The 72,089-nt window shown below is 38.2% G+C and overlaps 1 protein-coding gene across 4 annotated transcripts; it reads right to left on the bottom strand.

Moving 5' to 3' along the window:
• Positions 1-13,635: 13,635 nt before the first annotated feature.
• LOC105225055 (5'-nucleotidase domain-containing protein 3) lies at positions 13,636-49,847 on the bottom strand. 4 transcript variants are annotated; one of them, XM_049459862.1, is made up of 9 exons: positions 49,406-49,847; positions 24,385-24,474; positions 19,517-19,692; positions 19,221-19,448; positions 18,858-19,153; positions 18,617-18,803; positions 18,427-18,567; positions 18,210-18,361; positions 13,636-18,153 (listed from the first exon to the last, which is right to left on the bottom strand). In XM_049459862.1, the coding sequence occupies exons 1-9, from the start codon at positions 49,785-49,787 to the stop codon at positions 18,021-18,023; spliced, it is 1,785 nt and encodes a 594-aa protein (XP_049315819.1). In that variant the 5' UTR covers positions 49,788-49,847; the 3' UTR covers positions 13,636-18,020. The 4 variants fall into 4 exon arrangements, with proteins under 4 accessions (XP_049315819.1, XP_049315818.1, XP_049315821.1 ...); XM_049459861.1 differs by having other exon boundaries at positions 13,636-18,139; positions 49,406-49,844; XM_049459864.1 differs by lacking the exon at positions 24,385-24,474 and adding an exon at positions 21,700-23,083 and having other exon boundaries at positions 13,636-18,139; positions 49,406-49,516.
• Positions 49,848-72,089: the final 22,242 nt, after the last annotated feature.

Raw genomic sequence — 72,089 nt, 5'->3', positions numbered from 1 at the left:
ACCCACCGATCTATTGAATTGCAACCTCTGGTGGCATGGACCCCAATGGCTACAGCATGAAAAGGAGCATTTTCCAGCATCGAAGAAAACATACAACACTACCGTGGAATTCACACCCGTTAAGACGTTTGCGATAACCACCCAAGGGGATATACTCGAAAGGTTTTCCTCATTCCCCAGAGCTATTCGCGTTATCGCTTACCTATTCAGGTTTTGCGCAAATGCCTCACCAAGGAGACGAGAAACTGATTACTTAAGCCACGATATAACCCCGAAGAGTTCAAAACAGCCCGAATGAAGATAATTATTCACACCCAAAAACCATATTTCCGAGAAGAATATGATGCCTTGACCCGTAAAACCCAAATACACAAGAAAAGTTCAATATTGACTTTAAATCCGTTCATTGACCCTAAAGGAGTTATGCGAAGTGACGGAAGATTAACCAATTCCGCAGCACTATCATATAATGAACGTCACCCTATCTTATTACCCTATAATAGTCGTATGTCAAAACTACTAACTCAATTCACCCATTCAGCAACGTTACACGGCGAAAATCAGCTAGTCTTACGACTTACGCGTTCAGAATTTTGGATACCGAAGCTGAAAACCCTCATAAAGTCTACCATTCATCAGTGCAAAACTTGCGTTTTGCATAAAAAGCGCAACACTACTCAAATTATGGCAGCACAACCCGCCGAACGTACCACCTTAACCCGTCCATTCGTAGCAACAGGAGTCAATTTCGCCGGTCTCTACGACATAAAAAATTACACCGGCAGAGCATGTCTGATCACAAAAGGTTACGTATGCGTATTTGTATGTTTTGCAACCAAGGCAATACATCTAGAGCCAGTAAATGATCTCACCACCAACGCATTCATGGCCGCATTCGCATGTTTCTTTTCCAGGCTCGGATGTCACGCCGATCTCTATTCGGACAATGGTAGTAATTTCGTTGGAGCGTCTAAACTTTTAATTAAAGATTGGCGAGAATTCATGAAGTCATTGAAAACTCAATTAACAACTAGTGAAGCACACCAAAACATCAACTGGCACTTTAATCCTCCAGGAGCTCCACACATGGGTGGACTCTGGGAAGCAGGAGTGAAAAGCTTAAAGAGCCACTTGAAAAAGATGTCTCAGAACCAGAAATTCACTTTCGAAGTTTACCCTTTTAACCCGAATCGAAAGTTGCTTGAATTCTCGGCCTTTAAGCCCATTAAAAGAAGACCCAAAAAATTTAGAACCTTTAACTCCAGGCCATTTCTTAATAGGTACCCCTTTATTAATCCCAGCAGAACCCAACTTAGAAGAGGCACATCTAAGCGTCGCACAAAGATGGCAGAAACTGAAGATACTCCATCAACACTTCTGCAAGCGATGGAAAGACGAATATCTGAAAGAACTGCACAAAAGATACAAGTGGAAATACCCTCAGCGCAATATAGACGTCAACGATATGTTAGTTATACGTCAAGAAACACTACCCCCAAATGAGTGGAGACTTGGTCGCATCGAAAAAACGTATCTTGTTGCAGACAATAAAGCAAGAGTAGTTGACATACGTACCTCTCAGGGAACAATTACCCGCCCAATAACCAAAATAGTCACTTTACCAAATAATTAATCTTATTTTCTTATAGTGACATGGCCCCTCAAACTGTCCGGCGCACTATCAGCCGTTCAGCAAAACGAACACACAAGCACGTCGCCTGTGGATTGTGCCAAAAAGATCATAGATTGGTAACATGTTCAAAATACAATGGAATGAACATCAACGAAAAGTTTAACGCAGTCATTAAATATAAGTACTGCGTCAATTGCTTGGCCAAATCGCATTCCACCCAAAAGTGCACAAGTACAAAGCGATGTGCCACGTGTAATGGGGAGCACCATTCAACCCTACATGGACACCCCAGGTTGTTCTGCAAGGAACCAGAAAAAACATCAAAGAGCAAAGAAAGATTGCATAAACAAAATGATCTATCCACGTTACTGGCCAAGCCGACCCTCATACCAACAGTCATGGTCAAAATTAAACATGATGGCAAGTGGAATAAAATACGAGCCATAATCAACCCGACCCGAAAGGCGATTGTAATTGCGTCAGAACTGGTTCAGAGATTGAGGTTACCGAAAACGTACCTCGACTCGCATCGTAAATGCAAAGTCGTCATAGGATCATTAACTGATTCCGACTGGCATGTCGAAGTTAACTGCCTATTGACGCATGATTTATCAATCCGACCCTATAATCGTGACTTAAGTGGCGAAATCATTAAGAAGTTCGACCACTTAGTCCTAGCCGACCCTACATTTTGGAAAGACGGCAAGATCATGTTGGAACTGGGAGCTGACATCTACCCAAGATTGATGAAACCCGGATTATTCAACCCCGATAACAGCGCCATGATCGCACAAAACACCGCACTCGGTTGGACTTTAACCGGGGCTTGTGCGATTTAAACCCCAAGTATACCTCCAACACGTTCATAACAATACTCATTTACCCAAATCAAAATAGATCTAAAAATCTTTTTATTCGCAGACACTGCAAGGCGGCCGGGATGTTCATACCAAATGAACACATCCTTGCATTGTCCTCCTAACTCGTCTAAATACGAATTAGAGGGCAATGCAAAAAACACCCAACAGCGCCAACATAACAGCGAAGTACCCAACAAAACAAAAAGACACAATAAATCGAATCACCATCGTGGACGGATATACAGGCGCCTAACCAGCAGCAGCAGTAATATCAACAGCAACAAAAATACAGCAGCAGCAGAGTCAGCAGCAACAACAGTAGCAGAATCACAAGTCTCAACGCGGGAAATCAAAAGTCTCAACGCGGGAATAAATAACCACATCAGATCGTCGACAACCCCGACACTCGGCATCCCCCAACCGGCGTGGATGGTGCTGCCCATGCAGGATGTCGGGTGCCGCATGTGTGCGCTAACCCAGAGTTACCACCTCCTAATCTAGGTTATGCGACTTCCGTGTCCATTGGATCGCTTGCAGCCAGGAGGTTAATTCTGCTGAATTCGAACGGAGCCTCCCCGACACCGGACGGAATTGGGCAGTAACTGTGGCCTTACCGCGCCAAGGGGCTCTGGCGTGGCGGACCTCCAAGTTCCCCATCAAAGTAATAGACCCGACAGCTCACCCTGTTGAGCCAAGGGTCGTAAGAAAAAGATGAGCACTATGAATCAAAATCAAAAATCGGACAATACGGAAATAAGGCAACAACAAAGGAAAACGGACACGGACAACGAAAACGACATCGGTGCAGCGGTAGGCACGGGGGTCAAGGATCTAGACGGAAGTTTAACTTCCTTGACGCTCTTTCGCCAGAGGAGCGAGCGCTGTTTAAGGAGCATGCCAGGGAGAATGATGACGACATGCCCTCTTGCAGCGGCGCTCACCTGTCGAAAACGGCTGGTACCGCTGTAGCAGTTACGAGCGCCGCCAAGACCCCAACCGGAATGCGCAGCGGGTCAAACTCGAGTGAGTCACATCAGGCAGAGCCCGACGGTGCTCGTAGAAGAAGGAGGACGCGCAGAAGAGGTGGGAAACGCTCCCTCTCAGAAGCTGGCACATCCGGCGGGTGCGACGTCCCATACAGGAAGGGAATGAGCGGTGCCTGCGGTACCTCCGAGATGGGAAGACTCCTGAGGTAGCGGAGGCTTTAGAATGGAACAAAGGCAGAGGGAGCAATGCATCCCCGGCAAAGGAGCATGACAAAAACATGTCAGTTCGCGCGCAATGCAGCGGAACCAGCAACCGTGGCCCGGTAAGTACCACTTTGACCGCAAGGCGTGGCGAGGGGCAGCAATACAAAGGCAGCCGGAGGCCAACCGTCTGGACCGGCTCCCACCGGGTGGAGGAGGGGCGGCGCAGATATGCGGACACTTTTGAAGGCATCCGCCTGGCTGTACTGCCTCACAATTTCCCGACAGAGTCGTTGAAACCGGAGGAGTTTACCGTGCTCCAGCCCCTTCTCATGAAGAGGTGTTCAGAGGGGAGATTTACGCGGCGTCTTTCCTGGGGTGGAGTTCAGAGGAGGTATGCTGAATGTGGACTGCATGAACGAGGCATGCGCCAACTGGCTGAGGGAGTACGCTTCAAAGCTGGGAGGCTTGAAGGGCCCTGTCCTTTGCGCGAAGAGGGCGGAGGACTTGCCAATCATGCATAGCATGACAATGTTCCTCCCTCAGTGCGGGGACAAACCATATGAATTCGCCTTAGGTCCGGTGGAAAACCAGAACCGAGGCCTCAGCATTTGGTCCTGGCGCGTCGTCGATAGCTAAATGGAGGAAATTAGAGATATGAAAGGTTGGAGATTGTACTTGTACATTGACGACGAGTCTTACAAGTACGTCCGCGCAGCGAGCTTCCGCCTGTTCTACAGGTTCAGCACGGTGGTCATGCGGCCCCACAAACCTGCAGCCACCGGGAGCAAGGGAGCTGCAATGCCTGCGACTCACCAAAACAAGCGCTTCGAAAAACAGGCAGTGTGGTGTGGCAGCCTCGGAGGTAGTAGAAATTCAGGTGGGCGAGGTGGCGGAGCAGCCCTGCGGAAGCAGGACTGGGCAGGCAGTGCCAGCGGCGGCCACCGACGTCCCCGATGTCGGCCACTGCGGCCAGACAGCAGAGCTGCCCTCCACGAAAGAACTCCTAGACGGGTTAGGAGACCCAATGGATGGCAGTAATAGCGTTTCAGGCCCTGGACTGGAGATTAGGCTATCTGAGTTGAATGGGTCTGTAATTAATGCTTTTCACGGCAGTTGCCCCCTAAAGGTGCGCACAGACAGACGAAACTGTCCTTGGTGGTCAAAGAAACTAGCAGATCTCCGGAAAAAAGTACGCAGCCTGTTCAACAAAGCGAAACGTACGAGGAGCTATCTCATCTTATACAATAAGGAGATTAGGTCTGCAAATCAGGCAAGCTTCGGGAGATTCTGCGAGAAGGTCGTCCCTGTGCCAGAAGCGGCTCGGCTGCACAAAGCTCTGGCCAGGGGCACAAAGGACGTTGAAATAGCAATCAAACGAGGGGATGGGACATTTATGACCAGTGCAGAGGACAGAGCCACGTAGCTTCTGCGAGCGAACTTCCCGGAGACAGTTCAGGAGGACCAATGTCTACCCGTGATCGAACACAGGCCATCCCGCGAGAATTGGAGTATCAGCAAACAGCTGTTTACGGCGGACTCGATCCGGTGGTCGATGGCCTCGTTTGAGAGATTCAAGTCTCCGGCGCTGTTACAACAGGGGGAGCAGTTTTTACTGCCTCACCTGATTTGGCTGCTGAGAGAGAGCCTCGCAATGGCGTAGATCCTCGAAGTATGGAGGACAGCGTGATCTTCATACCCAAAGTAGGAAGGAAAGACTACTCGTTGGCGAAATCTTTCAGGCCAATCAGCCTAACGTCTTTCCTACAAAAACCATGGAGAAGATCGTGGATCAGGAAATAAGGATGAATGCATGCATGCCTCAGCATGCCTACAGAGCAGGCAGATCTACCAATACTGCTCTGTACCAGCTGTCCTCCGAGATAGAGAGTTCACTGGAGCACGGGGAGGTGATGCTTTGCGCGTTTCTGGACATCGAAGGTGCCTTTGATATAACGTCTCACAAGAGTGTAGCCAGGGCACTGGAGAAAAGGAATGTGGTAGCACCGGTGCGTATATAAATAGAAGCCGTACTACGCACCAGGGTTGCTGAGACCACAGTAGGTGATAGAAGGATTCGTCTCGGCACAACAAGAGGCTGCCCACAGGGGGCTGTGTTATCACCTCTGCTATGGAGTCTAGCAATGGAATCCGCTGCCAAGGATATGCGGACGATATTGTGATTATGACAAAAAGCAAATATGAAGACACTCTCTTTTACTTAATTCAAAGAGGTCTCAACCTAGTTAAGGGGTGGTGCAGGGAGGATGCACTGAAGATCATCCCTTCTAAGACGACTGTAATCGCGTTTACGAGACGCAGGTCTCTACACGGTCTTAGGAATCTTACACTTGGGGGCGGTGAGATAGGGATGACCAACAGTATCAAATACCTAGGTTTGATGCTAGATTCCACTCTGAGGTGGAAGCAGCATCTTAACCTGTCCTTGGTCAAGGCGACAAAAGCCTGGCTGGCTGGCAGGATGGTCCTGGGGCTGACCGATAATCACATATGGGGCGGTGGCCTGGGCTTCAGTAGCGTCGAAAACTTCGGTTAAGACTAAGCTACTGAAGCTACAGCGGCTGGCCTGTGTCTGCATGACTGGTGCAATGCGCACCTGTCCAACGGCAGCTCTGGAGGTTCTACTTGAACTTACTCCGCTTCATTTGGTTATTGATCAGGTAGCCAAACACACCCTTCTGCAAATAACGACTGAGGGGTGTGGAATAGGTAAAGTAGTCTCGTCCCAGAGGATGGAAAAGATAAGTGGCAATATACTATTGGCCCTCCTCACGAGGGACAGCGCTACCAAAATGGTTAACTTCGGGAAAAAGTTTAAGGTTACCTCTCGGCAGTAAAGACGAATGGAACGACTCCAATCTCGAGATGTTGTTAAGGGACAGCACTTTGAGGTGGTACACCGATGGCTCGAAAATGTCGGAGGGAATCGGCACAGGGATTGTAGGCCCACACACTAAACTCTCCATTCCCATGGGAGAAGTCCCGAGCATTTTCCAGGCAGAAGTGTTTGCCATAGGCCGGTGTTTAGAAATAAACCTCCGACGCAACTATCGCAATGAGCGAATAGCCATTCTCAGCGATAGTCAAGCGGCGCTAAAAGCGATCTCCTCTTACGAGATCAAATCGCTACTAGTGCAGGAGTGCACGGATGCGCTGAACAGCCTTGCGGAACGGTGCCAGGTACACCTAATCTGGGTGCCTGGTCACAGAGGTATAGCCGGTAACGAGCTGGCGGACGAGCTCGCACGCTCCGCAGCCTCCACCAAGATGGTAGGACCCGAACCCTTTACGGGAGTGGGTCCCCATACCATGAAGGAGCTGCTGCGCAATGAAGAAGGAGTGGGCAGAGAGGAGCATTGGCAACAAACTCAATGGAAGGATACAACTTGAGAAGGTTCAAACCTGTAATAAACCTCCCAAGGAACAAGCTCAGGCTACTGGTCGCATGGTACACTGGCCACTGAAGTTGAACAGGCATCTGCACAGCACGGGCCTATCCTCTTGCGCTAACTGCCGGTTCTGCGTCAGGAAGCCTAAAACCCCAGAGCACCTGCTGATCGATTGCGCAGCAGTCTGCAGACGCAGGGCTAAGGCCTTTGGAATTCTGTGTCCGGATAGGGATCGCAATTGCCTCGCTATCACCCGCCAGTCTATTGGACTTCATTAATGCGCTGGGGCTAAGCGAGTCAATATGAGTTAGGAGAGGGTACAATAGACCAAAGGTCGCGGTGCATTCCTCAACAACTTCACTCATTCATGTGAATATGTGAACATTACGCGTATGGGTTTTTAAAATGATTTTACATGTACACATTGAAACATATAATATGTGAATCGATGCTTGGTCTTTTAAGATGTTATCAAAACTTATAATGCCCAAAGCAAATAAATACATATGTACGTACGTATATAAATACATAACTTAACAAACCTACATCAATTGAACCACCAATTGGAAGAAGGGAATAATTACAAAAATTTCGAGCCGAGATAATTAGAAAAAACTGATTTACTCTCAACGTATAGATCAAATACCCATGATATCTTAAAATCAAATGTAGTAAACATTGTTGCCGATATGCTGTAAAAAAAAAATATTTTATGTAGAGAAAAACAAAAGTTAGGGTAGTTTGAAATTTTTGGAATTATTCCCTTTTTCCAATTTATGAAAATAAAGACACAAATATTAAAGAATATTAGCATTTATTATATTAATAACATAGAAAAGATATTGTATTAATCCTCATCTATATCAGCACCATCCAATGTGGTTGTGGGCCAAATCAAAATCAAATCATAAAACGTCTTATACTCTTCATGAATATATGGTATGATTTTTCGCACATCATTCATCTTTTTACTGTTTATGGGTAGTTTTGACCGGTCTGCTTTTTCGTCAGGTACTTTGGGAAGTAGTTCTTGATTTTCGGAGCAAAAAAGATATCTTTACAAATACGTCAATGAATTTGGAACAGGTTAAGTAACCTTTATTACCACTATTGTACTCAAAATGTTTATATTTTGATATTTTAAAAGATGTACTCGTACTTTTATCTATTGACTTGCAGGTTTTCTTGTAGAACGGCTGCCATGTTGTTTTAAAATTCAATATGTTCTCTTTATTAATGGCTTCAACCAAAAATCCCTTACTTTTAGCTTCTAAAATCAAGTTGTTGTACTGAGCTGGGACGTATATTTTATCATTTCTTCTAATAAGTCTCTTGGCTGTTCCAAAATTACGATCACATTGCAAAAAGGAATGTCTTCGCACCGGAAAGTATTGATATATTTCATTAAAATGATTGATTGATACGAGGGTAAAAACAAATCGTTAAAAAAGTGATCTAAGCAGGCGCCTAACCAGCCAATCAATTTCAGTTATTACTAACGGTTTAAGTGAATAAAAATGTCAAATTAAAATGACCTTTAATTGTATGACAAAAGGTTGTTAGTTGGAAGAAAGAAATAAATCCATGATTTATTCCCTTCTTCCAACTTAAATTTTTTTGGCCACTAGTATTACAATGGCGTTTGCCCTTTCTATTTCTTTTTTCAACCTGACGCGTAGTTTTACGATTGAAAAGAGCTAATATGAGTAAAAATCTATTTCGTCAAAAATGGCTTTTAAGGATTCCCTTCTTCCAATTGGTGGTTCAATTATAATATTTATCCATAACCGTTTGCGCATTGTAAATATGCGAATCTGTAAGCGTACATTGAAATTAGCATCACTTTTCTTGCTGAAACACTGAAAATGCTCAATTCTGCTATTTTCGACCCCCTCATGTTAAATATTGGTGAAATTCGGTAAAAATATTTTTGGGGTGAAATCCACTAATAGAAAAGAGAACCCCTTTGAAAAATGAAACATCGTAAAATTGGCAACACGGTGAAACTTCTCTATATTATACGTTCTCTGTTTTCGTATTGGAAGGGATAAAAGGATGCCCAACTTATTCCAGTGTGAGAGCGCGTCAAAATAAGCATTTTTTATAAAATTTTCCATTGCTGCCAGATCGACTAAAATAAGAATTTTTTGGCAATTTATAACCCCCAACATTTATTATGATTAAAATTTGTTGTATGTTGTCCTTTTAATATATGATAAAACTATTTAAATGTTTTTTAATGACTTGATGGTATAATAAAACAACTGACTTTTGAACTTTCAATACTTCACAGAGTGAATGAAGCCTGTTAGCCCTCAATTAATAATTGTTTTTACTAATTTTTGGTGGCAACGCCGGTTGAAGGACGTGTTTAAAGTCGCAATTTCTTTGTAAAATTAAAGAAAATTGTACAAAGAATAAAATATATATCAAAAGTGATTAATTTAAAGCATTATCAAAGCTTTGAAAGCTATATATATTTTGTTTTGTATTGTGCCTAATAAGAGAAGAAGAAAACTATCCACAATATACTAAGTAAATGGAGCAGGCAGCTGCATAACCAAAAATATATAACCACAAGAAAACCAATAACAAAATATACGGCAACGGTGCATTGCTGATGTGCGGTCCGTTTGCAGTGTGTCGCAAATAAAGGAGGGCTACAGTAATTGCTAAGTTACATATAAATTGTGCTATCCATCGATAAATAATGCCACCCAAGAAAATAAACACAACATCACAATTTTGTGGTCATTGCTCTGAGCTGATACGAGATGGTGTACAGTCCAGCATCCAATGTGTTGCTTGCCAACTCTGGTTTCACTCTAGGTGTACAGGCCTTTCATCTGTGGAATTTAAGGCCACAGCGATCAGTATCAAGAAAAAGGAGTCGGTTTGGAACTGTTCATCCTGCAGCAATGATATCAGTGTTAGGACATGTGACAGCCACTTATCTGATGATGAAGTTTTAACACACATCTCGCCACAAGCTAATGAAATGGAAAGTCTCTTCCAGAAGTACTTTGGTCGCTTCACCTCTGACTATGACCGCAAATTTGAAGATCTCAAAAAGTCACTCGTAAGTAGCGTAAATAACCTTAAGGATGAGGTGAGCAATCTGTCTAAACAATATACAACACTCACTAATAAATGTACTGCCCTTAACGATAGGCTTTCATCAGTAGAGAATAAAATTAATAATAAACTCAATGCCAAGCCTGACTTACCAGTGAGTAAGGAAGATATCTTCACGGAAATGTTGGAACGTGAGCGCCGTAAAGTCAATGTAATTGCTCTAAACATCCCGGAATCAGTCAAACCAGTGGGTAAAGATCGTTTGGATGACGACAGGACAAATCTAGTAGCCGCTTTGCCTTCTTGTCTCTCGAACATTGCCACTGAATTTAAGCTACGCAGACTAGGCCGACATACACCGGGTCGTACACGTGCGCTACATATTACAACTCGCTCAGCTGATGATGCGCTCTCAATTATCAAATACAGACCACCTAATAGTAACACTGCAGTCATTTTCAAAGCTGATCTTACCCCTTCTCAACAACAGCACCTAAAAGATTTACGACTGGAACTTGACTCTCTAGTAAAAAGCGGCAACGACAGTATGACTATAAAGTATATCCATGGTATGCCTAAGATTGTAAAGAATTTTCGCTCGCACAACGAACAAGAAGAAAGTATCTCTCATCCAGTTATATTACCAGAACGTTCGAGGTCTGCGCACAAAACTCTGCGCATTTCTGACCAACACGTCGTCTAACCAGTCTGATATCATATGCATCACTGAGTCCTGGCTCCATCCATCTATACGTGATGGAGAAGTCATTGACTCTTCTTATAATATCTACCGTAAAGATCGTACATCTCATGCTAATCATAAAGTACGTGGTGGTGGAGTCTTTATCGCATGCAAACGTTATCTACACACTGAGCCAATCTCTACTGAAAATAATAACCTAGAGCAAATATTCATCAGGGTGAAGGGTGCATCCCGTGACCTAATCATCGGCTGTGTATACATACCTCCTCAGTCACCTTATGAGATCTTTGTTGACCACCTGGCCACTATTTCTTTCGTTAGAGAAAAACACCAAGCATCTGACTTACTGATAGTTGGTGATTTCAACCTCCCTAGCAGCTCTCCTCGTGCGGACTGTGAAAAACTACTTTACGACTGTTATTCGCTCCTGAATTGCACACAACGCAACCACATTCTCAATGCTCACAACTCAGCCCTTGACTTATGTTTCAGCGACATCGACATTTCTCCTGAACACTCGCTTGCCTTGGTTCCTGAAGACACATATCATCCCGCTCTAGATATCACGCTCAACTTTCAGCCTGGACTAGTTCCTATCTACTCCTCTACGTACTCTTTCAAAAAGGCCAACTATGCTGAGCTCAACACTTTCTACCTGAGAACAAATTGGATCGATTTATATAAACTCAGCACAATTGATAGTAAGCTTGATTATCTCTACGCTAAAATCTTTGAAGGGATTAACCAGTTCGTTCCAGCATATACTTATAAACACAGCAGTTATCCATCCTGGTTTTCAAAAGATCTCATTCGCAAAATTAAATTGAAGAAGTCGGCGCATGCGTTGTACAAGACAAGACAACTACAATTACTCTTGCTTCAGTAAACTGAGACTTGAGTGCAAATCACTGAGCTCTGAGTGCTATAAAAATTACGTGAGCAATGTTGAAGCCAAACTCAAATCGGACATCAAAGCCTTCTGGAACTATGTCAAAGACAAAAACCGTTCTAGCAGTGACATACCTTCCTCCATGGTATGGGATGATCTATCAGCTAATTCCGGGCCTGACATTTGTGATCTCTTTGCCTCCTTTTTTCATAGTGTTTACGCACCTAACAATCACCATGGCGCTGCTGCAGCTACCTACAACCCGGGACCTCAGAACATACTCCTGAACGATCTGACAGTATCATATGACGAAGTACATAAATTACTCCTTTCACTTGACCCTAGAAAAGGTGCTGGACCTGATGGTCTACCTAACTTATTCCTAAAGAACTGCGCGATCAGTCTATGCGAACCGTTGACGCACATATTTGGTGAATCACTTAGTGGTGGTATCTTCCCCTCGTCATGGAAATTATCATATATCACTCCAATACATAAGGATGGATCTAAAGCTATGGTCACCAATTATCGTCCTATTTGTATTCAGTCTGCCCTTGCTAAGTTGTTTGAGAAATTGGTGCTACCACAACTACTGCAGTCTTTCGAACACGTTATAATCACTCGACAACATGGATTTACTGGGGGCAGATCTACAACTACTAATTTGTTCATATACATTAACAAGGTGTTAAATGCTATGGATTCCGGAAACTGTGTTCACAGCATCTACACAGACTTTAGCAAGGCGTTTGATCGTGTTGACCATGATATACTCATGCACAAGTTGAGCAACTATGGTGTTGGAGGTAGTGCTTTGTCTTGGATCCATTCATATCTTACGGGTAGACGCCTACAAGTTAGAGTCGATGGCCATCTTTCATTCGAATATATCGTAACATCTGGGGTACCACAAGGATCTCATTTGGGCCCGGTACTCTTCAATATATTCATAAACGACATTGGAAACAATATCTTATCAGATCACCTATTGTATGCAGAAGATCTCAAAATTTTCAGGTCCATAGCTAGTATGTCAGATATCCTAATTCTACAGCATGATATTGACTCTCGTGGTAACTGGTGCCTTGTGAACAATCTTGATCTTAATATCAACAAATGCGCCGCTATAACTTTCACTCGCTCACACTCACCAATTCCTGCAAAATACAAACTCAAGGATCAGGAAATCATAGAGGTTGATGAGATAAAAGACCTGGGGATCGTTGTTGACAACAAGCTCTCCTTCTCTAATCACATTGATAGAATCACATCTAAGGGATTCAAAACCCTCGGATTTATCCTAAGAAACAGCAAAGACTTCAACAACCCCTACTCTGTAACCAGACTTTTTCAATCGCTAGTCCTACCTATCCTTGAATATGGTTCAGTCATCTGGTCTCCATATACTAATGCATCTATAGACAAAGTGGAAAAGGTTCAACGTAAACTCTGCAAGTCGTTAGCCTATAAATTATCATCGTCTACACATACTTACTCCACTGATGAAATTTACCAGAGCTTTCGTATCAATAAACTATCAGCACGTCGACAGGTTGCCGATCTTAGTTTCTATTACAAGGTTGTCAATAATATTATTGATGCTCCAGACATTCTTGGCTGCTTTGAATTTGCCCCAGTAGGCACTTTACTTAGACGTAATCGTCTACTAAAAACTTCTAACTCCAAGAAAAATTATGTGATCAACGGTCCACTGAATAGACTGGCCAAATCTGTCAATTCTTTTCAAGGTGTGATTGACTTCTACGGAGGTACATACTCTGCCTTCATAGACAATACTAAGAAACATCTGCTTGTTTAACCAAGGACTTCATTTGCTGCCCGCTACAACCAGAAACCATCACCATAGTACTCTGCATATACACATTTACCTTCAACCTACATTTTTCATTTTTTATTTGTTTCTCTTAATGTATATTGCCGATTGGCGTTATTGTAATAATAATAAATAAATTTTTAATTGAAAATTAATACTGCTATGCATCACATTACGAAGCGTTTCATGAAATAGATTTAAATTTCGGATTTTAATTTTCAGTGTTTTACATTTTTTAGTAGCGATCTTGAACGGCGGCAACAAATCCCTGCGTTCACATACATACATATATTGTTGGTAGAATTTCAATCTGTCTATTCCAGTCATTCCAATTGCAAACGCCAAAACCTACCAGATCCAGTCAACTTTCAAAGTTTGGTAGGTGAGTGGTTCTCACATATCCAGTGACAGGAGAGTTGGGTATCTTTTTATCTCTGGTATTGGTGTTTGTCACATTGCCCTCCACCTAAGACTTGATTGCTGTTTCGACATTCCTTCCTTGGTCACAACGTAATTCCACAGATAAAGAGATGTCCAACTCATATTTCATAGGAAGTCAGAGAGCAATTGCTAATCGTCAAAACCTCCTGAACTTAGGCAGTTAATCAAGTTCAGGAGATTTTGACGTTTAACAATTGGAAACGAGCTATGACCAGAATGAAATCTTTCCAAAAAAAAATATGTAAACAGATGGATTTGTTACATCGTTCAAGATCAATATTAAAAAATGTATGGCAATGAAAATTAAATAAATTTGAGAAATTTGAATGTATTTGATGCAACGTTTTGTAATGTGAAGCATCATAGTATTAATTTTCAATGGATAATGATTAAAAACATTTATTGAATAAGAACTAACAGACTAAATCATTTTATTTTATTTGACCAATATGCTTTTGCGACTCGGCTTCCTGCAGCTACTTCTCCACTCGAAGTACATTTGTTCACCTCCACTTCATACATCACACCTTACAAAACTGGATCTTCTTTCAAAAATTCATCCACTTCAGCTTTAACCTTATTTTGCTCTACCAGCTGTGAGAACCATTGCACTGCTACACACGCTTCCAGTTCATTCGACTGTAGACACGTTTGCCTGTAAAGACTCTTCCTATAAACACTTCCAGCTCTGCCGACCGCTTTTTCTGCGGCTGCAACTGTTCTGACATACACGTTTTAAACAGTGCTAACATACGGTTCCCATGCACTTCCAACTCTGCTGACACATGCACACCAAATGCTTTAAACGCAGCAAAAATAACCTCTGCTGAACACTGAGTCTTTTCCTTTACTTGTGTTCTCGTCATTTTTTCCTCTAGTGCCAATTGAAACATATATGTATTCATTAATATCAACGTTTTCTGCTTCCATGGCTTCTCGTAACCGTAACTAACTTTACTCTACTTGTTGCCTACGCTTTTATTTCTTATGCTATAATTAAATTATAAATATTAAATTCTTTCTTTGTAAGTTAAAAGGTATGAAACATTTTTCAAATATTTTATGGTGTTCGAGACATTGTAGTGATACTTAAAATAATTCATTTAGTATTACAATATTATATATCATAACTAAACATAATATTAGTGGTAGTCATTAAAATAATATTTAATATAACAATTGCCAGTTATTGGGCAGCTGTGAAAATCCAGTGTCGTTTTTTAATAAGTAGATTCGAACAAATTTGTCAAAAATTACGATTAATAGTAACCACTGGTTAATAATTGGTTTACTATGTGATAGTGACAACATGTGACATAACGGTTAGTGCATTAACATTTGTCTATAAAAAACAAGGGTTCTGGGATTTAACAAATAATTTCTAAAGTGTAAATAAGTTTATCTCTTCTTTAATGGCGTAGAAACCGCTTAAATGGTTACAGCCGTTTTTTTTTTAGCAATTCGAGGCACCAAGTGCAGCCAGATCCTTCTCCACCTGTTCTCTCAAACGGAGTGGAGGTCTTCGTCTTCGTCGGCTTTCCCCGGCGTTTATCGCGTCGAATACTTTCAAAGCTGGCATATTTTCATCCATACGGACGACATGACCTAGCTGGCGCAGCCGACGTCCATTATTTCGCTGCACTATGTCAATGTCGTCATATAACTCCATCGCTCCATCGAATGCGATACTCTCCGTTGCCAATACGCAAAGGCCCATAAATCTTTCGCAGCACGAATCTATCGAAAACTCGTAGCGTCGACTCATCAGATGTTGTCATCGTCTATGCCTTTAAACCATATAGCAGGACAGGAATAATGAGTGACTTATATAGTTTGGTCTTTGTTCTTCGAGAGAGGACTTCACGTCTCAATTGCCTACTCAGTCCGAAGTAGCACCTGTTGGCAAGAGGGATCCTGCGTTGGATTTCCAGGCTGACATTGTTGGCGGTGTTAATGCTGGTTCCTAAATAGACGAAATTATCTACAACTTCAAAGTTATGACTGTCAACAGAGACGTGAGAGCCAAGTCGCGAGTGCGACGACTGTTTGTTTGATGACAGGAGATATGTAATATTGCCCTCGTTTACTACCAGACCCATTTGCTTTGCTTCCTTATTTAACCTGGAGAAAGCAGAATTCACGGCCCGGATGTTGAGGCCTATGGTGTCGATATCATCAGAATACGTCAGCAACACTCATAGAAGGTTGTGCCTGCTCGATAAAGTTTTGCAGCTGGAATTATTTTCTCCAGCAGCAGATTGAAGAAGCCGCACGGTAGGGAGTCGCATTGTCTGAAACCTTGTTTGGTATCGAACGGCTCAGTTTACACAGCTGTATTATGCGATTTTGAGAAGGCTTATCACACGATAGTTGGCACAACTTGTGGGGTCTCCCTTTTTGTGGATTGGGCATAGCACACTTAAATTCCAATCGTTGGGCATGTTTTCGTCCGACCACATTTTACAAAGAAGTTGATGCATGCTCCTTATCAGTTCTTCGCCGGCGTGTATGAATAGCTCGGCCGGCAAGGCGTCGGCCCCCAACGCTTTGTTGTTCCTCAGACGTGTAATTGCTATTCGAACTTTTTCATGGTTGGGCAATGGAACGTCTGCTCCAACGTCATCGATTGGGGAGTCGGGTTCGCCTTCTCCTGGTGTTATGCTGTGACTGCCGTTCAGCAGCCTACAGAAGTGTTTTCTACATAATTTTAGTGTGCTCTGGGCTTCGGTCACTAGATCACCTTTAGGGGTTCTATAAGAGTATGCTCCGGTTTTGAAACCTTCTGTTAGTTGGCGCATTTTTTCGTTGAATTTTCGAGCATTATCCCTGTCGGCCGGCTTGTCAAGTTCATACTCATACTCACGCATTTCGGCCTGTCTTTTTTGTGTCTGGAAATGTGTCTTGCTTCCCTCTTCAACTCTCGGTATCCATCCCATCCAGCACGTGTTGTCGTCGATCCTAACATTGCGAGGTAGGCAGTCTGTTTTCTCTCCGCTGCAACACGACACTCCTTGTCGTACCAGCTGTTCTTTTGCATTTTTAGAAAAGCAATGGTTTCGGTTGCAGCTGTACGTAAGGAGTTCGAAATGCCGTGCCACAGTTCCCTTATGCCGAGTTGTTGACGAGTGCTCTCAGAGAGCAGGAGTGCAAGCCGAGTAGAAAATCGTTCGGCTGTCTGTTGTGATTGTAGCTTTTCGACGTCGAATATTTCTTGTATTTGACGTGCGTTTTTTGCTGCATAGAGGCGTGTGCGTATCTTGGCTCCAACAAGATGGTGGTTCGAGTCGATGTTAAGACCTCGGAGCGCACGCACGTCCAAGACACTGGAGACGTGTCTTCTGTCTATCACAACATGATCGATCTGGTTGGTATAGATATGTTGAAGAACTACGCTTGGATGCGGATTGTGGCTAGATGTTCATTCATCGGGGTGAATCCCCACTACGAATCCCATACCGAATTTGCCTTCCTTTATATGGCCACGGTAGTAAATACCACAAGGACCTACTCGCCTCAGTCCTTGTCCCTTCCATCGCATTTCTTGAACATCGGTACTGTCAGCCTTCACTCTAACGAGGACATCATCCAGCTGGGCAGCCGCACCTTCCCAATTAAGGGACCGGACATTCCAGGCGCATGCCCTTATATTATATTTCTTTACATATGGCTCAAGCAGCTCACGACTTCCGGTCTTGAACCAAGTATCCTCTGGGCAGCCAGAAACCATCCGTTTGATGGCGAGCTAAAGTGAGAAGGCGAAACATCCCCTCCACAGGGTTCTGAGCTGGGTTTAGGATTTGGGACCCGCCACGTAAAAAACACTACCAATGGAAAAAATATATATACATGTAAATATTTTAATTAGCAATATTTAAACTCCGTTTATAAACGAACGACAACAGTTACATAAAATACGAAATGTATTCATGTGGCATGACACCTCGCCGAGGATAAAAAGTATGAGAAACAGAATAATTTGCTAAGTTTGTTATATCACTAGTGTAAATATCAGCAAAACGAAAAAGACGTCGTGAAAAATACGTTGGATTGTGATATGTTCGAAAAACACTGCCAAACTGCTTGTTGAAAACCATTTTGGTTTGGTTCCTATAATAATAATTCTATATTTGCCAAGTACCTTGGTAAAATACTGTCATAATTATTCAAAAGTTCGTACCTAAGCATATCCCGTTCCGATTGCCATTTTTCTAAACAAATTTGAGCAGGTTCGCATTCATAATCCTGAATTTCTTCTATAAGTTGTGTTAGCATCTGTAGCCAATTTGCATTTCTTTTGAAATTAACATTGTTAAGAGTTTCGATCTCGTGCTATATAAAAGAAGTATTGAAAAATTTTAGCAATAACCATGATACAGGAAAATATTTTTTTATACCGTGAGTTCATTTATAATGGCACCAGTTCTCCAACCATGCTCTAATGTTACATCAGCTAAATCACTATAGGGATGATCACCAAAATATAGTACATTATGACCACGCCACCCTGTTAAATCTTGCAGTTGTTTTACGGTTCCCTGAAAAGGAAACTGTTATGAATTTAATTCTTAATAATTGCTATATTACCTCATAATATATTTTTCCCTTTTCCAATTTTGAAACCCGATCCCAAACATGTGAATTGGTTGTTTCATCATATAATCGGATGGGACGTGAATCATCTGTGAAAAATTTAGGTTTTCGTGCTTGAACTATTATAACGTCAAAACGTTCACGCCACTTGTCACCGGCCAATAAAGCCATCCCACAATTTCTGTTCACAAAAACAAATTTAATAATGCATTTGGTTATACTATGCAGTTCTTACACAAAAGAAAATGGACTATTTGTTACAAGAAATAGTTTTTTGCCCGCATTTGCCAACTTTTTAAAATATTCAGGTAACCGAGAATTTGTCTCAATATAATCTCCTACATTTTTCATAACGATTTCGTGCATAATCGGATGACAAGATTGCACTGATGATTTTATGTCATGAAATAGAATTTCGGGATTATAGTCGATATGATTTCTTTCAAAATACTCGGCTACATTGCATAAAAGGCACATTTCGGGAACAGAGAACAAGTCAGCTAGCTGAACCATTTTCGCCTTCGCATTTGGCTTAAAATCATATAAAACAAAATGGTGATTTTTATGTTTAGATATACTGAATTCTAGGCTTAACTACCTGGTGGTTTTTTGATTGGCCCTCAACATATGCGATGGGTAAAATTCGATTTTTATAAAGCTTTAGTACTTCTGAATCAGGGATTTTTGTGAGTCCTCGATAAACAGACTCCAACTGTATTTGAAGAAACGAGTCTAGCTTTAAAAGCAAACCTTTTTCTATATCATAATGAAGGCCACGTACTGCAAACCGTGGAATGTACTCCAATTTAGAAATATTTTCGGGATACTGAAATAGTACTATTACATTTACATACCGATACAAATACGAAGAAGTAGGTTAGCAATAATACGTACCTTAAATTTTTTAATTAATCTGTCGCGGCCCAAATTGTATAGCAAATCGTGTAAGCAAGGTTTATAGCACGCGAGCGTGTAGTCATAGTCGAAACCATACACATCAACTTCCTCCAAATCCAGTTCATTGTTGGCAAATACACCACAGGGATTAACATCCTTCGGAAGTTTCTTAGCTGTAAAAAAATTTTAAAAATTCTAAATACATATGTATGGGTATATTATGACATTATAGACATACAGGGGTGGCACACTAATTAGCACATCCTCCCATGTGCACTAAAATTAACAGAAAATTAAAGAAAAATAAAAATATCGGGAAGAATTGAAGTATAGGTATACAGCAACATTTATTAAACAATATTCACGGAAAACAAATCAGTAATGATAAAAAAATATATAGAAGCATAAGGCAGGCCAATTCAGCAATGGAATTGCTTAATTTTGAAGCCACTGAATCACAGACCTTGAGTTATGGCAGCGCGCATTGTCTTTTTGGAAAACTGCGGAGGTGAACACAAATAACAGTAAGTTACAAACACGGTACGAGATGATTTTCAAGCAAATTCGGGTATACTACAGAATCTACTCTGTGAAAAAATAGCAAAAATCGGCCATTTTTGAGCAGTGTTGCCTATTCAAATTTGGTAAATTCAGCTAAATGCACGAAATTCTTATGCAATACAAATTTGCATTAACATGGGCCAAATGCGCAAGTAAATGTAAATTAAGCCCGCTAATGGAAATTAGACCTGTCGTCTGTCAGGGCTATTAACTTCTTCATTGTATACTTTTGGTTCGTTATTTGGGGGGTTCTTCCAACTGGTCCGAGCAAGTTGAATTTAGATTTGTCGCTCCAAACTACAGAATTTAACCTGCCAAATTCCAATCGGCCGTTTTTATTATTGTGTGTAAATTTTGGTTTTTTCAAACTATGGTATCCCCGAAGCTTGTTTTCCAAAAGTCGCTGTCTAACAGTCCTACCGGCAATGTTTTTGCCATATTCCTCGTGCATTGTAGCTCGTATTTGTGAAAAAGTTGCAAAGTGATTTTTTCGGGCTTGACGAGCAATGAAGGAATTTTTCCCGTCCTGGAACATGTTTCATATTTGGCACCTTTCCTCTTTACAGAAGCTCTGGCAACGTCCCATTTTAAATATTATTAGCTTGAATTAAGGGGGTGCTAATTAGTGTGCCATCGGTGTAGTATATTCCCAAACTTTATTAAATAAACCACAATTTCTAAATTCAAATAGTGTTATCAATCCTCCTGTATAATAGCCTTGACGGTCGACAGCGCTAAATTGCATTTACATGGTTCAAATGCGCAAGTTAATTTCACAAAAATTTCGTGCATTTGGCTGACTGTACCAAATTTGAGTAGGCAACACTGCAAAAAAAAAAAGGCCGACTTTTGCTATTGTTTGACAGATGTCGCATGAAGTCTGCCGGCTCCTTTGTGTTTACAGCATCAGAGGTAAGCAGTTTTTATATTGCTAATATTTACAAATTACATAGGATATTTTTTATGATTAAAGTTATTACAAATCATAAATACAAAAATTATATTTCTTCAAAAAACAAATAAATAAGTTAAAAAAAATAACAACACAGAGCTAATGCGGGAGAACTCTAATTTTCGTAGGCATGCATATTTAGTTTATGGGTTATACTGATTGTTGCTCCTGAAAAAGGCACATCAAACACAAAAAATCTAGCCGAAAAACTGCAGTGTTGATAAAAACGTCTATTATAATTTGATAGAACAGTGCAATATTTAAACGGAAACGATGAAGTAAATGCGTGCAATTTCAAACCGATCCTTCCTCAAATATAATACAATTGTTAAATTTTGGGAATAATAGAATAGAACTGCAACCAAATACGCAGTGCAATGGATCATAACTGGCTCAGTAATCAGTAAATTAATATTATATCACGTGCATGCCAAAAGACTGATGGCAAAACCTTGCCAGCCGACTTTTTCGTCTTTCCACGCTTGAGGCCTGGTTCATAATATGTAGTCCACTAGGCTGACTTTCGATTGGACTCCAACGTGAAATGATGGAGCCATGTTTCTATTGTCACACACCGACGCAAAAATTTGGTTTTACTTAGATTTAAGAGCACTCAAACACTCTTTAGAATCAGCTATTCGCTGTTTCTATTGGATTATGAACTTACGCGGCATCCACTTTGCATAGAACTTTCGCCTCTTTAGTACGTCCACTGCCTTCAATGCCCTCGGTGCTCATTTCGCCTCTTTCCAACATAGCCAAACTCTTTTCAACGAATGATTTCCCTGGTGTAGAGCACTCGTTCAACATTAAGGGGATTCTCTTGCTCTTGCAAAACTCTTGTACGGTGCACGGATTTTCCTCTTGGGGCAACGGCACAACAACAAACACACACAGAAAATTATTTCCAATGGCTGTGATATATGCAAAAGGTACGCTAATTCACAAAAGTCATTCTCATTAAATACGTAATACGGCACCAACAGCCATTGCGAAATAAGCAATAAACTGGATATCTATACGTTGCCCACAAACACAGCATTGTGCGTGAGTAATTTGTTAACTTCAAGTTCACCAGTAACTCTAGTTTTTATTTAGCTTTGGAAATTGACTAATAAACTATAACTTATTTTTATATTTGCTAAAGCTACGTGCAAAGTGGACGCTGAAAGCCGAGCCCAGTTAAAAGCTGATGAATGCGAATAGGCTTCATAAGTGTTGTTCGGTGCCGACTCACGTTGAAACGGTGTATTTTATATTTAAAAAATTTTGAGTACAATTATTTTTCCTGCCCTGTTCTATGGGATAAAAATTAATACTAGTTATCACAATAGCGCATTGGTCGAAGATATATGGAAATCTGTAGCAAGTGAAATGCATTTTCAGAGTAAATATTAATACAATTTATTCTACTTTATTTTGGCAAACAAATTTAGATATTATTAGCATTACATATATCAATTTTGTGATGAACACCACGACTTTTAACATATATTTCCGCCAGTCCCGTTTCTGTGTCAAACGGTTTCCATAGTGTCTGAAATTTGCCATTTATAATTCCAAATGCACGTTCAATGCATTTCCTTGCTCTTAAAAGTTGCTCTTTTGAATAAGCATTTTGACACCGGGTATGCTTCATCACCAAGAAAAATTAACGGCAAGTTTATATTGATCCAGCTTTGTCTCATCGTTTTGTTTCAAAAGCTAATATATGTGAGAAGAGCTGTACCGCAATCACTTTGCTTTCATTATCCGCCCTCTTGTATTTGCTATTGGCATCAGCTATGGCTTGTAATACATATTATCGAAAACATTTTTGTAATTGCAATACATGGAGCCAGAGTTGCTAGTCATTTAATCCTACTGTGTTTTTCATCAATAACTTCGATTCAAATGGAGAAGTCCCATAATTTCCAATAGTCAGCAACTGATTTAAATAAATTTTCTGTTGGACAACCAGGCATAATTCTTTAACGATTGCTGCGATAGTAGTGCTGCCTACCAGAAGGGCAAATCCTAATTAAATGAATGATGCTGCTTTTTCCAAATATCTGTTAAAAATTAAATTTGTTTAATAAAAGCATCATACGTTTATTTTATCTGACGTATCTCCGAGACGTATGTGTATGCTTTGTACTATTTTTACAATTTTTGAGTGATTATTAGTTATTGTGTTTCTTATTCAAATTTAGTACATATGTATAAGTATAAATAAGAGCAAAATGGAAAAAGATGGAATATTAGACGACGCGCTAATAGCTGCTTATCTAACAAATCGAGATGAATGTAGTTCAATAGGAAATGAAAGTGAAATAGGGGATGATGTATTGGAAGATGATATTGAAAGACACGCGAAAGATCTTAATGTGCAGGAGAATCGCGAAAATATATTGCCAGACGCAGAACACAAAGAATTCAACAATAATAGTTCGTCTTTAGACAGCCGGATAGTAAGAGTACTTCAGCTAACATTAAGAAGCAAATTTGCTGGACTAGCTCGAGGAATAAATGCATTATAAAGTAGATACAAGTTGTCTTGAAATTCGTGCTCATCTTCGCGTACTGACTGTGGCCGTAGTTTTGAAGGACGATCACTTGTCAGCTAGTGAGTTATTCAATACAACCTACAGTGCAGATAGGTATATTGCTGCTATGAGTCGTGACAGGTTCAACTTTTTAATTAGTAGGCTGCGAACGGATGATAAGGCATTGAGACATGCTCTGCGCCCCACCGATGCTTTTGTACTTGTCAGAAAGATGTGGGATCTTTTAATAAAACAGTGCAGCGATAATTATACTCCAGGAAGCTACAATACAATCGACGAATAGCTGTTAGCTTTTCGTGGGCGTTGTCCTTACTAGGTCATTTACCTAGTAAGCCGAATAAGAATGGCATAAAAATCGTTATGAGTTGTGATAGGGCTAAAAATATATGTTCAATGCTATCCCATATTTGGGCAAGACAACGACGCCATTAGGTGAATACTACGTAAAAGAGTAAACCAGACCAATACATGGTACCTGTCGCCATTACTTGCGAAAATTGATTCCCCTCCGTACAATTAGCAAAGAACTTGCTAAAAGAGCCATATAAGTTGAACAATGTTGGAACAACAGGACCAGTTAGCACAACAATGTTTTGCTTTGATAGGCCTTCAACTTTAACCTAAGCCATGAAAGATCGGTATATTTGCTATCTTCCTGCAATGAACCAGGCATAATAAATCAAACTTCCGGAAAGCCTGACATTATATTACACTACAACCAGACAAAGGGAGTCGTCGACACATTCGACTCATGCCGTGTTCCAGAAAAACAAATAGGTGACCCAATAAAGACGGGAAATACTCACATTGTCCAAAAGTTTGCGATGCAGTATTGCAGCTAGTATGCCTGCGGAAGCACCCAATCATGATAGCAATAAAAAAACTGCGCGTTTTGTCTATCGAAAATTCGTCGTATGTCCAAAATTAAATGTTTTAAGTGTGAAAAATCCGTATGTAACGAACACAAAATTTTACTTTGTAACTCTTGTATATATGTAAAAATTTAAAATGTGCAAAAATGCTACAAAACATGTTACGAGCTGTTTAAAGTCAGGAAAAAAACAAAAGAAATATTTTTTTTAAAGATTTAAACAAACACTAAATCCCATTCGGAGAAGACTGTGTTTTTATGTAGGCGTTTCGAACAAACGAAACTTGTCAAAAAAAAAATTAAAAAAGTAATTAAAAATATATTGAACTTTATTTAGTAAGTAAGAAACAAATAAATTATATAAGTATAAAGTTTCGTGGTATCCAATAAAAACCCAAAGACAACGATACGTCTGCTAGACGTATCATTATGATTTAAAGGGTTAAAAATAAAGTTATGAGGGCAGGGTTAAAGAGCAATAGCGTAACGGGAACTAACTAATTTAAAGAGAAAAAACTATTCCGACTATGTTAACGAACCGGACGAAAGTGCGCAGACTAGATTTATACCCTATAATTTAAGTTATTACTCCCAACATACTGTAATCTATCACTCAAGGAACTAGTTCGTTCGGTGGACGCAGGCCACGAAGTTTCAGACTTGCCCGAACATTGCACTCCGTACAATACAATTACAGCTCTTGGTGTTAAGGCAGAAACTATCGCAGAAATCATGTAGAAACTTTCGCAGAAACTATTGTTGCAGTCATCTGTTTGGGGCGGTTGGTGACACCTCCCATTTTAACCCTGAATTCACCATCAGGCTGTGATGTCAAAGTGATCGAAATCGTGCTTCATAATCATTTAGCCGCAACCAATTGGATTGACAAATAATGAAATATATTTCTCTTCTTCTTAATTGGCGTAGACACCGCTTACGCGATTATAGCCGAGTTAACAACCGCGCGCCAGTCGTTTCTTCTTTTCGCTACGTGGCGCCAATTGGGTATTCCAAGCGAAGCCAGGCCCTTCTCCACTTGGTCCTTTTGAATCTTTTACATATGACTCAAGCATCTCACAACTTCCGGTCTTTGACTAAGTATCCTCTGGGTAGCCTAGAACATCCGTTTGAAAGCATGCAAAAGTGAGAAGGCGAAACATCCTCTACATAGGGTTGTGCGCTGGGTTTAGGACCTGCCACGTAAAAAGCACCCCCAATGAATAGTAACAACCAGCCTCGGATGAGAGACCCCTCTTTTGATGACGACCATGTAAAACGAAATAAGGACTACGAATTTAGGGCATGAACTTGGAATGTTCGGGCCCTTAATTGGGAAGGTGCCGCTGCCCAGCTGGTTGATGTCCTCGTGAAAATAAAGGCTGACATCACCGCCGTCCAAGAAATGTGATGGACGGGACAAGGACAGAAACGAGTAGGTCCTTGTGGCATTTACTGCAGTGGCCATATAAAGGAGCGTAAATTTGGTGTTGGATTCGTGGTGGGAGAGACTCGGTCGCCGAGTACTATCATTCAGGTCCTAACATCGACTCGGACCACTATATTGTTGCAGCCAAGATTCGCACCCGCCTCTGTGCAGCAAAAAACGCACGCCAACACAAGGAAGGTTCGACGTCGAGAAGCTGCAATCACAACAGACAGCCGAACGATTTTCTACCCGGCATGCACTCCTATTCTCTGAGAGCACTCGTCAACAACTCAGTATAAGGGAACTGTGGCACGGCATTTCAAACTCCTTACGTACAGCTGCAACCGAAACCATTGGTTTTCGGAAAGTGCAAAAGAACAGCTGGTACGACGAGGAATGCCGTGTCGCAGCGGAGAGAAAACAGGCTGCCTACCTCGCAACGTTACGATCGACCACAGCACGTGCGGGATAGAATAGATACCGAGAGGTGAAGAGGGAAGCGAGACGCCTTTGTAGACAATAGTTGGGGGATATTAGACCAGGACAGATATACTTCTTTATATGACACTGCTGAATTGCCGCAACAGAGATGTAAGTATGATCACATTTATACGTGCGTACGTTGGAGAGGAAAAGTGGGTGGAATCTACCCACATGTTTACTCACTTATTATCTGTTTTTTTACCCGCTCATGGTTGGCAGGGCAATGCAATACATTTGTATGTTATCATATAATTTATGTTGTCTGGTTTGGGTTGTTTTCAAGTGCACTACGTAAATATGTTTATTATATTTCTTGAGTGCATGCGTATTACATACGAGAATTAATGCATACGTGCCTCATATATGTATGTATGTTGCACATAATGCATATATTTTTATGTGTTTATTTATGTACGTTTTGTACTGCCTCTGCCTTATCTAATATACAATATGTGGACTGTATCAATAGTAAGATTTTTAACATTTGTGAAATATAATATATATAGTGTTGTTGTCTGTCCTTTGGTAGCAACGAACATGTTCAATTTTGAACACATACTGACACTTAACACCTTGACGTATCAATTGGCGCAACGAAATTCCCTTCCAACTGTTCGCACACAACTTGCAGTAAACAAACCAGCTTTGATGCTTACGAACTGTCGCACGTTTGTTTGTAACAAAAAATATGGATAATTACACAACTGATCTGCAGTAGATAATGCACTCAACTGCAACAGTGTTTTTTGTTTACATTATTAGCTGAAAATAACGGGAAAGTTTCAATTCCCTGTTCATTCATGTACACTTCTACACACCACGAGTCAGACTCGTGATAATCATGTTAGGCACAAAAATTATAACACGAGTCAGACTCGTGGAAATACGTCAAGGGGTTAAAACCCAATAACTTTACTTCCAATCCTAACACACCAGTCGACAAATAGATAGCGCCACCAGGGGCGCTAGATTCAAAAAATTTACTTTGGAACGCACCTTATATATACGTACGTATTTTCAGAATCGTAAACTTTTACTAACTAATTTAATATTTTTGCTTAAGTATCGATATTTGAATAGCAAAATTTCAATTTCTTTGGCACCGCAATCTGAAAGTACCGTTGGAAAGAGGAAGTCTTCCTTATTACAAAATATACAGGGTTATGTGTTGCCGATTTAAACAAGCTATTTCACTACATTTAACCCACTTTTCACACATTTTTCAATTAATAGATTTTTAATTACATAGTACACATTAAATTATATCCAAAATTTATACTTATTGTATATTTCTTAAGAAAATATATATACTTTTAAAACTACTTAGCACATTCAGACGCAAAAGATCTATAAACACCCCGGTGTTGGACCGACCAGGGTTATTTTTTTTTTTTGACGGGCGGCCGAAGACCGCCAGTACAGAAAGGAGTTCTACGCGAAAGAACTCTGAACACGCCGGTGTTGGATCGACCAGGGTTAATTTTTTTGTAGCGCGGCCGAAGGCCCCCAGTGCAGAAAGTAGTTAGACACAAAAGAACTATGAGCACCCCGGTGTTTGACCGAACAGGGTTATTTTTTTATCTTTATTTATTAAATAACACAAGGTACAAAATCCTTACCAATCAAACATAAACCCTTTTGTATCATTGTCCCTATGTACATATGTTAAACAGAAATTTGTTTGAATATTTTCTCAAAACACTATATGTGGCAACACTGGTTTTTGTCATGTCATGTAAACAAACCAACTGTGAGAGTGAGTTGTATGTAAAATTGCTGAACTTTATCAAATATCTCGATACTTTGAGTCTGAGGAGGGTATATGTGTATAAATTTTGCACGATATGGACGTGGGACCATCGAATCATTGCCATGTGTTCAAAGCTAAACAGCTATCTCTCCGACCTTTCTCGCTTCTTCTCTGCACGGAACCCAACACTCTCCCCCACCAAATCCTAGACTTGAGCTTAATATTTTAGTGATGGCGTCAAGATTGTGACTCAGTATAACCCCTGCTCTTAGATGTAACTTTACATAGTCTATGCTCCTTCACTCCTCACACGACCGCGATTGTCGCCAAGGTACAGAGCCGCAACATAGTCCTTAAGTCGCTAGCCGGCAGCACATGGGGAAAAAACAAAGAAACCTTGTTAGCAACAACCGGTCGGTTGTTGTTGTTTTAACGGAATATCTAATCCCCGTTAGGATGGTAAGGGTCACTTGTGTTGTCGTCGACGTCATCTAACGGGAGGCCCAGGAAACATGCTGTTTGGACGGGGTCGGACCATAGGGAGGAGGGTGTTAAGATGAGTAGGGTTCGTAGGGTATGCAAGAGGTGGTCAGTATCATGCGGAGACTCGTTGCATGCAGGACATACATTGGGTATGTCAGGGTCTATTCGGGATAAGTAGGAGTTTAACCTGCTCAGTATCCAGAACGAAGTTACGTTAGGGTCACTCGCGTTTCTCGCCGCAGCTGGAGCTCGTCGTCTGCTATGGGTGGTGATTTGACTCCAAGTACGGTATATCCTAGAAGGGAGTCGGTGAAGGTGTTGATGGCTCCGCTGTGAATGGCGGTCAGTGCATGTCGAAAGTCAGTTGCGTCCGAAGTCCGATCGGCGTACTACGACGATGTCGTCGACGTAGTCAAGGAAAGACCTTTTGATGCTCCTAGGAGGCGGTTCCGCTCCAAGCAGATGGCTGCAGGGATGATTTCTGCAAAAACATCCCATCAGGGACTGCTTGGAGAGGAGTTCATTATGCTCCTTAACTGGGAGCATAAGCGTCTCACTGTGTAGGTGTTCTATGGGAGACATCAAAAGGCATCCCGTCGTGGTCCGGAGTGCAATATTTTGACAGGTCTGAAGTTTCCTCATCTGCGTGCCACTGCATCCAGGTGACCATACAGTCGCTGCGTAATTAAGGACCGGCCGGCCGATTGCCTTGTATGTTGTCAACAACGTTTCTTTGTATTTTCCCCATGTGCTGCCGGCTAGCGACTTGAGGATTTTGTTGCGGCTCTGTACCTTGGCGATAATCGCGGTTGTATGGGGAGAGAAGGAGCATAGACTATCGAAAGTTACACCTAAAATCTTAGGATTATTGACAGTCGGAATTTTGACGCCGTCGACTGCAATATTAACCTCAAATCTGTACTCCTTCGTCCAGTTTGTAAATATGGTCACTGTGGATTTGGTGGGGGAAAGTGTGAGATTCCGTGCAGTGAGGAAACGAGAAAGGTCGGTGAGGTAGTTGTTTACCTTCGAACACTTGCCATCGATTCCATTGCTCGAAGTCAATATCGTGCAGTCAACAGCACCTCTGGTGGTTGCGAGAGTTTCGAGATGTAGAAGTTAAACAGTAGCGGGAAGAGGACACCACCCTGCGGAACCCCCCGTTTAATTCTTCTAAGTTTAGATGTTTCGCCTCGAAATAGTACGGATGACTGACGACCGTTAAGATAGTTCATGGTCACCCTCTTTAGCCCTGGAGGGAGCGTAGTTTTTTCAATGTCCTGCAGTAGCGTTGTGTGGTTGACCGTGTCAAAAGCTTTTGACAGATCCAACGCTACGAGGATCGTCTGGGCGTTTATGACGCTAAATGCTGTGGTGGTGCTATGTACTTTTCGGAATCCATGCTGGTGGCTGGCTAGACTCAGGTGGTGAGTGAAGGTCGGGAGTAGCAAGGCCTCAAGTGTCTTCACTACTGGGGAGAGGAGAGTTATCGGACGATAAGATTCCCCTTTGTTGGCGGGTTTCCCAGGTTTCAGTAGTGGGACCACTCTTCCGACTTTCCACACATCTGGTATTTGAAGAGTAGTCAGCGACAAGTTGAGGACCTTGGTGAGATATCTTACTCCCGTTGAGCGTAGATGGTTTAGCATTAGCATGTTGATTCCATCAGGGCCAATGGATTTGGAAGATTTTGCCTTGTTGATGTTACCCTGAACCTCCTCGTCGGTGAAAGTAAGTGGCGCGCGTTCGTTTGGCATTTTGCGCAGCCGTCGTCTACCGAAGGGTGCCGTGTAAACTGCCGGCTCGCGCACTTCTTCGGGTCCAAAGAGGCATCACCATTGAATTGAACTTCAACTCGGTCGTCATGTCTCTTCGGTTAGACAAAGCTTTGACTCCCACCGGCGGAGAGGTTACAGGGCTTCAGGTGCACTATCCATTTCGTCCGCTTATGATGGTTTACCATACGCCGAATCTCCAAATTGAGATCCCTTATTCGAGGATCCCCGGGATCGGCATGGCGTAAAGTGTCGCGCTCGTTAGCTAGAACTGCTGCTTCGGCTGGGATTGCCGCTATTCTTCCAGCCGGGATGAAGCGAGCGGTAGCTGCTGCGATCACCTTGCAGAATTGATGTTCGCCAACGCATACGACCATAGGAATAGGTAGAACGTTGAAGGTGCTTTCAGTAAATTCTGTGAAGCCGCCCAATTAGCTTTGTTAAAGTTAATGAAGGTACGGTTGTCCACAGAAACAAAATCAGGAGGCTTCTCGATCGAGATAATTATGGGCAGATGGTCTGATGCGAGAGTTAGCTTAGATCGCCAGGTTATGCTGTTTATCAGACCACCGCTAGCAATGGTAATATCAGGCGAGCTATTACAAGTGCCCATAACTCTGGTAGGGGCTTCGTCATTCATTGGGCAGAATGTCGATTCGTCAATCTGTTCCGCCAGCTCCATCCCCCTACGGTCATTTGACAGGCAGGAACGCCAAAGATCGTGGTGCGCGTTAAAGTCGCCTAGTACCAAACGGTTTTCACCACGAAGTAGCGCACCTATATTCGGGTGATATCCTGTAGGGCAACATGTAACTGCGGGGATGTATATATTAAATATTTCGAGCTCGAATCAGCGAATTGGCGATACTGCACGGTGTTGTGCAATATGAAAGCTAGGCCACCATCATTATCTCGCTCGCGATCTTTACGTATTACGTTGAAACCGGCACAACTCAGAAGATCTTAGCGGCTGTTTAGCTTGGTTTCTTGGACCGCAGCTATCGATACACGTTCCCGATTCATAAGTGCAACTATTTCCTCGATCTTGCTCTGGAATCCGTTTCAGTTAAATTGAAGTAGCCGGGTTTGTCGCGGGTGTCCGTGGGAGATCCTGGGGGTGGGGGAGTGACGTGTGGGTGGTAGCTGTTGCAGCTGCAAAACTCGCAGAGGCGGTTGTCGCGCTGGGGTGTTGGTAGGCGACGCTACTGGTGTGAGTTGCGGGGGCAGACTCCTGCAGCATGGGGCAACGTACGATTCACTCCACTCACGTGTGGTGCGCAGGCCGGAACATGCCGGGAAGTGACACCAGCCAGTACAGGAATTGCACTTAACTGAAGTAACGTTTCGACGTTTGACGGTCTGACACACGGAACAGACTGCACGAGGGACCAAGAGCTGCTGGTTGGTTTGAGGATTGGAGCGGGATGAAGGTTGGATGGGGACAAGTCAAGCCTGATTGAGCTCCTAGGGATTGTGGAGGTCCTCTGTTGGCCACTCAAGTTGAATGGCAACGCGGCGCACGAACTATGTGCAGATTGCACAGCCGTAGAGGCTTGTGTCGCAGTATTGCGCAGGCAACATGGGGCCACGTAACGCGTGGTCCACTCCCTGTGAGTCTTAAGGCCAGAACAGGCCTTAAGATGGCTCCATCCATTGCATGTATTGCTCCTAACCGAGGTGGAGTTTGGATGGAGCCGTTTTGAGCATACGCAGCAGAAAAATTCCTCCGTGCCCGGGTTGGACTAGCACGAGTCAGGAGGATACGGAGCAACCCTGCTGCAACAATTCCCACCACAGCCGGTTCTACGCACCGAAATTGACTCGGATTTTATCCGACCAAGGTACAGAGCCGCAACAAAATCCTCAAGTCGCTAGCCGGCAGCACATGGGGAAAAGACAAAGAAACGTTGTTGGCAACTTACAAGGCAATCGGCCGGCCGATCCTCAACTACGCAGCACCGATATGGTCGCCTGGATGCAGTGGTACGCAGATGAGGAAACTTCAGACCTGTCAAAATACAGCACTCCGGACCACGACGGGATGCCTCTTGATGTCTCCCGTTGAACACCTCCATAGTGAGACGCGCATGGTTCCTGTAAAGGAGCATAATCAACTCCTCTCCAGGCAGTTCCTGCTTGGTTGTTTCCGTAGGAATCACCCCTGCAGCCATCTGCTTGGAGCGGAACCGCCTCCCAGGAGCATCAAGAGGTCATTCCTCGACTATGTCGACGACATTGCACAGTACGCCGACCAGACTTCGGACGCAACAAACTTTCGACAGGCACTGACCGCCATTCACAGTGGAGCCATCAACACCTTCACCAACTCCCTTCCCGTGAATGGCGTTCTTGGAGTCAAACCACCACCTATTGCAGACGAAGAGCTCCAGTTGCCGCGAGAAACGCGAGTGACCCTAGCGCAACTTCGTTCTGGATACTGTAGCAGGTTAAACTCCTACTTATCCAGAATCGACCCCGACATACCTAATGTATGTCCTGCATGCAGCGAGTCTCCGCATGACACTGGCCACCTCTTCGCATGCCCCACAAACCCCACCCATCTAACACCCTTTTCCCTTTGGTCCGACTCCGACGAAACAGCACGTTTCTTGGGCCTACCGTTAGATGACCTCGACGACAACACAAACAACCCTTACCATCCTAACGGGGATTAGCTAACCGTTAAAACAACAACAACCCTGCTGCAAGGCATTGCTCCAATGACGACAAACACAAATTAATACTCACCGATCCAAGCGGGGTTAGATCGCCGAACAGCCCTTGGTCGGATAAAATCCGAGTCAATTCCGGTGCGTAGAACCGGCTGTCGTGGGAACGCAACAACCGGTCGGTCTTTACCTATGCCGCACCAATATGGTCGTCGGGATGCAGTGGAACGCAGACGAAGAAGCTACAGACATGTCAGACCACTACACCCCGGACTATAACGGAGTGCATCTTAATGTCTCCGGTCGAACACCTTACCTGCTGAAACAGGGTTTACTCCTGAAAATCCAGAACCGAGCCTGACATATCAAAAATATCGCACTTGTTACGTTAAAGTGTAACAACTCAAAATTTGAACATTTTCAGTTTCCGTAAATATTAATAATATATTACAAAAAAAAAACAATGTAATTGCACGAAAATATCATTAAAAAATAATTTAGCCGTTGTTTCATTTTTACTTGTTTAGTATTTGCACGAAAATAACAAATTTTTGAGTTATTACTCTTTTCCTGAAATTTTTTTATATACATAGTGGTATTATTTTGAGTTGTCTCTGTTTAATAATTCAAAATGTTACACTTTACGTGATACACTAACGAACCAATTTGATAAAACACTTGGAGACAACTAAAAATGTAACTCTTTAGTTGAGTCGAAAGAAGTTATTCTGAAAATAAAGAGAGAGTCATAACGGTTTTTTTAACGAAAGACTATTCAAATCACTGAACGATTTTTACAGTGGGTAGAGATGACCACTACACATTATTTTCTTGCAAAAAACTAAAATTTGGAAATTTCGAGTTGTTACACTTTAACATAACAATAACGATATTTCCAGCATGCAACGAGTCCCAGCGTGACTTTAACCACCTCTTTGCATGCCTTGCTTACCCTACACATCTGACCCTCTATCTTCGGGCCGAACTAGTCCAAACAGCACTTTTCCTTGACCTTCCGTTGGATGACCGCGATGACAACTTATCTAAAACGGAGACTAGATAACTGTTGCAACAAGAACAAAAGAGTTTACGCGAAAGTACTTCAGGTCTTGGCTCGATCAGTGTTAGTTTTTTTAGAGCGCGGTCGAAGGCCGCCAATCTCGAAATACATTTTAGGTAATAGTATTATATATAATATTATATTACAATTTACGTATTTTGCGGAAAATGTTAAAGGAATATCAATAAAATTGGTGAATTTTAGAATAGCATCCACCGATTTCGGGGTTATATATGTGAGTATATACTGATAGAGGATGTGGGTAAATACCTTCGGCTCAAGAAAATATAAACATATACAGTGTAGGCCATTTAAAGTTGACCCATTTGTTTCTAAAAAAAAAGAACAAAAGAAAACAATGTTTTTTGTTCATTTCAAAAATAATTTATTTTGGTCCAAGGGGATTTGTTTCAGCTAATATTTAAAAATTAGATCGCGTAAATGGGCACCTTTAGCTTTGACAGCTAAATGCACTCTTTTTTCGACATTTTCCATGACTGTGGCCAATGTTTCGGATGATATGGCGGCTGTTTCACGTCGAATGTTGGCTTTCAGTTGAGCTAAGGTCTTTGGCTTATTAGCGTATACCTTGGATTTCAAATAACCCCACAAATAAAAGTCTGGTGGCGTCAAATCTGGTGATCTCGGTGGCCAGTCAACATCACCATTTTTCGATATCAATCGCCCGATGGCCCATTTGCCAAAATTAAGGCGTCGCGGATAATCAGCTGGGTTTAGTTTTTGTGCCATTTGAATTTTATATGGAAACATCTTCAAATCTTTATGAATTATGCGTCGGAGAGTGGTGCGAGAGATGTCTAATTCCTGAGAGCGGCGATAACTCGATGTCGATGGAGTCTCCTCAATACTGGCTCGTACAGCTTCGATATTTTCATCAGAACGTCTTGTGCGTTGTCTGGATGCATGACTGGCATTACTGAGATTACCGGTGTTCACAAATTTTGCGTATAAAGACTTAATTGTGTTCTTAACTGGAGCACTTTTCACTTTATTTTTTTTGCGAAACGCACGTTGAGTTAACACAATTGAAAAGTTATTTTGAATATAAAGCTGAACAATTTCAGCGCGTTCTTTTGGAGTGTACTGTTCCATGGTATAAATTGTCTTCGAATGACGCTTCTAACGCGGTATGACATTAGCCGATTTGTCAGCGCTGTTAAAAGTTACAGCGTTGCCAGATGGGTCAACTTTAAATGGCGTTGAGATATTTGTATTTAAAGTTCAAAAATTAAACTGAAACGGGGAAACTTTAGTATACCATCCCACGATTTCAGGGTTAAAAGTGGTATGGTTGGACAGGGCTGATGCTCCAGATTGAGAAAATATATAATTATTGCCGCCTTAAACTTAGTCTTCAAGATATTTGCATTTAAAATTGAAAATTTCGCAAATTTAATTCCGCAATGTTGTCAAATAATAGGTGTTACCATATCCCAAGCGATTGAAAATAATAAAAATAAATAAATAAAAACTAAAATCTTCTTCTTAATTGGCGTAGACACCGCTTACGCGATTATAGCCGAAGTTTTCATTGGTTTTTTTTTACGTGGCGGGTCCCAAACCTAGCGCAGAACCCTATGTAGGGGATGTTTCGCCTTCTCACTTTAGCTCGCCTTAAAACGGATGTTCTTAGGCTACCCAGAGGATACTTGGCCAAAGACCGGAAGTCGTGAGCTGCTTGAGCCATATGTAAAAGAATCGTTTCTAGCCACTCCCAAGTGAATGGCGATCAGAGAACTTTCCTCACTTGCGTGAAGTTCTACACATAACCCCATCCTCCAAAAAACTCAAATGCAGGAAAAAAAAATAAACCTGACCGATCCAACACCGGGGTGTGTCAGGTTTTCTTCGAATAAAACTCCTTTTTGCGTTGGCGGGGTTCGGACGCGCTTCAAGAAAAATAACTGTGGCCGATCCAACACCGGGATGTGTCAGGTTTTTTTCGAGTAAAACTCATTTTTGCGTTGGCGGCCTTCGGCCGCGCTTAAAAAAAAAAAAAAAAATAACTCTGGCCGATCCAACGCCGGGGTGTGTCAATTTTTTTCGAGTAAATCTCTTTTTTTTCTTTTAACTCATGATATAGCAAGAAAAGAGATAATGAATTGGGGTATAAACCTATTTTTTGTTAATTTTTATTCGTTTGATAAATGTGTAATTATTGGCATCTAATAAAATTTGTGTAAAATATAAAATGCTTCTTTTAAACAAATATCTAAATAATTACTGAAAAATTTGTATGTAGAAACAATGTAGTGAAGTGTAAATGTATAAAAAGTGCGTAATATGAAAGAAATAATTGCTAGAAATCGAGAAATTGCAATTGGAATATGCTAACACTTATATTTTTTATAATATTCCCGATTAAAAATTAAAACTTTTGTATTAATAACACTTAGTATATCACAAAGTTTCACTAAAGTTTTTTACATTTCTCACTTTGTATATTTAAATATACACTCTAAACAATGAAATAAGTTCATATTTCACTTTTATTTTGTTATATTCTAGTTAAATTTATTAATTTAAAAATTAGCACACTCATCTTTGAAAAGGTTAGATTGTTTACAATTAGGAGGAAAACGAGGGTTTCCACGTCTTAAACGCCAAGTATGTAGGATCTTCAACAATTTTCTTTGTTTGTTTTTTCGCGTGATTCTTTTTTCTTTATTAACTATAAAAAATTCTTTCCAACAATTTTTCAGCTATAATTCAGAATGTAAGGTACTCCTTTCAGAGTTGGCGGCTTTCGGCCGCGCTCTAAAAAAATAGCCTAGGTCTAGCCAATACCCGGGGTAACTGAAGTACTTTCGCGTAATACCCCCAACCTAAGTATTTTATTATTTTATTACGTAATATTTCAATATAATATTACTTAGTTGTTTATTAAATTTAAATAAGACAAAATTCATATGCATGGACAGATTGTTCATACTTATTTTAATTTGAAATATTATTTATAGACACACTTGTTTTTATTAGAAATAAGAAGAAAAGTAAATTATAGCGAAAAAGAGAAATTTGGGCTTATATTTGCTTATTATCTCATAATGAAATGATGCACACTACGAGTTTAAAAAGTGATTTTTAAATAAGAAATTTCTTACTTATAAAATCTGCAAAAAGTGCAAATTATGAGTTTGTTTAGATGTTAACAGTTTAATTAAATGATTTTGAAGTGAAAAATGTGTGTAAAGCGTGTTAAATGTAGTGAAATAGCTTGTTAAAATGTTCGAATTTTGGGAATTTTTGAAATTTAAAGTCGAATATCTCGTTTGGAGTACTTATAATCTTATATTTTTAACTTCTATATCTAATTACACTTATTAATTCGTTTCTACCATTTATTTTATATTAAAATAACGAATCACGCGGAAGTATAACGAAAACGCTGTCGTTGAAAAATCCTTCATTTTTGGTTAAAAGGTGTGGCAACGCTCGTTTTCCTGATAATTGTAAACACTCTAACCTTTCTTGCTATGAGTGTGCTAAGTGATTTTTAAAACACCTAATTTAGCTTTATAAAACAAATATATAAATAAAAACAATTGAAATGTGAGCTTGTTTGAAGTGTATGTTTGGCTGGGAATTAGAATAGAACCCCTGATTTCGGGGTTAAAATGGGTATGTACGGATAGAGGAGGTCCTCCAGATCAAGAAAAAAAACATATATAGTTGCCGCTGACTTATGATCTTTGAGATATTTGTATTAAAAATCAAAAAATTCACTTATTTAAAACGCGTGTTTCTCCGCTTTATAATTAATTTTGCACTTATATTTTTAACTTTTATATCCCCTAGCACTTAACTAATATGTTTCTAACCTTTTATTTTATATTATATAGTGCAAAAATAACTTTTATAATATTTAACGTTTGTTCAATTATTTTTGTGGGTAAAATTTAGAATAGCACCCTCGGATTTCGGGAATAAAATGGGTATCACTGGAAAGGCGACGTTCTCCAGATCACGAAAAAATATACATATATATAATTGCCGCTGACTTATAGTTTTAGAGATCTTTGCATTTAAAGTTGAAAAATTGACAACTTTTACATTGATAATTTGTATATTGTGAATAACTTTTTCGCTTATATTATGCACTTTTCACTTAGTAACACTTCACTATAACGTTTCTGTATATTACATTTTTTAAATATTTGCTCTAAATAATGCTTTATTTTAATTATTTTATTTTAGTTAAATTCTCTGCATTTGCACAATAAGAAAAGGGTTGCCATGGTTATTTTTTTTGAAGCGCGGCGCGGAAAAAATTGCAACCCTTTTCTTATTGTGCAAATGCAGAGAATTTAACGAGGGTTGGGTTTACTTTAGTATCTCATTTTGGGCAATATTACGATTTTTCCGGCGCCGCGATTTGATGGTACGGATGGATAGATGAGGTCCTTAGCATTAAAAAATGTATACACATATGCGGTCCTCAGACTCATAGTTTTCGAGATATTTCACTTTAAAGTTCAAAAATTTGTAAAAACAATGCTCGTTATTTCACTATGTTTAACCCACTTTTCACATATTTTTTAAACTTTTCACATATTTTTTAATTAATATACATATATTTAATTATACTGTACACTTTTCACATATTTTTTAATTAATATACATATATTTAATTATACTGTACACATTCGTATTTATCAAAAATTTACACTAATTGTATATTTTTTAAGAATTAAAAATTATTTTGCACCTTCAAAGTTTCAAGTGATTTGCGTGTTTACATTTATGACAAATAGCAGTGTTGCCATACTTTGTGTCCTGAAAATATAATCAAAAATGTGTATATTATATATTAAATAATTGAACAAAAGTTAAATATTGAATAAAATTAACAATAATTGTTCTTTAGCAGTAATTATTGTTTAGTGCAGTGATCATCAAAATAAACCCAAATCTCTTCTGTATGGTATGTTATATGGCTCAAAAATGCCTCCCAAAAAAACCATTCAGCCGCAGCTTTGTGCCGTTTGTAAAATTGTCGCTTATTCACCAAGTGTAATGTGCGCAATTTGCCGCTCATGGACTCATTCCAAATGTGCGAAACTTAATAGAGCGGAATTCACCGAGCTAGCAAATAAAATAAAACATCAAGGTCATCAATGGAAATGTGAAACATGCCGTTTGGAGGTTAGTATCGTCACTCAAGATGATCTTGACTGTGAAAGTGACGACGACGGAAACATCACCATGCTTAAACTTAAACGTCTGCTTGATGACCAGTATTCAAAGCTCACAACATCTTTTGAGAGTAAGTTTAATAGTTTCAAGACCGCCATCGAAAAGAACGTTAATGACATCAGAAGGGAGGTCTCAAGTTTATCCAAGCAGCACAAAGACTTGTCCAATACATGTTCTACTCTTGATAACAGACTAAACTCAGTAGAAAACAAGCTCGAAACTTTCACTAGCGCATCAGCTCCAACTGAAGAAATTTTAGCAGAGTTTTCCGAACGCAAAAAACGGGAATCAAACGTCGTTATGTTGAATGTTCAAGAGTCAAGGAGAGCTGATGGCAAAGACCGTCTTGATGAAGACAGAGCTACCGTCCAGTCCATCTTGCCAATCGATTTGCCTGTCAGTTTGGATGAACTGAAACTTCGACGATTGGGTCGCCCAACTGCTGGCCGTAACCGCCCGCTGCTAGTGGAAACAACTTCCCCATCCGTTGCTCGCGCTATATTAAAGTCTAAACCACCAGAACCTGTTGACGGAACACCCAAAGTCATATTTAAATCAGATCTCACTCCCGCTCAGTTGACGCACCTCAAGAACCTTCGCACACAGCTGAATTCTCTGGTGAAAAATGGGGATTCCTCGAAGACAATAAAATACGTTAATGGCGTCCCGAAATTAGTCAATAAGAATTTTCGCTCGTTCAACGATAAGGGAAATTCAAACAAACTTGCACATCCACTATCAGAATGTGAGGGGACTACGAACCAAGCTCGGCAGTTTTCTCACAGCAGCAGCGATTAGTAGTATTGATGCATTCTGCATCACTGAGTCATGGCTTCACCCAGCTATCCATGATGGACAAGTTATAGATGATTCATTCAGTATTTACAGGAAGGATAGAAACAATATCACAAGTGATAGTGAACGAGGTGGGGGTGTTTTCATCGCAATAAAGAAGTTTGTGCACGTGGAATGTATTCCAGTCATTGATGATAGTATTGAACATATATACGTAAAAATCAAGTGCAATAGATCAGACATCATCATTGGATGTGTCTACATTCCTCCGAGAGCATCGCTAGTCGTTTACCAAGCGTTCCTTGATACACTCCAGTACCTGAAAGAAAAGCACAAAAATACCAACTTCCTCATCACGGGGGATTTTAACCTACCAAGTAGCTCGCCGCATACAGACTGTTGCTTTATGAAGGCTTTTCTCTGTTAGAATGCCGCCAATTTAACAACATTCAAGCCGATAGTCACAATTTACTCGATCTTTGTTTTAGTAATCAGCAGATACATGTTTATCACACACAGGCAATTACCACAATGGATCGATACCACCCAGCACTTGGTATCACGATTGAACTCCAGCTCCGCCTCAAACCAGTAACTATACCTTTCTATGATTTCCAAAGTGCTGACTATGGGAGTCTTAATGCATTTTATCAAAACGTTGATTGGACGAGACTGTATTCATCCACTACCCTAGACAGCAAAGTAGTAGTCTTCTATGACATCATTCAAAGAGGTATATCTACCTATGTGCCTGTCCGTTCACAGAATAACAACAACTTTCCGTACTGGTTTTCAAGCGAACTAAAACGCAAAATGATACTCAAGAAGGAAGCCCATACTACCTTCAAGTGCAACAGCAAAAAGAACTATAGAAATTTTAGCGAACTCAGGAGAGAATGTAAATTTCTCAATAAACAATGCTACAGGAATTACATAGACAAAATTGAACAACAAGTACAAGACGACGCTAATGTGTTCTGGAAGTTTGTTAAACACAAAAAAAGAGGTAATGGTGACATCCCGTCCACCATGTCCTGGGATAATCTGACGGCAGATTCTGGTATCGATATCAGCAATATGTTCGCATCCTTTTTCCATAGTGTGTATAACCAAAATTCTTACCAGTGCTCACCACCAACTGAAGTAGAACCAGCTCCCACTGTCATTATGGATGAATTCGTGGTTGACATCAATGATGTCCGTAAAATGTTGTCAACACTAAACTTGAAGAAAGGTGCTAGTCCGGACGGCTTACCAAATAGTTTTCTTAAATACTGTGCATACAGCCTCAGCGAGCATATTACACTCCTATTCAGTTACTCTCTACAAAGCGGAGTCTTTCCAACTATATGGAAATCATCCTACATCTGTCCGATTCACAAGGACGGCCCAAAGTCTGAAGTCGTTAACTATAGGCCAGTTTGTATCCAATCAGCTTTGGCCAAGCTTTTCGAGAAGATAGTTCTTCCACAATTCACGGCATTCTTCGCAAACATTATCACCAACAAGCAGCATGGTTTCGTCGGCGGTAGGTCGACTTCCTCTAACCTGTTTATCTACGTTAATTATTTACTAGATGCCCTAAACAATGGCCACTCAGCTCACACCATTTACACCGATTTCAGCAAGGCGTTTGACAGGGTGGATCATACTATTCTGCGAAACAAACTTAGAAGATACGGTATATGCGGTAATGCACTGAGTTGGATTCAATCATATCTTACAGGAAGGCATTTCCAAGTCAAAGTAGATGGATACCTGTCCGCTAAGCATATTGTAACCTCAGGAGTACCTCAGGGGTCACATCTGGGGCCTATTCTCTTTAATATTTTCGTAAACGATATTGGTGCTAACTTTCAATCGGAATTTTTGCTTTACGCAGACGATTTGACGATCTTCAGAATGATAGCCAGTGAGCAAGATTTTCGAGTTCTTCAGAATGACATAGACAAGCTTTCGTTGTGGTGCCGATTAAACAAATTGGACTTGAATGTAAAAAAATGTGTAACTGTATCCTACTCACGGTCACATATCAGAATACCAGCTAATTATTTTCTAAATGATGAATTGTTAAGTGAAGTGGATCATGTGAAGGACCTGGGTATCATCATCGACAATAAACTGACGTTTAACAAGCATATTGAAAAGATTACTCTCCAGGCATTTAAGGTTCTGGGATTCATTACTAGAACTAGCAAGGATTTCACGAATCCCATCTCACTGCTACGCCTTTATTCATCTATGGTTCGGCCAATTTTAGAATATGGCACTGTAATTTGGACGCCTTACACCGATGCTGCCTGTAGTCGTATCGAAAAAATACAATCAAAATTATGTAAATGTATTGGCTATCGCTATGGTATTCCTGGTGGTTACAACACAGTGTTTGATGTCTATGAATACTATAACATAAACAGCCTACAAGAACGTCGTCAAGTAGCGGACATGTTATTCTTTTTCAAAGTCGTGAATAGCCTTATCGATGCGCCAGACATCATCAGCATTTTCGAACTCGCATCAGTGGGTCCCTCACTGAGACATAACCGTCTCCTGAAGACTACGAAAACTACCAAGAGCTACGTTTTCAATGGTCCCCACAACCGTCTGGCCAGGCTCGTCAACTCATTGCATAGTGATGTGGACTTCTATAGTGGATCACTCAGTGCCTTCATCCCGGATATCAAATCACGTCTACTGCAATATCCCTAGTCTCACCTTTTACACTTTCTCCTTCCTAATCTGCTAGTCTTACAACTTTTGTACAATTTATAGCCTTATTTATACTAGTGTTAAATACTATTTAATCCCTTATACTTAATTACATAACAAATATTACATTACATAATTTCAAATTATATAGTCGTATAAAGCCGTTTGGCGTATGTATACTTAAAATAAAATAAAATAAAAATAAATGTTAAATGAAAAAATTTTTCATAGTTTCTTTAAAACACAATATGTGGCAACACTGGTACTTGTAATGACATGTGAAGAAAAACAAAAAAAAACAAAACAAAATAGGACTAAATTGCATGTAAAATTGTGGAACTTTAAAGTGAAATATCTCGGAAACTATGAGTCTGAAGACGGTGTGTATACATTTTTTAATCCTGAGGACCTCCTCTATCCATTAGTACCATCAAATCGCGGTGTAGGAAAAATCGTAATCGTGCCCTCATTTTCACTGCTTATTCCTCTTAAATGCGTGCACGGATTTTTTTAAATTTATATAGCACGGATAGTCAATGAATTAAACTTTGGTTTAAATGTAATTTTATTGTTAAATGTTAATTTGTTTCTTAGATATAAGTAAGCAAAAAACGCACATTTTCACATTTGCTCAAACAATGGCTCTCTTCTTTTGACGTTTTTGTTGCACTGCTTGCAAAAAATTTAACCAATTTAACACACACACATTCTTTGAAATATATTTAATTGAATTAATGATAAATTATGGATTTTAAGTTGCAAGATTATGTACAATTTAATAAATAAAACCGCTTTCAATTACGTGTTATATTGTTCCTTGAAATGTAAGCAAAATTACTGAATATGAACTGTCAAACGACGAAGAAAATAAGCACAAAAGGAAGAAGTAATATCAAAATCAAAATGGTAGGTCTTATATACTGCGGCGCTTGTTTCAATGTAGTATATTATGCTGACAATATATTCAAAATTTGAAAAAAAAGATCGCGCGATGAAAACCCAATTTTATTAGGGGAATGTTTAGTTTAGTATCCGGGGAAACTTTAGTATACGATCCCACGATTTCAGGGTCAAAAGTGGTATGGCTGGATGGCGCTGATGCTCCAGATTAAGAAGATATATAATTGTTGCCGCCGCAAACTTATAGTTTCCGAGATATTTGCATTTAAAGTTGAAAATTTTGCAAATTTTATCTTGCAATTTCTCGATTGCTAGTAATTATTTAATTCATATTATGCGTTTTTTATGCACTTATACTTCATTACATTGTTTCTACATATTTATTTTTTAGTAATTATTTAGTTATTTGCTTAAAATAAGCATTTTATATTTTACACAATTTTCATTCCATGCACAATAACAAAAGTATTCCGTGTTTACAGATATTAAGTGTTGCCATAATTACACATACATATATCAAACGAATAAGAATGGATATAAAAACTCAAACGCAGAAAACAAATACTATCTAAAATAAATTTTCCATTGTAATAAGAAAAGTTTTAAGGCTTTATTGGCGGCCTTCGGCCGCGCTTCAAAAAAAATAACCCTGCCGATCCAACACCGGGGTGTATCAAGTTTTTTTTAAGTAAAACTCCTTTTCGCGTTGGCGGCCTTCGGCCGCGCTTCAAAAAAAAATAACCCTGGCCGATCCAACACCGGGGTGTATCAGGTTTTTTTTAATTAAAACTCCTTTTCGCGTTGGCGGCCTTCGGCCGCGCTTCAAAAAAATAACCCTGGCCGATCCAACACCGGGGTGTATCAAGTTTTTTTTAAATTAAAACTCCTTTTCGCGTTGGCGGCCTTCGGCCGCGCTTCAAAAAAATAACCCTGGCCGATCCAACACCGGGGTGTATCAAGTTTTTTTTAAGTAAAACTCTTTTTCGCGTTGGCGGCTGTTGTTGTTGTTGTAGCGGCAGAGTTCTGCCGAGTTGACAGTCCTTGGCCAGATAAAAATCCGGGTCCGTTCCGGTTACGTAGACCCGACTGTCGTGGGAACGCGTTGGCGGCCTTCGGCCGCGCTTCAAAAAAAATAACCCTGGCCGATCCAACACCGGGGTGTATCAAGTTTTTTTTAAATTAAAACTCCTATTCGCGTTGGCGGCCTTCGGCCGCGCTTCAAAAAAATAACCCTGGCCGATCCAACACCGGGGTGTATCAAGTTTTTTTAAGTAAAACTCCTTTTCGCGTTGGCGGACTTCGGCCGCGCTTCAAAAAAATAACCCTTGCCGATCCAACACCGGGGTGTATCAGGTTTTTTTTTTTAATTAAAACTCCTTTTCGCGTTGGCGGCCTTCGGCCGTGCTTCAAAAAAATAACCCTGGCCGATCCAACACCGGGGTGTATCAAGTTTTTTTTAAGTAAAACTCCTTTTCGCGTTGGCGGCCTTCGGCCGCGCTTCAAAAAAATAACCCTGGCCGATCCAACACCGGGGTGTATCAAAAATCTTGATATATCAAGAAAAAGGGCAATGATTTGTGTATTTGGGGTGTCCTATTTTTTATTCATTTTTATTCGTTTGATAAATGTGTAATTATGGCAACACTTATTATCTGTCAACACGGAATACTTTTGTTATTGTGCATGAAATGAAAATTGTGTAAAATATAAAATGCTTATTTTAAGCAAATAACTAAATAATTACTGGAAAAAAATATGTAGAAACAATTTAGTGAAGTGTAAGTGCATAAAAAGTGCATAATATGAATTAAATAATTACTAGCAATCGAGAAATTGCAAGATAAAATTTGCAAAATTTTCAACTTTAAATGCAAATATCTCGAAAACTATAAGTTTGCGGCGGCAATAATTATATATTTTCTTAATCTGGAGCATCAGCTCTATCCAACCATACCACTTTTAACCCTGAAATCGTGGGATCGTATACTAAAGCCGACCCTAGTATCCCATTTTGAAAAGGTTTTGCACAAAGGGGGAGGGGGCTGGGGGCTTGCTACCCCGCTCATTTGAAAGGTAATGAATAGAGCTTTTGAATAATAGCACCCTTCCCCCCTAGGACCACGGGGGGCTTTAGGGCAGCCTCCTGAAAATGGTGTAAAATCGTAGTTTTTCCATACAATTTTCACTAATTATTATAAAATTTATGTATTTTTACGCATAGAGTGACTCTATGTTTATTATTTTTATTATTTCAATGAATTAAAGTGGAAATCCACTTTATTTAAATAATAAAAACACTGAAAATTAAAAATTTTATGTGCATCGGTAATAATGCATACAAGTAGTTGAAGTACCAAGATAACCCAACCAACCATTTATACAAGACCCCCTAAATAATAAAATTGGGTTTTCATCGCGCGATCTTTTTTTTCAAATTTTGAATATATTTTCAGCATAATATTCTACATTGAAACAAGCGCGCGATTTTTTATTCCAAATATTCATCATATTTTCAGTATAATATATTACATCGAAACAAGCGCCGCAGGCGAAAATTTGGAATAAAAAATCGCGCGATTTTTTATTCCAAATTTTCACATTTTTTTCAGTATTGAAAAAAGCGCCGCAGTATATAAGACCTACCATTTTGATTCGTTGGGTTATTACTGTCTTCCTTTTGTGCTCATTTTCTTCGTCGTTTGACAGTTCATATTCAGTAATTTTGCTTACATTTCAAGGAACAATATAACACGTAATTGAAAGCTGTTTTATTTATTAAATTGTACATAAAATTGCAACTTAAAATCCATAATTTATCATTAATTCAATTAAATATATTTCAAAGAATGTGTGTGTGTTAAATTGGTTAAATTTTTTGCAAGCAGTGCAACAAAAACGTCAAAAGAAGAGAGCCATTGTTTGAGCAAATGTGAACATGTGCGTTTTTTGCTTACTTATATCTAAAAAACAAATTAACATTTAACAATAAAATTACATTTAAACCAAAGTTTAATTCATTGGCTATCCGTGCTATAGAAATTTAAAAAAATCCGTGCACGCATTTAAGAGGAATAAGCAGTGAAAATGAGATACTAAACTAAACCCAACCCTTTTATTATTTAGGGGGTCTTTTATTCAAAAGCTCCATTCATTACCTTTCAAATGAGGGGGGTAGCAAGCCCCCAGCCCCCTCCCCTTTTGTGCAAAACTAAACATTCCCCTTTAACTAAAATAAATTAATTAAAATAAAGCTTTATTTACAACAAATATTAAAAAACAAATTATTTTAGTTAAATTCTCTGCATTTGCACAATAAGAAAAGGGTTGCCATGGTTATTTTTTTTTTTTTGAAGCGCGGCGCGGAAAAAAGGAAAAAATGGCAACCCCTTTCTTACTGTGCAAATGCAGAGAATTTAACTAAAATAAATTAATTAAAATAAAACTTTATTTACAACAAATATTAAAAAAATTAATATACAGAAACGTTATAGTGAAGTGTTAGTAAGTGAAAAGTGCATAATTTAAGTGAAAAAGTTATTCGCAATATACAAATCATCAATGTAAAAGCTGTCCATTTTTCAACTTTAAATGCAAATATCTTTAAAACTAAAAATCAGCGGCAAACTTTTATATATATATTTTCGTGATCTGGAGAAAGTCACCTTTCCGGTGATACCAATTTTATTCCCGAAATCCGGGGATGCTATTCTAAATCCCAGCCAAACTATATGATTAGAAACGAATAAGTGAAGTGTTAGTGGATATAAAAGTATAAAATATAAGTGTAAAATGCATTATAAATTGGAGAAACACGCATTTTAAATAGTTGATTTTTTTTAACTTAAAATGAAAATATCTCAAAAACCGTAAGTCAACGGCAACTTTAGGTATAAAGTGGCTCCAAGCCAAAGTCGGACACCGTAGAAAAAAATGTTCCGTCCTAAACATATTTGAGTCAAAGCAGTTAGAAAAAAAGATAAAATATTTTTTTCAATTACTTATTTATTGCAGTTCCAAAATATAAAAACAAAACATATAAATTAATTCAGTATTATAAAATATTCTACTAAAACAACAAATAAGAGCAAATTCATTGCACAAGCCAAACTCGGACAGTCAACAAGTTTTTTGAAATTTCGATATATATTTTAAAAACTAATATCTTTTATGAAGACTTTTATTTTTAGTAACCATTTTGAACCGGTTAGGCATTGATTTAACTAATTTTTCGCAAAAACTAAGTTCGATTTTTTCACATTCTTGTAATAAGATAGATTTCAAATCATTTTTGCTTGTCGAATTTTTGTGTTAAGATAGTCCGATAAATTTTCGATCAGATTAATATCTGGACTTTGGGGTGGCGTTTCCAGAACATGGGGGCAATTATAAAGTAACCAAGAACGCACTTTGTAGGCCTTGTGCTTTGGATCATTGTCTTGATAGAAATACCAATTATCACTGAGATCCAATTTTTCAAGACTTACCTGTTGCGAAAGGTTAAAGATAATAGATAATCCTTTCCTTAGCCCACCAAAGTTAGCTGTTATAGCTGAAAATGAGTTGGGGAAGAAATCTAGTGCATCTACTACTAGAAATCTACTTCATGAAGCTGATTTAAATGGTAGAAAGGCCCGATAAAAGCCGTTGATCAGCAAACGAAATCAGATCATCCTTTTAAAATTTTTCGTTCTGAAAAATGTTATGTGTACTGACGAAAGTAAATTTAATGTTTTTGGCTCCGATGGAAAACCATATGTTTGGCGGAAACCAAATGAGGAGCTGCAACTGCGCAATCTGAGACCAACTGTTAAACATGGTGGTGGATCGGTAATGGTGTGGGGTTCATTTTCGGCTTGTGGACCAGGGTCTTTGCATTTTATTGAAGGAATAATCAATCAGAATGACTATCTTAACATTTTAAGAGAAAATTTACTAAAAAGTCTTGAAAAATTGGATCTCAGGGATAATTGGTATTTCTATCAAGACAATGATACAAAGCACAAGGCCTACAAAGTGCGTTCTTGGTTACTTTATAATTGCCCCCATGTTCTGGAAACGCCACCCCAAAGTCCAGATATTAATCTGATCGAAAATTTATTGGACTATCTTAACACAAAAATTCGACAGCATTCCGTATCAAGCAAAAATGATTTGAAATCTATCTTATTACAAGAATGTGAAAAAATCGAACTTAGTTTTTGCGAAAAATTAGTTAAATCAATGCCTAACCGGCTCAAAATGGTTACTAAAAATAAGAGTCTTCATCAAAAATATTAGTTTTTAAAATATATATCGAAATTTCAAAAAACTTGTTGACTGTCCGAGTTTGGCTTGTGCATTGAATTTGCTCTTATTTGTTGTTTTAGTAGAATATTTTATAATACTGAATTAATTTATATGTTTTGTTTTTATATTTTGGAACTGCAATAAATAAGTAATTGAAAAAATATTTTATCTTTTTTTCTAACTGCTTTGACTCAAATATGTTTAGGACGGAACATTTTTTTCTACGGTGTCCGACTTTGGCTTGGAGCCACTGTATATTCTTGATCTGGTGGACCTCCTCCACCCGCACATACCTATTTTAAGCTATTCAAATTGCAGCACTAAAGTTTTCCCAAGAAGAATAAAAAGCTTAAAATATTGCACAACAATAATTAGGTGTAGTTTGAGAAAATTTAATATTTACATTTAAATTTTTCCTGTGTTAACTTATATAGCATATCGAAGTCTCCGACGGTTTGTGGTTTATAACCTAATCGTGTTTGAGGCCTTAACACAGTATTACAGAGATTATTTTGTGTCGTAACAACATTTCGAGATGAGGACACGCTGAAGCAAGTGGTAATAGCTCGAGCATTAACTAAGTGTAAGGGTATATCATCACAAATACTCATATTCAATACTTGACTTCCATTTTGTGATTGGATCCACGAAGCTGTTTTGGACACGGTATAAGATTTAGCGCACTTTAAGTTTGTTCCATATTGTTTTGTCATATATTTTGGAAGTATATCAGAACGAAGTACAAGCTTCGAAGTAACTCGCGGGAAAATACACAACAAAAGCATGACTGAATTATTTCAAATAGTGACAGCGAACTTCACACCTTTCATACATATGTATAAAATAGAGATGGTAAATATTTGAGTACCTCTGACTTTGTCACTGCTACTTAAAAATCACTGGTCACAGCTGTGACAAGTTTCCTAAAGTAGCAGTGACAGGAATTAACGCACAAAGTAGCATTCACAGTATCATATGAAAAATTGCGACTGTGACAAACTAGCAGTCACAGTATCATATGAAAAATTTCGACTGTGACAAAGGAGCATTCACCGCGGAATATAAAAAATTGCGACTGTGATGAATTCATATTCATTAAAGCTATGAATTTTCTTCAATTTTAGATAAGTATAAATTGGTTAACATATAAAAAGTTAATTTATCTTTAAACGGGTAATATTCATGTACAAATTAAATTGATTACAGAAACCTCAATGCTGTAGTAAAGCCAATTATAAAACTTTTAAACTTAAAATTGCATCAATTTATATAGTAATTTAAAAAAACTTATAAAAAGTATTTTATAAGTAACGAAATATTTTTAAAAGCATGTTTTCGTTTACTTTAAATAGCTTCTATTGAGTATCCTTATATTGAAAAAAACCTTCAGAGAATATATTTAGTGCGACTTTAAAAATATGCGTATTAAAAAATAACGAATCATTTACATTAATTTTTGTACGAAACTGTTACAAATCAGTTTACTTATACTTAATAAAAATTAAAGATGTCTGTGTCAAAAAGAACCAAAATGAGTTATGTCTGGCAATTTTTTAAAGAAGTGGATGCTGTTTTCGCAAAATGTGATATTTTGCCCTTCTTTTCCATTTAATGTAAATATTTTTAACACTATTTAATTTTATCTTTTATGTATATACTTTGTATTTGGTGATTTTCTAAAATTGAATTTACTATGTTAATTTCTGTTTATTCTAATAAATATGTACATTCTACCTAAATGAAAAAAGGAAACAATTTTGTTGGCACGATTCCGATTACTTTGGCGGCGGGGTAAAAAAACCGAATTTCCGTATAAATGGGGTATGTACGGATAGGGGGGCTTCTATAGAGGTGGAATATCCAAAAATCATGTGAAAATAGCTAATATTTTTAAAAATATGCACGTTTAAAAATTCAAAAATTCGCACTAAGAACACATGTTATTTCTCCATGTTTCACAGAATTTTTCACGTTTTTCTTTCACTATAATTAAATATACACTCTTAACATTGAAATCAGTTCGATTTTCACTTTCATTTCTTAATTTTTCAGCCAAATTTAGTAATTTAAAATCACATATAAAATTTATGGCTGAAAAGTTTAGAGTGTTTATATTTACGAGGAAAACCAGCGTTGCCACACCTTAAAAACCAAAAGTGAAGAATTTTTTAGCGTTTCACAGCGTTTTTATATCGATATTCGCAATATACGAGTCTGATCGTGAATTGGCAAAAATGAGAGCGCTCGAAAAATAATATCCATTGTCGGTCCAAAACCCCGGTGTTCAAAATTCTTCTGTGTCCAAATTCTTCTTATTTCTGCAATAATAATGAATTATAAATTTTCCTAGTATGTATTTCTCATTTTTGCCAATTCACGATCAGACTCGTATATTGCGAATATCGATATTTTTATTTCTTTTTATTTTTCCAATTATTATTATTTTTATAATAGGGGTATTCTCTTGCTCTTGCAAAACCCGGTGCACGGTGCAAGCATTGCAAATTTACAACGGCACAACAACAAACACACGCAGAAAAATATTTGCAAGGGCTGTGAAATATGTCAGACCAAAACCCATGTATATTAGCATGCAATGTCACGCAAAAATAAAATTGCAACCCTGTTGTAGTTGCCATTTTACATAAAGACATATTACGTCGTTAAACTGTTGAGAAAGGTAAATTTTAATTAGATTTTATAATTTCTATTTAAATTATAAAGTTTTGTTACAGTTTTTTTGTTAAAAATGCATGCAGAAGGTGCGCCAATTCACAATAGACATGCACAATAGTCATTTACAATAAATTGACTGAATCAGTCGCTCATATATCACTAGATTCTGCAATGGGTGCTCTCGTGCCCTTGTATATTTCGGTGTAGTATTTTTGCAATCTGCAATCTTGCAAGAGCAAGAGAATACCCCTAATATGTATTTCTCATTTTTACAAATTTTCTTTCTGACTCGAATATTGAGAATATCGATATTTTAATTTCTTTTTATTTTTCCAATTAATAACATAAAATAAGATAACGCGCCATACATATTCGTGAATCGGAATTAAAAACGAATTTTTTAAGACAATTCCCGTGAAAATTGGTGCACGTTTTCGGAAAAGCCGCTCTGCTGAACATTTACCGTATATAATATTGCTTATTTGCTTAATAAATTTATACAAGAAAATATCCATATGCATGAAAAGAGGAATTTTTGCGAAAAAAGAGGAATTTCAGCGAATTGCCTTATCATCACATGGCAGCGCTGCATTTCGTCGTGATTTTTGGTAAACAAATGAGGTAAAATGTAATTTTTAAAATAAAGATTTTTTAGGTAAAAAACCTGTTAAATATGTAAAATGTGGTTTTATTTAAAAGTTAATAGTGTAAATTAATTAATTTGAAGTGAAAAATGTGAAAAAAGTGCGTTTAATGTGGTGAAATAGCGTCTTGAAATGGTCCAATTTTGCGATTTTTCGGGCTTTAAGGTCGAATATCTCGTAAACTAAGCGTTTGCGGACCCTATAACCCTATATATTTTTTAATCAGGAGGACTTCCTCTTTCCAACGGTACCTTCAGATCGCGGCGCCAAAGTAATCGGAATTGTGCCATTTTGCTCTACTTTATTGGCCTATGTGTGTTACAATTTTTTTCTAGTCACAGTCAAAGTTTAAAATCACTGCTACTACAAAGTCACAGTCACAAGTAGCAGTGTTCCTTAAAAGTCACAACATCGCCCATCACTAGTATAAAAATATTTGCTTTTGATTATTCCAATGTTATACTTCCACGATTACGCTCCGTCTCGACAAGATAAAATCTATGTCTTACTAAATGTCAAATCTATTGCAATGCCATTGCCAAATCTGTATGTGGGCATTTGTTATCATAACATAAGCATTTGCGCAAAGACGCAGGTTAGGTAGGTTCGAGCTGATGTAGCGCATGCTTTGAGCTCTTGAAAAACTTATTTTATCACATTGCGAAATGCCGTCGGGTAGGTAGCTGATGTAGCGCATGTTTTGAGCTCTTGAACTGTTTAAATCTTTTATGAGGAAAATAAAAAAGGATTAAGATCCTTTTGTTTACAAATGTATTTCTGGGAAAAATACAATAATAACAAAGGATAAAGATCTTTTTTTTTTTTATGTATTTCTGGGAAAATAAGAATTCATATTTTTGGACTACTATATAATAATTCTGGCATAAATTTTATATACCAATTAAAATGATAAATTTAAATTGAGAAATGATTATTTATGCTTGTATAAGTTTATTAAATTTAAGACTTCGCTCATTCCATAATTTTTCTGTAAATTAACAATATTAAACTAAATATTAATTTTTTGAAAAAATGTTATTTTGAACATGTACTTTATTTTTATAACATAACACAATCGTCTTAATATTCGATCTTCTAAATTTCATATTACCGAAATGAAAATGCCGTCGGCATACATATGTGTAAATGGGGTATGTTGCCTCTTCGAAATTTTCAAAGAAATGAAAACTGCGCTGTCAAACTGCTGAAGTGACAGCTTATTGCTTACAATATATGGTAAACTAATTAGTTTGCCATATATTGTAAGAAATAAGCAATACGGAGTCTCCACAGGCAATAGGCAGGGAAAACCAGCAAGTAAGACTTAGATTTTATCCTGTCGAGACGGCTCGTTAGTAACAAGAAATATCTGTGCCAATATGTTGAGTTTAGAAATGGCTAGCTTATTCAACTCATAGTGTTAACCATGTTCAGACCATTGTATAAAACATAGAAAATTTGATCAGAATCTCTTTTCTTGCTCTCTCACATGTCAGCTGGCAGGGCACCCTAAACTATTTTCTGAGCTGGTAACAAAATACAATCAGGGTGCCGTCACTCAGCAGTTAGTGAAAAGACGGGATGCCAGAAGTCAGCGCTATAATTACTTGACGAAATTAGTGTGAAATGAAATTTCATTGAACTGTGCGAACATATTTGGCAAAATAAATGTTTATGTAAATTAATTAATGATTTTGCATTTTAGCTTTTATATATGTATGCATTTTCAAAGTGTTTAATTTAGTGTTTTGTATAATTTATTATATACCCAATCTAATATTTTTCAGCAGTGGCATCACTGGCAAATGTTATAAAAGATGCGAGTTTTGACAACTCTCTCTCGAACCAAAGAGTCTCGTATCATATTATCCATGGCTGTCTCGCCAACGACTAAACGATAGAGCGTAAGAATACGTGTGAAGTGAAAGGGCACAATTGTGCTATGAAATGCCGACCACTGCATTAAACATCCACGTCACTGTTGACAGTCATAATTACGAAGTTGTACATAATTTCCTCTATCTTCTAACCAGCTTCGAAATCCAACGCAATAGCTCTTGCCAACAGGTGCTATTTTGTACTAAGTAGCCAATTGAGAAGTAAAGTCCTCTCTCGACGAACAAAAACCAAACTCTATAAGTCACTTATTATTCCCGTCCTGCTTTATAGTGCACAGGCATGAACGATGACAACATCTGATGAGTCGGCCTTACGAGTTTTCGAGAAAATCGAGAAGTTCTGCGAAAGATTTATGGTCCTTTGCGCGTAGGCCTCGGCGAATATCGCAATCGATTGAACGATGAGCTGTATGAGATATATGAAGAAATTGACATAGTTCAGCGAATGAAAAACAGCTGCTTTGGTCGCTAGGTCATGGCGTTTGAATGGACAAAAACACTCCAGCTTGGAAAGTATTTGACGCAGCACCCGCCGGGGGAAACAGAGGAAGAAAAAGAACTCCACTCCATTGGAAGGACCAGGTGGAGAAGGGCTTGGCTTCGCTTGAAATCTCAAATTGGCGCCACCTTGCGAAAAGAAAAAACAACTGCCGCGGCGTTGTTAACTCGGTTATAATCGCTTAAGCGTTTTCTACGCCGGGAGAGAAGAAGAAGAAGCAGCTCAAACACGAAACAGTTAAAGATAAATCAATTTTACGTAAATTTCGTAAATATTATGAAACAAGGTGAACATATATTTATATTTTTATTGATATTTATGTTTTTTGACTATGTTAAAGAAAATTTAATATTTGTTATCGACATAATTATTTTCATTCAAGTGTAAAAACATCTCTGTATAATGAAATGATTTTGTGACTGTCACTTACAGAATAGCAAAATCGTCTAAAGTCTCAAAAATTGTCTCTAACTTAAAATCTCAAATTTAAAGACTTGAGACAGTATCACAGTACAGAATCGCACGGTAAGAATGCAATAGAATGAGGGAAGACCTTGGACAAAAGACCAGGCAGTTCGTAAGAGTTTACTAAATATTCTACTACTAAAACGGCCAAGTGCCTTAGAAAAGGCACGAGTGGTTTGCCGTGTTATGCTATCCAATTTATTAATTTAAGTACGTTTTTGTTAAATTTTCAAATATATTTCTATTATTAAAATTCATAAAGATTAAATTTACCTAGTTTTGATTAAAATTTGAGTTATTGTATCAACATATTGGTAAATATTTTCTATTTTATTAAAAATATTTGAAGAATCTATCTAGTTTTGTTTAAATTATTACAAATAGTTTTGTTTAGTATTGTATATTTTATATGTGTGAAAATAGGCCACTTGGGGAACCTAACTTACAAAAAAATATTGCTAACGCGCCTATACTGCAACCTCTTTACTATTTTTAAGTCCATTTATTTAAATCGCTGTGCCGAAAAATCAACTACTTCGATCAGGTGATCTCAGCTGTTGACGACCATATGATTCTTTTGTTACTTGTATGTTTCTACAATGGTTCAGACCGACACTTAATCACACGATTTCGGCTGTTGAGTGGATTATCCCACTAATCTCATAAATTTATCAAGTTTTCGCTGCACAAAAATGACAGTTCCAAATCACTTCATTGAAATGATTTGAAACTGATCCACGCTAAATCTCTCTGTGCGACTTTAATTTTGCGCCATCTGCTTGTCAGCATTGGAAATCTGTTACATTATCACAGCCGATTTAGACACTACAGAGGGAAAAAAATGTAAACAACCCAATTTTTTTTTAAAGAAATGAATCTAATTTCACCTGAAAATCGACTTAACAAATGAAAAAATGCATCTATTATTTCTATTATACGGAAAATATTAAAAAAAGACGGCTTTTATTTCAAAATACTACAAAATATTATCTGTTTTTTGATCATTCTAACAGCAGTGAGAACGGGCTGATTAGCGAATTTAATTAAATGATGAATGTTGTCTGAACATGGTATTACATTGAGACTCAATATCGACATTTTCTATTTTTGTCCCAATCTGTGCGTACACATGTAGGAAAAGAGCCAGGGATAAAGAAATGTCCAACTTATTCCATTGATTGAGCAAAATAGTAATATTTGGGCATTTATCAACCCAGTACCCAACATTTAGAACGGATAAAAATTACTATATAGTGGATATTTATTATATGGAGAAACTATTTAAATCCTTTTAAAGTATTGTTACAAAAGTAGTATTAAGTTGTATTTGTATTGCTATATGCATCCCTTATTATGAACAATAGCTGTAGGTATATGGAATAGCATTTGTCTTGTTGTAGACATCTGGCGCCGCGGCTGTCTGCTTGTCGAAACAATAGACATCTGGCGCCGCAGCTGTCTGCTTGTCTACTTAAACAATTGCTGAGTCTGGCGCCGCGGCTGTCTGCTTGCGTCTGGCGCCGTATAGCATTATGTTCTGGTAATTTCCAGACGCAATATTCTAGAAGGACACGTCGGCATCAGCGAGAAGTGCGTGGCTATATAAGCCGTGGCAGCGCCAACGTAATCAATCAGTGCTAAGAGTAAACTGTTATAGTGTAGACGAGTTGTAAAATAAAAAGTTGTTGAATTGAATTAAACAGTTTTTGGTTTTATTCGTCAATCCAGAGATACGAACCTAGCAAAGTAAACTAGCAGGCAGTAAATTCGTAACAATTGGTGTCAGAAGTGGGATTGTCAAACAATCCAAATTCAAGATGGTCAAATTCGGAGAATTGAGAATTCAGCATTTAAAAAAGGAACTGGAGGAGCGTAATTTGCCGATAAGGGGGCAAAAGGCGGATCTGCAGGCACGATTACGTGAAGCAATAGAAGCGGATGGAATTAATGTGGACGAGTTCGAATTTGATGGGCCAGAAACTTCTACAAAGGAAGAAGAAAAAGTAGAAGAACAACGAACATCATCAAATGTAGACATGAACATGATGTTAGTCGCTATACAGAAAATAGTTGAAAATACAGAAAATGCAGTGCAAACAGGAAATCGTATGGCCCAGCAAATAACTGAAAATGCAGAAAATGCAGTGCAAACAGAAAATCGTCTGGGACAGCAAATAGCTGAAAATACATCGCAGTTAAAGTCTTGCCTTACACAACAAATGACTGAAAATAATATGCATTTAGAAAAGCGTTTGGTACAACAGATTACAGAAAATAATACACAAGTGCAAGAGAAATTTTCAAAATTTGAAGACGAATTAAGCACAATAAAAAATGACGAAGAAAATTTAAGATCAGAATTTCTTCAACTGAGTAATCGTATGCGAGAACTGCAACTGCATGGCCCTGCACCATCAACAAATAATCCAAGATTGAAGGCACCCACATTCGATGGAAGTATTCCATTTCAAATTTTCAAACTTCAGTTTGAAAAGACAGCAATGGCCAATAACTGGAATGCAGCGGACAAAGTGGCGTCCTTGTTTGTATCATTGAAAGGACCTGCGGCAGAAATCCTTCAGACTATTCCAGACTGTGAACGGGACAACTATGAGGCATTGATGAGTGCGATAGAAAGACGATATGGTAGTGAGCACCGGAAACAAATATACCAGATCGAACTGCAAAATAGGGGTCAGAAGATGAACAAGTCATTGCAAGAGTTCGCAATTGAAATAGAACGGCTGGCTATTTGGCAAATGCAGATGCACCTGTGGATTACATTGAGGGGGTAAAAATTCAATGTTTCATAAATGGAATTCGTGATGTGGACACCAAACGCGCCACATATGCATTGCCAAAAAGAACGTTTGCTGAAACGGTTTCGCACGCCCTCACACAGGAAACAGCTTCCCTACTAAGTAAACCAGCACACAAAGTACAAAGGGTTGAAATGGAACAACCGGCGCTGATGGAAGAAATATTGAAGACTCTGAAGACAATTGCTGCACCGCGAGTAAATACAACAGGAAGATGTTTCAACTGTGGAAAAGCGGGTCACTTTGCCCGAAATTGCAATATAAAAGTAAACCCATCAAAACGGAAACAACCAACAGATAACGAGGACGGAGCATCCACATCTCACAAGTCGTTAAACTAAAACGGAACAGTTCAAAGGGGCGTGAGCTGGTTCCCACAACTATTTGCCCCGCCATCTCGATATCACAAATAGGTCGCCATGACAACAATCTTACTATCAACGGCATCGTAAATGGACGACTGTCAACGCTTACTTTGGATACTGGTGCCACACATTCAATCATCCGACCGGATGTGGTAACGGTTGAACCATTAGTCGGTTGCAAGCTTCGAACGGCCATCGGGGAGGAAGCAGCTGTCGCGGGAAAAGTGTTTTGCAAAGTGATGATTGGTACCCTGGAAGTTAATCACACCTTCATCGTAGCAGAAATCACGGATGAAATTATAATGGGAGTAGATTTCATGATTGATCACGGGGTTACTTTGGACTTAAACAAGGAAATGCTGTTTTGCCAGAACATGGAGATGCCTATAAACACCGGATATGTGACCAACGTTGAAAGTAAGAGGGTGATTGTTGATGATAATCAGAGTATTCCACCAAAATCTGAGGCGATTGTATGGGCTAAAGTGAATGGAGGAGGTGGGACTGAAGAGTTGTGGATTGTGGAACCAACAAAAATAGATACACCCATATTGGTAGGAAGAACGCTTGTGAAAACTAGTGAAGACGCCACCATTCCGGTCAGAGTAGTGAATGAATTCAACACGCCTATAAGTCTGGAGAAAGCAGAGGAGCAGTAATTGGACAGTGCCAGAATATAAGTGCAATAGCACGATGCGAACGGTCACAACAGAAACCTACTATTGAGCCACAGCAGATAAGTCCTACACTCCTAAATAATTTGCTGAACGAACTGCATGGAAATGAAAAATTAAAAGCAGAAAAACTATTAGAAAAATACGCATCCTTATTTGCAAACGAAGGAAACACAGGAAGAACCGCCATTGTCAAACATCGCATAAATACTGGAGACGCTAAACCAATCCGACAAGCTCCGCGTAGGGTTACACTAGCAAAACGTGAGGATGCTAACAAAATTATTGAAGACATGTACAAAAACGGTGTAATCGAACCTTCAATAAGTCCATGGAGCTCACCTATCGTCTTAGTTAAAAAGAAAGATGGTAGCACCCGTTTCTGCGTAGATTATAGGAAGTTGAATGATGTCACAAAGAAAGACAGTTATCCTCTACCAAGAATCGACGATACATTAGACACCTTGTCTGGAGCGAAATGGTTTTCTACATTAGATCTACAAAGTGGATATTGGCAAGTCGAGATCGATGAATGTGACCGTGAAAAGACCGCTTTCAGTATGGGCGACGGGCTATGGGAAATCTCTGTGATGCCATTTGGGTTATGTAATGCGCCTGCAACGTTCGAGCGACTGATGGAACATGTGTTAAAAGGACTCAACTGGAAGACATGTTTGGTGTATCTTGATGACATTATCATCATGGGAAAAAGTTTTGATGATCATCTGAAAAATCTAGAGGAAGTCTTTCAGCGAATAGCATCAGCCGGATTACGCTTGAATCCCAAAAAGTGTTCATTATGGAAGAAGCAGGTCACATATCTCGGACATAAAGTGTCAACTGAGGGGATTCACACCGAGGAGGGAAAAATAAAAGCAGTTAAAGATTGGCCTCAACCCACCAACATACATGAACTCCGCAGCTTCCTCGGCTTATGCACGTATTACCGCCGTTTTGTACCTGGATTTGCGAACGTGGCTAGAAGTTTACATGATTTAACAAAGAAGAATCGCACGTTTGTGTGGCAGTTGGAACAAGAAAAGGCGTTTGAACAGCTTAAAGAATTACTTTGTACGGCGCCGATGTTGGCTTATCCAATACCTGGAAAGAAATTCATCCTGAATACAGATGCGAGCGCTTATGGAATTGGAGGTGTCCTGTCTCAGCTCATCGACGGACAAGAAAGAGTAATTGGGTATTACAGCAGAGTGCTCGGGAAACCAGAGAAAAACTACTGTGTGACGCGAAAGGAACTACTAGCTGTGGTGGAATGTGTAAAACATTTCCAACGATTCTTGCTGAGGACTGATCATGCAGCATTAAAATGGTTATTACAGTTTAAGAATCCGGAAGGCCAAATTGCACCATGGATCGAAAGATTACAGAATTACGACTTCGAAACGGAACATCGAAAGGGGATTCACCACAAAAATGCGGATGCATTATCACGTCGCCCTTGTCCACTGGAATGTAAACATTGCTCCAAATCAGAGGGAAAAGAAGGTATAATCGACGTGCGATTACTGAATATAGAACCTGAAGATGATTGGACTCCTCACCGCATCAGAATCAATCAGCTGGAGGACCCTGATCTTGCAAAGCTGGTAATGGCCAAAGAAAATGGGGTACGACCACCAAAGGAACAAATAAGTAACGAGAGTCCAACGGCAAAAGCATATTGGGCCCAATGGAACAGCATAAACCTCGTTAATGGATACCTTCATCGTACCTGAGAAAGCGAAGATGGCAAACCGTCTCGTCTGCTGATCATAGTACCGAAGTCCATGATCCCGAAAGTATTGAAAGAATATCACAATGGACCTAGTGGAGGGCACCTTGGGATTACAAAAACTATAGAGAAGATTAAACAACGGTTCTACTGGATCGGTTGTCGAGATTCCATAGCAGAATGTATAAGTAATTGCGTAGAGTGCATGGCAGCTAAAGGTCCTAAAGCCAAAAGTCGCGGTAGGCTACAACAGTACGTGGGATCACCATTTGAACGAGTCGCAATGGATGTTGCAGGTCCGTTCCCAACCAGTACGGCCGGAAACAAATATCTACTGGTTGTCATGGACTATTCCAGTAAATTGCCAGAAGTATATGCCTTACCAAACCAAGAAGCGAAGACAGTAGCCGAAGCGTTTGTAGAAAATTGGATAACAAGGTTCGGAGTGCCCGTCGAATTACACTCAGATCAAGGCAGGAATTTCGAATCTTCCATTTTCCAAGAAGTCTGTACGTTATTGGGCATCCACAAGACACGGACAACAGCGTTACATCCACAATCAGATGGAATGGTGGAGAGATTCAACCGAACGCTCGAAGAACATCTGCGGAAAATCGTTGATAAAGATCAACGGAATTGGGACAAGTGCATCCAGATGTTCCTGCTGGCGTATCGTTCAGCGAAGAACGAGACAACTGGTTACACGCCAGCAAAGATTATTTTCGGATCTGATCTGCGACTCCCTGCTGATCTTAAGTTTGGAACGAATCCTACAGCTGTAAGAAATAATGGAGATTATTGTTCCGCCTTAAAGGCAGAAATTAATGAATTGCATCTAATGGTAAGACAGCATACGCATCTGATGAGCAATAAGATGAAGAACCGGTTCGATCAAGCGGCAAATTCAAAAGGTTTTGAAGAAGGTGATCCGGTCCTGTTGTACAATCCACTTCGAAAGAAAGGCTTGTCCCCGAAACTGCAGACAGCCTGGGAAGGACCCTATATGGTGATGAAACGACTTAATGACGTGGTATACCGCATACAAAGAAATGGAAAAGCACGATGGAAAATGAAAGTAGTAGATTTGGAGAGGCTCGCCCCATTTGGTTCAAGAGGATTTGTGCCTAATCGGGACGATTAGGCTTTAGTGGAGGGCAGTGTTACAAAAGTAGTATTAAGTTGTATTTGTATTGCTATATGCATCACTTATTATAGCTGTAGGTATATGGAATAGCATTTGTCTTGTTGTAGACATCTGACGCCGCGGGTGTCTGCTTGTCGAAACAATAGACATCTGGCGCCGCACTGTCTGCTTGTCTACTGGCGCCGTATAGCATTATGTTCTGGTAATTTCCAGACGCAATATTCTAGAAGGACACGTCGGCATCAGCGAGAAGTGCGTGGCTATATAAGCCGTGGCAGCGCCAACGTAATCAATCAGTGCTAAGAGTAAACTGTTATAGTGTAGACGAGTTGTAAAATAAAGAGTTGTTGAATTGAATTAAACAGTTTTTGGTTTTATTCGTCAATCCAGAGATACGAACCTAGCAAAGTAAACTAGCAGGCAGTAAATTCGTAACAGTATATTAGAAGAACTGACTTTTGACCTTTCAATACCCACTAGAAGAATTTAAGCTTGTTAACTCTCAATCATTAAATTATTTTAATCATTTTCCGTTGAAAATAATACTATGATGCTTCAAATTACAAAACGTTTCATCAAATACCTTAAAATTTCACAAATTTATTTAATTTTCATTGTTTTACATTTTTTAAAAGTGGTCTTGAACGATGCAACCAATCCCCAATCCCGTTTACATATTGTTTTGGTAAGGTTTCAATCTGGTCATCGCTCGTTTCCAATTGATAAACGTCAAAACTTACTGAACTCGATTAGCTGTCAAAGTTCAGTAGATTTTGACGTTTAGCAATTGCTGTTGGACATCTCTTTATCTCTGAAAGAGCCTTGCAACTCCGATATAGTTCTTCTGTTGCTGTTGACAGTCCTTGAACGGAGAAAAAATCCAGCGTAATTCGGCTTTTCCGAAAACGTGCACCAATTTTCACGGGAAAGATCTTCAAATACTCGTTTTTAATTCTACTTTACGAATATGTATGACGCGTGCATTTGAAAACAATATTTTCTGTGTTTTAATAATAAAATAACATCGAATTTCCCAAAATTAAAAATTCACTTGTACACTTAACACGTCTTTAGATGTTAAAAATATATTTTGTCGATCAATTATATACACGTAATTATTGATGTTATTTAGTTAATCAATAAGAGAAATTGTTTTTTTTGTTATTGATATAAAAGTCTGAAGAACCAGAGAACGTATAATATAGAGAAGGTTCAGTTGCGGACGGCCGTGTGAACTGTCAAGAGCTAACAAAATCCTATTAGTGGATTTCACCACTTTTGGCTCAGAAGGAGAAATTTTTACAGTGCTGAGCGAACAGAGCTGAGCATTCAATGAAAATTATGCTCAGAAATATACATTGCTATTACAGACGTATGTTGCTCTTTTGCTTATATTTTTATACGTTTACATGCAATCATATCAATTGATATGAATATCATTTTGCGAATTTTTGTGAATTCATGCAAAATTGATAACATTGTAACGAAATTATGCTATTTCAAGGTCATATTTGTAGTTAACGTGCAAATAAAGGCTACTTTTTAAATATTTCTTATCTTTGATAATATAATATAATTTCATATACATGTGTATATGCTATATATGTGATATATTATCGTAATATCCTAAAAACATAATATATTACAATAATAATACAGTATAAACTCGGTAACCGCAACCCTCGATACACGCAACACCTCGATTCTTGCAACACTATAAAACATAGCAATGTAACCTTTATAAGTGCAACTACTCAAAAATATTGACCTCAATAACAGCAACTTTACATCTAAATATGTTTTGCTTCAGTTCTTTTTTTGTCGGTTTCTTCTTATGGCATTTTTTGTTTTGTATTCACAAACTGATCGTTATTTTACCGTTGCTCTGTCGACTTCGCTGTTTTTGTGTGTGTGTTAAGAGCAATTGTCAACAAATGACTTTCATTATCAGTTTATTTTGCAACACGCCGGTAGTGTTTTATGTGTAAAAGTCATGGTGGTCACAAGAAAATTAATAAAACTAACAATTAAAGAAAAAACTGAAATTTTAGATAAACTAGAAAGTGGTGTATCGACAAAAGCTCTTTGTATTGATTATAAAGTTCACAAGTCGACAATTACGAGAATAAAGAAGAAAAAAACTTGTTTACTAAAATATGCCACAAATATGGAAACTGGGCCAGGAAAACGGCAAACCTTAAAATCTTGTGAATTCCCAAGAATGGAAAAGGCTCTCTACAAGTGGTTTTTGAAACAAAGGAGTGAAAATGTGCCTATATCCTTCGATATCGTCAAAGCAAAAGCTCGCAAGCTCCATGAGAAAATAAAAGAAAAGACAGGATGTTTTCATGCAAGTAATGGTTGGGTATCTAATTTCAAAAAGCGATATGGCCTCCGCCAATTGAAAATTTGTGGAGAGAAGCTTTCCAATCAGACAGCGTCCGTCGACCCATTTGTAATACGTTTTAGAAATAAAATCAAGGAGCTTGATCTTTCTGCAGAACAAATTTATAATGCCGACGAGTCCGGATTGTTTTTCAGGCAGATGCCAGATAAAACGTTGGTGAGCTTAAAGGAATCATCTGCTCCTGGTCGGAAAGTTAGTAAGGAAAGAATAACATTTCTTGCATGCACAAATGCTTCGGGTACGCACAAAGTTAAGCTCTTTGTCATTGGAAAAGCAAAAAACCCTACAACATTCAAAAATTTTCAAAAAATGCCCGTTGTCTACAAGGCTAACAAGAACTCGTGGATGACTTATTTGTTTTGCGAAGACTGGTTTCATCATACGTTTGTTCCTGAGGTGAGAAATACGAAATGTATTGAATTTTTGTTTAAAATTTATTTGTATTTTTTTGGATTGTTATAGGTATGCGAATTTCTAGAATCCAAGGGACTTCCCAAAAAAGCCCTATTGGTCTTGGATAACGCCCCGTGTTATCTTAAAGACAATGAGATGAAAAGTGATGATGGAATGATAACCGTTATGTGTCTTCCACCTAACTGTACCGCGATTCTCCAACCAATGGACCAAAACGTTATTAACTTAACAAAAGTCTATTACAAAAAAAGTCTTTTGGAGCATTTAATAGGGAATAAAACCACTCATCTGGAAGAAAAAATAAAGGAATTCAACTTAAGACATGCTATCTGTCTTCTTGCAAGTTCATGGGAAAAAGTGTCAGCAACCTCCATTCGCAAGTGCTGGAATATGTTAGTGAAACCAGATGTTGAGTGGAGTGAAGAGGACGATATTTCTCTCAGCATTCTAAAAAGGGAAATTGAAAATGAACGCGCAATCCTTGTATCAATGCTCCAAGAACTTGCACCAAATGATTCGTTCACAAATGAAGAGCTAAATGAATGGATGCACGAAAGTGCTGCTTATCAAGAAGTGGATAAAGAAGCCGTAGAAATTGAAAATTCCGATGATAGCGAAGCGGATGTTATTCCACATCCTAAAATGAAAGGATCAGTTGCTATGTAATCTTTTAACACATGCATTCAGTGGGCTGAGGAAAACGATATTCCAATAAAAGACATTATATTTCTGAAGGAGCTTCGTGAAAGGGCTATAATAAAAACCCTTAATAAGAAAAAAGTGCAGACAATAATACCTGATATGTTTAAAAAATCAAATTTTTAATAAAAAAATAAGCTTTCTATATCATAAAACGATTTTTATTTGTCATATTTTTTGTTATATATTTTTCCTCGCTGGGTGCAACAAACTCAATAAGTGCAACTACCTAGATTTCTATTAGTTGCGATTACCGAGTTCGTACTGTATATGTAAATCACACCTCTTATCATTTAAAACTTTCATACACATCTATCCTGCAGATATGTATGCAAGTACAAATCAATTTCAAATCAAGATATTATCATTTATCAATAATATAAAAAAGCGCGCGCTTCTCTATATTTACGTACACACATGTGTATGTATGTGCGTATGACATTCTCATACAAATATATGCGTACGCATGTAAATCAAAAAATACAAACATTCTTCTGAAAAGACAACAATAGTCTCAAAAATCATATTACATACTTACAATATGAGTACACATGTAAATATGTGCGTATGACCACACAAACAATGCATACACAACATACATACTTACATGCGTTCACATGTGGATATGTCACCATTTTTCGGAATACATGCAAAACTGATAACATTCTAAGTAAATTATGCTATTTTCAAAACTATATTTGTAGTTAATGTGCGAATAAGAGTTATTTATAAAATATTTATAATGTTTGATAATATTATATAATTTCATATATGTAAATATGTATGATTATGGTTGCATATATATATATATGAGATACCCTAAAACACTTAATATTATATATTACAACAATATTATATGTAAATCACATTTCATCATTTAAATTTTCATATGCATCTATGTAGATATTAGCACATAGTTACATACATACTTATGTATGTAGGTAGAATTCAAATTCAAATCGTAATATTATCATTTATCAGTAAAAGTGTGCGCGCACTGCTCTATATGTATGTACATACATATGCATATGTGAACGACATTGCCGAACAAATAATGTACACACAAACCAACATACAAATATGCGTACACATGTAAATATGTCACCCACAAAAATTACAAACATTGCTTTACAAAAACAAGAATCGTTTCAAATAGCATCATACATACTTATGTATATGCGTACACATGTAAATACATAAATTTCTTTTAATTTCTTCACTTATAGCACGCATTGTAAACGAATTTTACCGTAACACAATAAAGAATTTGGAGTTTTGCCATACTTTTTATTTTTTTTAGGCCTTGCCACATAATTTCCTGCAATTTTTTTAGTCACAGGGTAATTCAACCCACCTAAAAACGAGATATTAAATAAAATAAAACAAATAATCCATCTATGCAATACAGTACATCAAAGTTCATTTATGTAATTATTGTTCCAGTTTTGCTCTTGAGTGTATGTGTGTATGGCATTCCCCCACAAATAATGCATACAAAACATACATACTTATATGTGTTCACATGTCGATATGTCACCCACAAAAATTACGAATATTGTTCTACAAAAACAACAATGGTTTCAAATAGCGTCAGCAGCATCACAAGTCAATATGGCAGCCACATAGTCGATGCCCAAATTTGTAGAAAAACACCTAACAACAATATTTTCATTCATGCAAACTTGCTTCATTCATAAAAACAAACACCATTACATGTCTTTGCCTACAAGCGTCTTTTCGCGACGATGGAAAAAGCCTAAAAATCCTAAATTGAACAATTTCTGATATTTGTATGAGAAGGAAAAAACGACAACACCGCAAATATAAGTATAGAATAAAATTGACAACATAGTTTATTTGTCGATTTTCAAGTCAAGAAATATTTCAAACAAAATATTCAATATTCCTCTGATTTATGTGTACAGTCAATCCCGGTTAACTAGTACTCCGCTTAAATGAAAATCAAATCCCTCCCCCTTCATTCTTAACAACCTATATTATATCATGCTGCATCTCACGATTTGTTTTTGGAAATACATAGAAATTCTTGTTTTAAGTACCACTCGCTTAAGTATTCGCACTCGCTTATGTGTCATATTATATTTTTATTTTTGGAAACCACAAACATCTGTATCTTTGATCGTGACACATAACCGGGATTGACTGTATTTGTCAAGGAATGTAAAAAATATGTTTACACGGCTTGCAAAAATCTGCGTTGATATGTATGCAAGCTCACATACAAACATACATACCTTCGCTTGTTTTGTATGCGAAGCTGTCTCAGCGCCAAGGGAAGCAGTGGCAATTGGCGATCGTTCGTTTGTGTTTTCGGCACAGCTCGGATTGTCTACCAACAACACAATGTTGTGACGCGTCAGAAGCTAGCCAGTCAAAAACGCTACTCCCTTCCTTCCTTTTCCTTTCTTATCGGCAAAATGTGTGCACAGTCAAAAACGTGGTAAAAACGCAGAAATCAGCCACCTTTGCTTTGTTTTCATTTGAACAATGTTGCCATTGCCCAATACGCATATATAGTTTTCAGCACATCTTTGTTTTCAATTACAATTTTTTACAATATAAAATCTCAAAACTAAAAGCAAACTATTAAAGTTTATATATTTATAAATAATAGCATTCGACTCTGATTTTGAGTTATTTTAAGAAAATTTCAAACATATTGAACAGATTGAATTATAAAAGTTGATAATTGCTGCAGTATATCGATATTGGCAACCTTGCGTTGTGAGAGAGCAATCAGCTGAGACGTTTGCGACGGCAAAAATCCAAATGTCGCAGATTCTCACGTCAACGTCACGTCAGAGAGAAGGGAGTAGCGTTTTTCACTGTTCAGTTACATTGCGCGCCCATAAGATAGGTCGTCCCAGCTGACACGACCCACGATTCTGCGTTGTTCACTAACCAGCCTATCAGTCTTTCGACACATTGATTCTTTGACATGAAAGCAAAAAATATGAGTTTCGCCATTGGTTGTCCGCGTCAACGGAAATTTCGCGTGAAGCATTGAATGTACATACAGATTTACATACATTTGTTGCATGTAGACAAATGTACATTGTACAAACATTATGCGAATTAACTTCCCTTGTGTGGGAAGTATTAAAAAAATATATTCCGTTCCGCTACGCGCGGTAGAAATTAAACACAAGTGTTGATTTGAGTGTGATAATATGTGGTGCGCTTTGATCATCAAGATGATCACTCAATACGCTTGCCGATTATACACTGGTCTTTATTAGTAACATCACTTATATTTATATTCTTATAATTCTATGCTTATTACTAAAGATGCTTTGGCATTACATTAAGTGATGAAATGCCAAAGCATTGGATTTCCAATTATTCTCATTATCAAAACAAATAATGGAATATTTAATTTTGCTTACTTATCAAAACAAGTAATGTATTGATTTCTTATTAATTAAAGTATTCTGCTGACCAAGCAGTAATACTGTGAGAAGATACAATTTGTTTACATTTATCATTAGGTATCTGTGTGGCTGCTGCCGTTAACTCCCCCCTCTCTAAGATGAATCGTCCCCGATTCAGTATCATTTTTTGATATATTGTAAATGCTCTCTAAAATAGCATTATATGACAATTCTTGAAATTTTAATTTTTTGCTTTGCTTATTGGTTTTATATAATTTTTTTAATTTTAAAATCTTATAGATTATGTATATTGTTATTAATAGTACAAGTATTACAATTATGTACCAGAAAAGTGAATGATTTTTAAATTCTTTAATTCGTTCACTCAAAATATTTATGTTTTCAAATTTAAATTCTTTATTCTGTGTTTCCATATATTCTATAATTTCATAATTATTAATATGATTATTTTTTAAATATTTCCAAATTTTACAATCAATATTTTCATAAATTATATTATCAATGTTTGTATAGTTTTCAAATGTTACAAGGTAGACTCCATTAACGGCAGAGTCATCTATAGTATGATTTCCAGAGACTAATATTGCTCCTTCTTTAATTATATCTATATCTTTATGTTTTTATTCAATTTTTTTACATTTTCCTTTTTTATTGGACAAAATATCTGATAGGCAAGTATTCTTATTATTAATTTTACAATAAGTATTTATCATTTCTCTTTTGCAATTTTTTATATTTATATATTCTTTTTTGCATTTTGCAATTTCATTATTAATTATTAATTTACCATCTTCTTGTGTGACTGCTCTTACTTCATAATATTTGCAATCATATATAATTTTTGGGTACTTAATATATATAACTATTACATCTTTATTTTGTACAATTTTAAACTTTGAAATATCTATTAAATCAGTTATTGTCAATCGTCCATGTTCATTTTTAATTATGTTTTTAATCTCGTCCAAATTTAAAATTGTTGGGTTTAAAATTCCCGTTTTTCCTATAGCTATTGTATTAATCATATTTTGTAATTCAGTTATTAGGAACTGATTTTTTCGTTTCGTTAGAATTTTAATATCAGATTTTTCATTAATATTATTAATTGTTTCCGTTAATTGGTTAATAATTTCAAAAATTTTAGAATTTGTTGTGTATTGTTTATTATTATTTTCAATTAATTCGTTTAATTTATTATTTATTAACACTAGGTCGTCATGGTCTGGTGTTCCTGCTATCCACTTCCATAGTGTACCTATTTCATTTATTCCTCTCCCATATCTTGTATCCTTAATTTGTAGTTGTTCTAATAAAGTTTCTATTAGTTCTATTTCTGGATCTGTTTCTAAATCGTTAATATATGCTTTGTCTTGTTCATTATTTTGTTTAAAATTTCTATATCTGAGTTTTTTATTATAATAATTTGTGTCTGAACTTATAAGTTCTCTAAAATATGTTAAATTAGTGATGTGGAAAATATCTCCGTAGTCACTATACAGGGCTACATCTCTGTCTTCTAATAATACGTAATCTTCTCTTGTGTAGTCCACAATGTCTGCCATTATATTAGTTATTAACGTTAGAAAAAGTAAGGGTATCATTCTCTAAAAATATATAATCAAGATTTAATATTATCTTTATGTACTATTCTATTCCTGTAATTAATTCTAACTGTATTCCCTAAGTCTTCTTTTACTACCTGTTTCTTGTATCTAGGATTTAGTTTATTTCTCTCTCCTGTAATTTTTTCATATATAATTTCTCCGCATAAATATGTTTTATTAATTCTATTTTTATTGTGTCTTTCTAGCATCTTAGTTTGTGCTGATAAAAGTTTTTCTGGTAAAATATCATGAGAGACTTTGTTATAAAGTACTTCAAATGGTTTCTCATTTGTTACCGAATGTATAGTTTTATTATATTGTTGGACAGCTCTAAATATTGATTCTGAAAAGCTTATCTATACTAATTATATAAAATCGCTTATATGAAAAATGTTTGTAACGGCTAATCTCCTAAAGTTCTGAAGCGATTTTTATAATTTTTTTTTTTAAATAAAGCATTTGCTCTAGGCTCGCGAGTGGTATACTTTTTTTTTTAATTTTCCGAAATCAAATCCTTTTTCTTTCGGGTTGAAGTTTTTGAAAAACCAAAAATATTGCAAGCATAAGAAGCTAGCCAGTCAAAAACGCTACTTCCTTCCTTCCTTTTCCTTCCTTATCGGCAAAATGTGTGCACAGTCAAAAACGTGGTAAAAACGCAGAAATCAGCCACCTTTGCTTTGTTTTCATTTGAACAATGTTGCCATTGCCCAATACGCATATATAGTTTTCAGCACATCTTTGTTTTCAATTACAATTTTTTACAATATAAAATCTCAAAACTAAAAGCAAACTATTAAAAAAAGTTTATATATTTATAAATAATAGCATTCAACTCTGATTTTGAGTTATTTTAAGAAAATTTCAAACATATTGAACAGATTGAATTATAAAAGTTGATAATTACTGCAGTATATCGATATTGGCAACCTTGCGTTGTGAGAGAGCAATCAGCTGAGACGTTTGCGACGGCAAAAATCCAAATGTCGCAGATTCTCACGTCAACGTCACGTCAGAGAGAAGGGAGTAGCGTTTTTCACTGTTCAGTTACATTGCGCGCCCATAAGATAGGTCGTCCCAGCTGACACGACCCACAATTCTGCGTAGTTCACTAAATAGCCTATAAGGTTTTTCGTTCACCAAACGCAGTCTACAGCGAAGCGCGCTTTGTGTGTGTGCGTGTGCCCTTTATCGTTTGCGGCACGCACTCTCTCTCTCTTCCATCTCTGCACATCTTTTCCAGCATAACGTAATGAAGTAAAGTACATACATATGTACATATGTATGCACTCTCTCTTCCATCTCTCACATCTTTTCTACATAACTTATTGAAGTAAAGTACAAAGCAAAAAAGTTTGCATATATAAATGATCGCAGAACAAGTGAAATAACGCTAAACAGCACAATCAAATGCTCGCATAAATTGCCGTATGTATGCATGTATGTAGTTATGTAAATACAGTGTCAACTATATTTATTCTGTTTTACAGCTACTTATTTTGCAGCAACGCACCGTTGCTTGAATTACTTTTCTTATTGTCTTTGTACTTTTTTGTAACAAAGCACATTGAAAATAAAAACAGAACGCTCTCCGTAAGGAACATCCAAAAACCAATAAAATCAAATATTAAGATGTAATG

Source organism: Bactrocera dorsalis, chromosome 6, assembly GCF_023373825.1.
Source record: "Bactrocera dorsalis isolate Fly_Bdor chromosome 6, ASM2337382v1, whole genome shotgun sequence".
NCBI classification, from domain to species: domain Eukaryota; kingdom Metazoa; phylum Arthropoda; class Insecta; order Diptera; family Tephritidae; genus Bactrocera; species Bactrocera dorsalis.
Note: the sequence above shows the minus strand (reverse complement) of the source record. Positions and strands in the feature narration are given on the sequence as shown.

Coding starts and splice junctions, on each gene's coding strand:
- LOC105225055 (XM_049459861.1), bottom strand. CDS start 49,787: ATGCTTTTGTTGTGTATTTTCCCGCGAGTTACTTCGAAGCTTGTACTT. Junction 18,362..18,426: donor CCATTATAAATGAACTCACG/GTATAAAAAAAT, acceptor TCTTTTATATAG/CACGAGATCGAAACTCTTAA. Junction 18,140..18,209: donor TCGGAACGGGATATGCTTAG/GTACGAACTTTT, acceptor TTATTATTATAG/GAACCAAACCAAAATGGTTT.